The sequence below is a fragment of the Callospermophilus lateralis genome, unplaced genomic scaffold (genome assembly GCF_048772815.1).
Source record: "Callospermophilus lateralis isolate mCalLat2 unplaced genomic scaffold, mCalLat2.hap1 Scaffold_82, whole genome shotgun sequence".
Taxonomy (NCBI): Eukaryota; Metazoa; Chordata; class Mammalia; order Rodentia; family Sciuridae; genus Callospermophilus; species Callospermophilus lateralis.
The window spans coordinates 7,560,361-7,632,449 of NW_027516260.1; the positions used below are offsets into that span (position 1 = coordinate 7,560,361).

The 72,089-nt window shown below is 36.0% G+C and overlaps 1 protein-coding gene and 2 pseudogenes across 1 annotated transcript; all 3 read left to right on the top strand.

The window, feature by feature from the left end:
• Positions 1-3,830: 3,830 nt before the first annotated feature.
• On the top strand, positions 3,831-22,583 carry LOC143641008 (cadherin-11-like). Its single transcript, XM_077108468.1, has 6 exons — positions 3,831-4,058; positions 8,075-8,369; positions 11,316-11,435; positions 13,198-13,365; positions 16,415-16,602; positions 22,326-22,583. The coding sequence occupies exons 1-6, from the start codon at positions 3,831-3,833 to the stop codon at positions 22,581-22,583; spliced, it is 1,257 nt and encodes a 418-aa protein (XP_076964583.1).
• Positions 22,584-36,490: 13,907 nt separating this feature from the next.
• LOC143641009 (leucine-rich repeat-containing G-protein coupled receptor 4-like) lies at positions 36,491-43,056 on the top strand (annotated as a pseudogene).
• A 5,149-nt stretch (positions 43,057-48,205) lies between these two features.
• Positions 48,206-67,673, top strand: LOC143641010 (coiled-coil domain-containing protein 34-like; annotated as a pseudogene).
• The last annotated feature ends 4,416 nt before the right edge of the window (positions 67,674-72,089 follow it).

Here is a 72,089-nt window from a genome sequence, read left to right on the forward strand (position 1 = left end):
TAACTTATATATTCATATTTAACCTGTAAATGTAGAAATTCAGAAACATGAAAAAATATTTTTAAAAAAGCTTAACTTTTGTGCACTATGAATTCATTAAGGCGTGGGTGTACATTTGTGTGGGTGGGCTGATATAATTACTTCCTGTTCCTCTTTGGTCTTGCTATGAAATGCTTTCTTTTTTTTTTCTTTTGGGTTTAATTTATAATTTTTATCATAGCCTACCCCAAGCCTTCCTGCTCCTGTAACTGAAATTATTGTCATGGTCAGTCTATTATGTGTTCCTGGGGTTGTGTTTCTACAATCTGATCCTCAGTCTTTTCTCAAATAGGCATGACAGGTAGAATCATAGGGATAGTAATGTAAGTACTTGGGCAAAATGCAGGGGGTTCAATCTCAGCTCCCCTCCTTCCTAGCTGTGTAACCTGGGGTGAGTTAGTTTTTCTTGGTGCACCTCAGACTACTTACTTGTAAAACAGGAATAATATTTGTACTGCTTTGTAGAGTTGTTGGAATGATTGGGTGACTCAATTCATGGAAATCCCTTGCAAGAACATTGAGCAGATAGCACCTGAGAAATGTTATCTATTTTTCAATATTTTCATTATAATCTTATTATTGGTGTACACCCAATTACTGGCTTACTTCCCACATTCAGGTGGCTGCTAGGTTATCATTTTTATTACAGTGTCCATATAATTTCCTTATGAAATATAAAAGAAATGGAAAGAGATATTAATTCGCTGATTAGCAAAAGACTAACTAGACCCAGATGGCATGGGTTCAAATCCCAGCTCACCTCTTACCAGAAGCCTAACCTAGCATAAATTTCTTTTTCTTTTCTTTTCTTTTTTTTAAATCTGGACCTCAGTTTCCTTCTCCTTTCAAACAAGAAGCATGTCCATTTACAATATTGCTATAGAAATCAACAGACACATTAATATTTGTAAAGCTTTTAGAATAATGGTTATAAAATTACTTTTGTAAATAGATTTTCCTTCTCAAAGTGAATAAACAAAAAGGGATAAAAACCCATCTTATACAAAGCTAGAGGAATCATTAAAATTTTTATATATTGCATAGTCATCTGAGCACTTAACATAATGAATTTGGACAATGACATTCACAAGCAAGTTGATTTCACTGTCTTTTCCAACAGAAATAAGCAGACAGTTTTACTGTCTAACAAAGGGTAAGGTTGATTGTTTATTGGTCATATGGAAACTCTTAAACGCATTAACATTAAGCTAGATTGTTTTGCTTAAAAAGGGGGAAAAAGTTGTCATCTAGTTTCAACACTTTGGTGTCAGAAATAATTGTACTTTACAGCAAAATGGCAGACAGAATAGAGAGGTGCAGAAATATCGACTTTAATTAAACCCTTTCTTTCAAATACACTTCACAGTTTATATGCAAGAATAATTTATCACCATGTGAATGAACGTTTAATACTTGGCATGGTACAAAATGGGCAGGGATCTCACAGCACCATATGTTCTGCCTTTTCTCTTGCTTCTTGAATTTCTATAGAGGCAATATTAATTTTGAACTTGAAGTATGTGGTTTAAATCATATGTTCGAATTTTGTGGATGGACTGTTTTGAGCTCAGATCCCAGGTATGTATCAAATAAGATATAAACTCAACTATTAAGAGGCTGATTTCCTGTCTAGTAAAGACATAATATGAGTTGGGGGGAAAAATTGGCCCCTGCCATCTCTCACCAGAGCTTCAACCACGAATATGAAGATGGAGGCCTGTATAGAGAATTTCAATCAAGGGCTTCATTTTGCTGAGAATGAAGCAGATTGTCACAAAAGGGAAAATAATGAGGTTCCTTGATAAGCTGGGGCAGATTCCCACCCAATCTCTCTCTTCACCATGTAGTCCCAGAGACTTTCCTGTTGCTTCCTATTTCCCTCATTTTGGGATCTCACCACTCCTGGGGCCTCTCTGTGCTCTTTCCACATTGTCTGTTTGGCTTGCTATATAAAAAACATTTAGTGTCTTATTAAAATGCTGTGTTTAAGGTTGGAACTGTTAAATGGCAAACACTTCATTTTTTACCTGCTTTTTTTCTCTCTTACACTTTTACCCACCCAAGTGCCCGCATATAACAAATCTTGAATATTACACTTTCTATTATTTGAGAAGTAACTATCATGCTACCATCACAAGTGATGTCGAGAACAATGATTGGACTCCTGAAATTATCTTGTATCTATAAGTTCCCCAAATATCATTTTGCCATATTACAAAAAAAGGAAAAAAAAAGAGGGGGCCTGGCTTGGCAGAGTCAAAGACCATCAGAAAGGAAGGAATTAGAACAAATTAGAATTCCTCTAATTTCTTTAGTTCTTAGACTACCAAGGCCAAATCGCTATGGTATCCTGAGTTATTCCTGTTCTTCAATTTCTCCCTTAGAGAAAGCACCTCTTCTGGGCACCTCCATCTGCACTCACCCCTAAAGCAAGGAGACCTGCAGGCGTAGATTGTGGCCCTCTAGGAAAAGTGGAAGCAAGCCAACATGTGTCAGTTTTCCACTCGGTCTTCAGTCTTATGTGGGTGCAAAAGTTCTCGTCCTCCTTGTCATTCACAGGAGACCCCAGGGGCTCATAGTAACTGATTGACATGTCCAAGGTCACTCATCTTATAAGATCTAGAAGTGGTATTTCAATTCAGGCCTATCTGATCTTCAAGTCTAATTACCTTCCACAGTTATTGCCCATCATCCTTGGGATTGGACATGACCTCTTGTCTCTATCATGCTCCATTGCCTGCTTTCCTTACATTTTCCAGTCATACTAAAGTCTTGGAATATGTTGTGCCTTTCACTACCTGTAGGGTTAGGGTCATGCTAGTCCTTCTGTAAGGTATCCTGTTTCAGTCAGCTTTTTTCAACACTCTGAGCAAAAGACCCAACCAGATCAATTGTAGAGAAGGAAAAGTTTATTTGGAGACTTACTGTTTCAGAGGTCTCAATCTATATATAGCAGACTCCATTCCTCAGGGCTCAAGGTGAAGCTGAACATCATGGCAGAAGAGTGTGGCAGAGGGAAGCAAAGAGATCTACCCTCGCCAGATACAAAATATATAGCATGATGTCCTGCCCCAATGACCCAACTCTTAACCTCATAAACCAATCATTTCTCCTCTGAACCTTCTTGCGTTGTCTCACACGTGAGCTGTTGTGGGGATACCTTACATCCAAACCATAATATATCCCATTCTTTCCCTTCTTGTGCTCATCCATTCTACCCTCTAGATAATCTGCCTTAATTGCCCCAGTCTCTGCCATCTCTAGTTTGGATTATCTGTTCCTCTCCTGGGCTTTCATAATACTCCAAGTTGACCTATTACAAGAACTTAACCAAACACATGCATAATCAATTACACTAACAGATAAATACCGTGAACCAGGTATTGTGCTAAGAGACTTTATGTGTATTACTCATTTAATCCCTGCAACAACCTTGCAATGAGTAGGATTCTTATCCCCGTTTCATAAATGAGTGAGTTGAACTCAGAAGAGATCAATTAACTTTCCCTAGGCTGACAAGTGGTAAGACTGACACTCAAACATATTTACTAAATGGAAATGAAATGAGGTGAGGGTGAAGCCTGCAGCTAATCAAACCTCTCTTTGCTTGCAGAAGCCACCTGGCGAAGTGGGCAGCCCTGACGTGATGTGCTCAGAGAGTGAAGACCTTCCGTTCCAGGAGAGGTCTGCTTGACGTACCCCGGAGACTTACCATAGGAAAGGCATACCACTCGGCTGGGCTGGCGGAAGGGTGACAACTGCATTCTCCTGTGCCTACTACGTAACCAAAAATGAAGGAGAACTACTGTTTACAAGCCGCGCTGGTGTGCCTGAGCATGCTGTGCCACAGCCAGGCATTTGCTCTGGAGCGACGAAGCCACCTGCGGCCCTCGTTCTATGGACATCATGAGAAGGGCAAGGAGGGGCAGGTGCTGCAGCGCTCCAAAAGAGGCTGGGTCTGGAACCAGTTCTTTGTGATAGAGGAGTACACGGGGCCTGACCCTGTGCTCGTGGGCAGGGTAAGCTGACTTTCATGTGACGTTTACCTGTTTCCCTCCCCCATGGGAACAATACCATATGGACAATAAAAATAAAAAACAGATAGGGAAAACACACAGGATCTGACATCAGTGAAAACCCAACATCATGCACACACATCCTCTCAGTCTTTCCCCAAGATATAAACTTACTCATGTTTCCCACTTAATGTAATATCATAATTTTTTTTCTAAAGGCTGCTTCATAGTCTACTGTAATGGAACTGATCATAATTTATTTAATCATTCTCCAACTGAGGGGCATTTCCTTGATCACGTTCTTCCCCCAACTCGGCTACTTTTCCTTTGTATTTTCATAACTCTCTTTGTGCTTTTTATCATACCTTGCTTTGCTGTATTATACATATCTATACTTTTCTCTCTTTCTCACTAAACCCCAAGATGCTTTGCATCAGAGAAAGGGTTGTGCTTGTGTTTCTGGGTTCTGGTTCTGAGCCTGACTTTGAAGAGATCAGTGAGGGGGTGTCACAGGATGGGCATCATTTTATCCCTGTTGCTCTAGGGATGGGAAATCCCATGGGAGGTGGTTTCAGATTCCTAGCCGTACTCAGGTTCTGCCTCTTTTGTGTAGCATTACCAAAAAAGCTTTAAGGGTAGAGGGTCCAAAACGTATTTGGGAAACTGACTCGCCACTCTCATTTGTGGTAAAATATGCAGGTATTTTTCAGATGATAGTGATAAGAATGACAAGGAGATTGTTATTTATAAGCATCAGAAGTGAAATCCTACTATGTGTAGGTGCAGTGCTAGGCATGTGTTAAACCAGGTTAAAAATAATTCCTGGCTTGAAAGAGTTTGGAGTGTAGGGGGAAAGACACAGTCTCCTCAGCAGCCGAAAGAGAAAAACTAAAATGAGAAGGAGGATGGATGAAATTCAATGAAAGGACGATTTAGGATCTAAAAGAGCAGCAGAAGTTACTCAACAAAGGGGGAAAGAGGCAAGGGCAGAGGTCCGAGGCATTTTTGAACCCATTGGATTCCAACAAGGTTATCTTCTTTTGTTCCTTAACATAAGGAAAACATTTCATATCTATATCATTGGCATACTTGGAGGGGATTTGGGAGCCTCAGTAATATTGCTTAGGGCTGGGAACATGTTTTTGAAAAAAAAAATGTACCAAAGGAATTTTATTCATTTGTACCTTAAATGAAAAGCTATGGATATAGCCCCAGGAGGTGGAAATTCTATTAAGTAGAAGAGACAGTCTCTGAGACTTCAGTTGAGGCAGAGGTTATGTAGCTTGAGCCGTGTGCAGAGTTCCATGTAAATAGCTCCGAGAAGACAGAACCTGCTGCCGTGGGACTGTCTCACTGGGGAGCCATGATGTGTTACAGTGGGAGGGCTACACAGAGGGCAGGATCTGGGGAGCCCTGTCATCATCTCTGTGGACGCAGCCATGATCATGGCTACTAGAAGGGAACATAGGAAAAAGGGGGAGTCAAAGTGTGTCCGCAGCTCACACCTGAGCATGAGTCTCATGTCAGAATGGATGTGGGTGGGAAAAACTGGCTGCATCATAGAAATTTTCCTTTTGAAATGGTGCTGGGCTAGTTCCCCATAAATCAGAGCAATCGAGAAGCTGTCTTGTTCTGTAACAACCTTTCATTTGACGACATTCAAGGTTGAGTGCTTCAAGATTCCCTGAAAAAGTCAAATTTGGCAAACCATAGAGGTTCAGATGTCTTGTAGGAAATGCAGTCTGCATTGTGCTGTGCCTTGCTGAGGAGGGAGACCACCCATCTGTGAGTCAGGGCTTGGCTGGGCGTGGCACAGCGACTGATCCCTTGAAAGAATCCACTCATTGCCCAAACTGGTTTCTGTGTGAAGCCTGATAAATATCATTGTCAGTCCTGGAACTCCTCTTTGTAAGAGAGAAAGGGAATTCATATCTGACTTGCAAATCTGAAAACAAAGTAGGAAAAAAAACGCGAGGAGGAGTGTATTCTGTAAAATTTTCAGTTCTTTGGCTGCTCATGAAATTTCTCGGTTTAATTCCTAAGGAAGGTGTCAGATTCATGTGTCCTGTAGGAAGACCTCCACAAACTTTCAGTCTCTGGCCACTTTGACTTGTTTCTTCATTCCTCAGCCACAGGACAGATCCCCTAACTTTTGACAATTCTGGAAGCAGAGAATACAGAGGAACACACCCCCACCACCCTGGGAAGGGCTGGGGGCCAGGAGGGAGGAACCTCGCCTCTGTACGAGAAAATGTTATGAAGATTGGAGCAATTCTGTCCATCCGCTATACACCATAAAATAACTTCCTATGTCATTCACAAATGGTCTTGTTCTTTGAAAGTGTGTCAGCCACGATTTCACAACAACACACAGCTCGTGGTGAATAAGAAATTCCGAAGTAAAGTTTTATTTTTTTTTTTCCTGAGACATCATGACCTTTGTAATACCTCCCCACATGTATTCCTCTGAACTGAAATATTTGGTGTATTTGAAACACCACGAATCCATTAGGTATCTTTTCAGAAACTGAAATAATTTGGAAATTTTAAAAAGCTTCATGTTCAATCTTGCTTTGTGACGGGGCCGGCTCTCTATGCTTTGTGTTTCATAGTCATAATTAAAATTAGAGTAGTAATAATAATAATCCATTAGAATTAATAATACTATTAACATTGTAATATTAAATATAATTAGTAATAACAATTATTTTTTATTATTGTAAATGTCATTTGGATAAAACATTTCAGCTTGTCATGGGTTTTCTTATATAGCAGGGAGAATCAAGGGTTTCTTGTTCACTTGCCTGCTGTGGAAGCCGATGAGAACAGGAAAAATAATGCTTCTCCCACAAAGAGCATCATGAGGGTCAAACTACTCAAATTAGGATGAAGCCTTCCGAAATTGAAATGGAACAACAAAGTGTAGAGAGTTCGTTGCACAGGAAAATCAAATGAGGTCTTTGGAGGTAGTTCATGTTCCAAAAGCAGGGCTGACTCAAGGTCAAAAGATACAGGGCTGGTAGTCAAGGAACCTGGGTAATTTCTTAGCCTGGCAAGTATGGATTTAGGAAGGTTTTACCTTGTCTCTAGGCTTTGCCCAGAGGGAGAAACCTCAAGGATTTTAAGGTTGTTTCTAGGGTCTATGGAATTGCACATGTATTACCCCATCCCACTTGACCATCCCCTGTGGTCAGAATGGAGTTTTCTTCTATGAAGACATATCCCCAGATGTGTCTGCAGATCAGAGTGCTGCACAACAGCAATTCTGCGGAGATCTTATCAGTTGACTTGTTAGAGATAACAGAGTCCTAGACACACCCCAAGGGTCCCTTGAAGAGGAGCCCCAAAAGAGGTGATAATAATATGCACACTGTAGGTGAGGTAGTCCTAGATGTATCCATGCAGAAGGGCACCTGAATTTACTGTTAGAGGAAAATGGCAAGATGAGGAATGAAGTGTGTGCTCTGACTTTTATTGGGTAAAAATATGCTAGGAGGACACATGTGAGTGTAGAGATCTACTTGCAACTGTGTAGATGAGAATATCTTCCAAAGAATTCACATGAATCTGGTAAAAAAATGGTGACTTCTGAGCAGAGAAGATGAAGGATAAGGAGCACAAAACCAGAAAGACTTATGATTACATAAATGCATATATGTATTTTTAAAAATATGATGCATTTCTTTCAAAATGAATATTATGATATATGTGTATATGTGTATATTTTGAATGTGCACATGTGTATGGAATGAAGAAAAGGAAGAGAATGAATCTTAGAATGAAAAAGAAAAATGTTTGAACCTTGGCCTGGTTGTTCCTCAGCTGTGTGACCCTGGCCAAGGCAAAGATCTTCCCTAAGATTCTGTCTCTTCATTTGTAAAATAAGGGTGAACTCTTATGATGTGTGTATGTGTGCACATGCACATATGTGTGTGCAGATATTGTAGCAATCAGAGTGGGTCACTTTCTCCCTGCTCCACCACTTGTGAAATTACAAATCTCCGTTTCTCTTTTCCTAGCTTCATTCCTATATTGACTCTGGTGATGGGAACATTAAATACATTCTCTCAGGTGAAGGAGCCAGAACCATTTTTGTGATTGATGACAAATCAGGGAACATTCATGCAACCAAGACTTTGGACCGAGAGGAGAGAGCCCAGTACACACTGATGGCTCAGACAGTGGACAGGGACACCAACCGGCCACTGGAACCACCATCGGAATTCATCGTCAAGGTCCAGGACATTAATGACAACCCTCCGGAGTTTCTGCATGAGACCTATCATGCCAATGTGCCTGAGAGGTCCAATGTGGGTGCATAAGTGGGGAAGACCTGCTCCACTTTCTTACCTGGTGTCCCTGCAAGTGGCTAAATTGGTGCCTGTCCTCCCCAGTCAGGAAGTAGAACTTGTGCTGTATCTTTTGTGAAAAAATAACAAACCCCAATTTTTCACTGGTGTAGTGGGAAGTTCAAATGGATTTGAGGTATTAGAGCTGAAGGTTTTTTAAAGGACAGAGAAGAGGGAAGAATGTGATTGAGTCTGGGTAATTCTGACCTTTGTATTCTCAGGTGTTTGAATCAGAATCAATTATATCTAGTCTCTTATCCTTCATTTTCTCCTCTGTGAAATGGGAATGGGCCATATTGGTTGGTGTTCAGTAAATAATAGCAATGGTAGTCTTTGTTGGATGGAGACCATCTAATAATATTTTATCTAATTTTTTTTCAGGGTGGGTATAGTGGAGATTGAATCCAGGGGCATTTAAACACTAAGACACATCTCAACCCTTTTAATTTTGTTTTGTTTTGTTTTGAGACAGGGTCTCACTAAGTTGCTTAGGGCCTTGTCATGTTTCTGTGGCTGTCCTCAAACTTGTGATCCCCTTGCCTCAGCCTTCCGATTTGTTGGGATTATAGGTGTGCACCACCGAGCCCAGCTTTATTTAATTTTTTATGTGATTACATAATTATTTATTTGCAATGTACCAGGTCCAACTGCATCTATTTTATAGATTAGAAACACAAGGCAGAAGTAGGTTAACTAATTTACCCAGGGTCATCTGCATGATTAAGTGGATCCAGAATGCACAGTTCACTTCACCACATTATGATACCTGTGGATTTAGAAGTAGGTGTGTCATTCCAGTGTGTTTGAAGGCAGACTGCATTGCTAAGTGGTAAGACTCTGAAGGCATTCTGCGAGTGGCCACTTTCTGGTAATAACTTCCATTTGGCTTTCTAGCACACATGCAGTTGTAGTTTTTTGACAAGCACACCTCAGATGACAAAAGGTCCGTCTTTCACACAGTGGGCAGGCCTGTTCTGATCAGGGGTGCATGTGATCACATGAGCTCAAACGAATGTAGGCACCATCAGCATCACACAGTCCATTTTGATGAATGAGCAAACCAAGTCCTAAGTATGAGGGTCAGCTAATTCAAGAATGTTAGATGTGTTCTGACAGCCTCAAGGCCCTCCCACTCTGCATATGGGAGCCTCTTGGATCCTCCTTCCTCTTCCAAGTAAATTCAAGCTCTTCTCATACTTTGTGAAATCAGGTCAAGCCATTTTCCAACCTCTTCCCTTCCCACTTCCCACAGAGGATTTTTTTTAACTTTCTCAGTAAACAGGTCTGGATTCTACTGAGAAATAATAGACATCAACTAAATCTGTATAAATAGGGGATGGCAGAGTCAGGAACTGAGCTGCGAGAACAGCAGAGAGGTGGTATGGGAAAGCTAGCTATCTAAAAGAATAACCCACAGGAATTTTTATTGTTCTGAGCACTATGGTCCTGGGTGCTTCAGTATAGCACCCAGATTGTCCACAATGGCATTTAAAAGTGGAGTCCTGAGTGTCAGACAGTACTGGGACACAATCCTTGCTGTACCTCTGACCAGCCACATGAACCCAGGCAACTTCTCATACCTTTCTAAGTTTGCATTTCATCATCCATAAAATAAGGTTAAGTAAAATGGATTTAAAATACAAAGAGTTGGAAAGCACTTAGCAAAAGTTTTAGAAGTAAATTAGTCATGAAAATTAGTAATTTGCTTAGCTGTGATATGATCCTTTTCTCCTTTGTAAAGTCTCCATTGGAGATTTGAACTTGGGAAGAGTTCAAAAAAGACCGTTCGCATAAACAATGAATTATGGGAGGTAACCAGAAAAGAGTGAGATTTACTTGGACAGGAGATGAAAGTCTCTGACAACACTGTAAAGTAAGAACAGTTAGAAACAACATCTCTGGGCCTCCTTGCCTCCCACACAGATCCTTCTTCTCTGATGAAAATGTCCGGAAGGAACCAGCTGTTTTCTTTGCTTGCTGAATTGGGGCTAGACTCCTGACTCTGGCCATAAACAATTTGTGAAAGAGATTGCAAAACATCATACCTCTCACTCAAATGTCCCACAAGTAAAATGGATATAAAAAACACCCAACAGAGGAATTCTGGCAGAATGCATGGAATGAGTCCCAAATGGTGCCTGGTGCAGAGAGGTTGGGAAATTGACAATTTTCTACTTCCAGCTCCTCTTTCCTCTCTCCAGTGTTCCATACCCCAGATATTTGGTCCTTGTGAGCAGCAAAGAACAGTTCACTGGTTTATCCTTTTTGGGACCCATGAATGCATGCCTCAGATCATACTAGGTGCCTGCTGGTGAGCTCCTTTCATGTGGCTGCTAGACTGATTAGAGGTGGAAAGATGCTGTTTTCATGTTAATAGGCAACAACGTTCTGCACAATATTTATAGCCATAAATTAATTAAAATGTAGTATTAGCCACAATTTTATTACATGCAAGGCTACAATAAATGATATATTTATTGCCAGGCTACAGATGGAAGGTTGCACTCTGTCCTTTCGTGAAATGCAATTCATCATTAATTTTCATTTATTATACTCTTTGGGAAGATTTTTATTTAATTATTTGATATACTGAGCATTTCAAATGCATGAGCCTTAGAATGTTTGGGCAAAGATGTTCATATTATTATTTTAACTAGTAAGCATAGCGGAATGTAATAGGAATATAGAAAGTTTTGTTTTAAACCATGCAATTAAAAGGAACAGGAAACAAAGAGAGAAGGAAGAAAGGGAAAAATAAAGATCACTTTGCATCTCAACTCCAGGAAATGGAGAATCTGTTGACTGATTGTGAGGCCCTGCTCTGAGTTTCATTTTAAAATAAAACTTTGTAAACAAGAATGTAATTTGAAAAGCCAAGGGATGTTTCTAATTAATTTATTCCCCTTTTCAGGAACATCAGTAATCCAGGTGACAGCTTCTGATGCAGATGATCCCACCTATGGAAACAGTGCTAAATTAGTGTATAGTATCCTTGAAGGACAGCCCTACTTTTCAGTGGAGGCACAGACAGGTACTGTAGAATGTCACTGTCATTGTGATTTGTGATGCATTGGGAATAAGGAGTTCACACCTGTTCACAAAACCTATTGGTCTCCCAAATTTTCCCAAATCTGAAATAAAAATAAAGAGGGCCACCTTAGAGGAATCCTGTGAGGATTAGACACTCCATGCATGTGCCTGGCAAACAGTTGGCTTACAGTGTGACATATTTATTATTGTTGTGTCTGTGTTTCACCTGGTTACCACAAATGATTTCAAACTTCAACTTGAATGTCGGAAAGGTCTTGAACTGTGGTTTCAGATTAAGAGACCCCCACACTTGGAGTATGGTGTAAATACCAGTAGCTCTCAAAGCATGCTTTGAAGACCACTATGCAAGCTAGGGAGTGTCAGAGGACGGTGTTAATATTCATGTTGCCTCAGGAGAGAGACAGCACTTTCTCGATATCCCCTGCTGTGAGCATAGATTACCAGTGGACATCAGCATCTAGATAAATAATTTATACATTTCTTACAGAAAACAAGAGCAAACCCCCAAAAGTGAATCAATACAATGACTGAAACAGAAAACAAAATCTGTCACTTTATTTATACCAAATTTAACTCTTGACTACAATAAACATTACAATCCTACAAAGCTGATCATCCACAATATTATTTCAGGGGCCTGTATGTCCCATTATTTTAAAAGATATTTACCAATAATCTGTGCCTCTTCTTATCACTAATTTGATAACATATGTATATGTATGTGTATACATAGCCTACCAGATATTGTTCATTTACTTGGTATAATTTCCTTTTACCTAAGTATTCATTTATTTGCTCAGAATATGATTTATGCAGTTAGTTGCTATGATTTCTCAAAGGATTTCTCATAACCCTTTCCAGGATAACCAAAAATACATATGGGACTTCATCTAGATTGTCGACATGTTAAAAATTGGAGCCTTCTTTGTCTCAGGGATGCACGAAAAACTACTGGTTGGAACCTACCAAATTTTTTAACATATAAGGAAAAAAATGAGTTCTAGGTATTGCTCAGAAACAGACAAGTGTTGGGGAGGAAGAGACAGATCAGGACTGAGTTTCTTCAGTGTTCCTTTTATACTTTTAGGACAAGTACTACCTTATCTTCAGAGAGAAAAACATTGCACATCCTCCTTGAGATTGAAGTGCAGAGTGGTCATGCCAATCATGTTCCAGTATCCAGGGATTATGATGAATTCAATCATGAATTTATTATTGTTGTCAGTGATAGTAGACAGTACATATTTGTATAGGCATTGCATATATTCCTAAATCATTTGTTTTGCTCTTTCAAAAAATTAATATTAGCATTTTACAGTATTCTGTGAAATATATGCCTCCCACTTTAAATTGAATATGAGCAATAAAAATGTTTCTAATGATCACATGTAGAGGTAGATTTCCAAAAATCCTGCTAGAAGTTCAAAGATATTTGTTTAGCCATGGACAGCCATGCGGGAGGGAACTCAAACTTCAGAATTTTTACATATGAGAAAAATGAGGTTATTATTTGCATGCACAGTGAAGCAAACAAAATAAAAATTAATGCAGTTTACATAATCTTCATGATTTTCTTGAAAAGACACTGATGCTTCAGGTGTGGTTGCTTTCAGTTACAATTATCATGTTAAAATGACTTTTCTTTCAGAAAACAGGTTGTTTTACTCATCCGGTGCTTAAAACATTTCATTGCTCTAATGTTATAAATGAGTATCTGTGATGTTTCCTGCTTACCTGCCCAGGTATCATCAGAACAGCCCTTCCCAACATGGACAGGGAGGCCAAGGAGGAGTATCACGTGGTGATCCAGGCCAAGGACATGGGTGGACACATGGGCGGACTCTCAGGGACAACCAAAGTGACGATCACACTGACTGATGTCAATGACAACCCACCAAAGTTTCCGCAGAGTAAGTAGGTGGGCTTGGCTTCACTGCCACCAGCAGTCCCCCATCTATATTGACCCCTTCCTGCTTTGCTCAGCTTGTGAAAAGGAAAATGCAGAAAACTAGGAGCTCTTTAAGTCATTCTTGCAGAAGGCAAAGGCAAGATGACAACAACCACAAAACTTCAGTGGAATAAAGGTAGTGGGACAAAGAGAAGGTGTGACAATTTCTATGACTTGTTTTGCTAGGGATTTTATCTACTAACACTGTGATCTAGTACTTAACCTTCCTCTGTCTTAGTATTCTTATTACTAACCTGGGTATGATAATATCTAAATCAATCATTCGTTACTATGTAACAAACTGCCTATGAGTTTTTTGTTTGTTTGTTTTATCATGAGTCTGTAATTTGGACAAGGCTTATAGGACACGGCTCTTCCCTGTTTTCCACAGTATCAGCTGGGCTCAGCCCCACTGAGGCTGGAAGATCCACTTCCAACATAGCTTTCTCACATGTCTAGTGGGCCCATATTGATTTTTGGCTCCTCTCCCTGTAAACTTTCGGTGGCTGGGTCCCAAAGACAAGAGCCCCAAGGACATCAGACAGAAACTGCATTGCCTCGTGTGACCTAGCCTCTTGAAGTCACATCGCAACCTTTCCAGTGTGGTCAGAAGTAGCCCAGAAGTAGAGTGGGGTTGCTATAGACCACACCTTTCCATAGGAGAACCATCAAAGTCGTGTTGAAAAGTATGTGGGATAGGAATTATTTCTTGAGCTCTTTGAGAAAATGCCATCTTCCACAGTATCTAATTAGTAGGATTACAATTAGGACTACAAAAGCTAGTGTAAAGTCTTAAAATGACAAACAAACGTCAGCCACTGTTATCTGGGTTGTTCTAAAAAGTTTATCGAATTGCTGAGGGAATTAAAAAAATGATTTTGGAAGGTTGTGATTAATAATTGTGATTACAACCACCATCTTTTCCATTATTTCATGATAAGTCCCTAATATTATAAATCCCTGCAAAACCCCACATTTCACAGATCAAACTGGCTTCCATCAAAAGTGGCATAAGTTGCCAAAGGACTGTATCAAAGTCAAACTTTGAACACAAATCCACTCATATGGAGGTGAATACAAGGGTAGAGTGGGATCACAATGCTAGTCGCAGGGAGTGGGGTTCACCACAAAGGTATCTCTTTTTTGAGAAATCCATAAATTTATTACCAGAGAGATGGCACTGAAAATGGAAGAATAAAAAAGAAAACCAAATGTGGCCCCAGAGAGGCACCATGGTTACTTAAAGCAGTCCAAAGAACAGTATAGAAAATGGAAACATTGAGGTGGAAGATTAGAGGCAACCATCAGTTCTCATAGGGTCTCCCAAATGGGGAAAAACTGCTTTGCCTGGTTAGGTACAAGATTCAGCATCGTCAACAAGATTAAGGCCCATATAACATTTTAAAAGCCACATGCTTCATTATCCACATTATAATATTGTTTGATGTGCTGGAAGGAGTAGGGCACATGGGATTATTAATGCATAGCTGTTATTGTTCTTGCTCATAGAGAATCCTATAGTAAAGTTACAGTGTAGCTGTACCAGCTGCACCAGTTTCATGGTCATGAACTTGAATGAGATTTGTAGGAACTCAACTTATACCAGGTTTTCTAAGCATTTCCCTATGTTGATGATTATCTATAGATATTCCCACCGTGCCTTTAACATGAAAGGCACATGAGATGAAATTGAATTTGGTTCTGAACTGAAAATATCTGAAGCCAAATAATATAAATACACAGTATTGTAGGAAACTATGAAAGAGGAAAATAAAACATAAAGAATTTAACTCATTTGCCTTCCACTGCCTTTTTTACACAACTAAGCCACAAACTACCTGCATACTATCATCTCCTAACAGAAGGCCCACTTGACTCACCAGATTTCTACCTAATGTGTATATACCAGGGTGCTGCCATTGGCTTTAAGTGACTCCACTGTTACTGCTGCTCAGTCCCTTTGGTTGAGATTAGATATCTTCCTCTAAACATATTTGGCCTCATTCTTCAAAATTAATCTCTTTCTCCTTCTCACCCATACAGATTTATCTTACACTTGTGTGTTCACTCACATTCATACGCGTACACAAACACACTTCCATGAATATCTGTCATACATTCATCACACACTCACGACATATTCAAACACACAACCACACACTTTCACACCCACTTGCACAACCCCTTTACCCATTCACACATACACACTTGCCCTCGCATAAATCATACACACATAACCACAACCCACTCATCACCCTAAACCCCTGGCAGTTCAGTGACATTAGTGTGTACATATTTGTGGATTTTTGTTCTCTTTTGCCTATCTCCTAAAGGGAGAAATCTTGACTCTTGCCACTGAGTTTGTGCAGAATGGAACAGTGCCTGGCACATATTAGCTTTCCAATAAATGTTGAATAAATATCGATGGAAGGGCCACACTGTGGGAAAACTTTTCAGAGAAGGTAATGCTTCAGTTGGTGGCAGAACTGCAAAAGTAAGAGGCGAGCCACATTCTGAGTTCAAAGTGTCCTGACCTTGAAAGTTAAAATTTGCATTTGATTTTAAAATAAATAGGGAGCTTGTCAATGTCTTTTAAATAGTGAAGGGTATTTTAGTTTATTTTTTTTTTCTGGGCAATTGGCAATGCCATAACTGGTCCTTAAAGGCACTTAAAAGAAGACTGAGCTATTTGAAATCATGTATGGTTCTCCACCATTGTCTGTTGAGAAATGTAACTGAGTGTGGCTCTCCTGCCTCACACGTGACAGGTAACCTCAGCATTACACCCAGGACCCCAATATTGTTTTATCATCCTTTGTAGAGAGCATTCTTCTGGCAAGCAGGCCATCTGGGACCTTCTTCCAAGCCATTCACTTCTTTCATGTTTTCAATCAATAGAAAGTTCAATTTCAAACCCCTTTGAGAAATTTATTGGGATTCAATGAAATCTGAAGTCTTACAGCTGCCAAATAAAAAGGGAAATAAGAGTAGATGTCGTCTTCTACCTCTAGGTGTATACCAGATGTCTGTATCCGAAGCAGCTGTCCCTGGAAAGGAAGTAGGCAGAGTGAAGGCTAAAGACCCAGACATTGGGGAAAACAGTTTAGTCACATACAACATCGTTGATGGAGACGGTATGGAGCTCTTTGAAATCACCACGGACTATGAAACACAGGAAGGTGTGGTAAAGCTGAAAAAGGTGAGTTAGGTTGAGGGATGGCTCCGGTTGGTGATGTGGTTTGTTCTGCCCAGGTGACAACGAAGGTGACAGGGAAAGGAAGGTGAAGAAAGAGGATGTGAGAGACACTTGCTGTGCAGTCAAGTGCTGAGCTCTGGGGAAATAACAGAACCGTGTTCCTTCCTGTTACTGCCCAGGGAGCTGACAAATAGTGCCCATGATTCCATGAGGTTTCTGGTTAGATGGCCTATGTTTGGGCACCATTCTCTAGTCAATGGAAGACAGTTAGACGAAGCCTGCATTTTGTAAAAGCAGCCCTGAGCTCCGTTGGCCCTCCCCACTGAGCCTGTTAACATAGGTTGTTCAGAACCCCTCTTATTTCAAACATCCAAGTTCACTGCTTCTGCTGGGCTCTTTTTGAAACTTGATCCAATCAGCTTCGTTCTTGACTTTCTTTTAGCATTGAACGTGGAGAAACAATAATAGACCCTCTACCACAGTCAGCTAGACCATCATTAGAAACATGTCTCTTGGATTAATTCGTTAGGAAGAGAAATTCATGATTTCCTCTAATTTTCTTTTATAAATCTAACATTTGTCCAGTATGAGCTCTTGGTCAGACATAGCCTGAACCTCTTCAAACATCTTCTCATTTATTTTTACATGGGGAAAAAAAAACATGAGTAATGATGCCTCAACTTGATTTTAGAGACTGGGACTCTGATGCATTAAATAATTTGACCTGGTGACAGTCACACAGCCACAGATGTGGAATTCACGCCTAGCCTATGTTAGTACAACTTCCTTCTTCAGACACTTGTTGGAAATAACTCGGCCAGAAAGGGCTTATCAAGGAAGTTCAGATAAGATTCACTCTCAAGTGAAGAAGCAGTCTGTCACCGCATACTCTAAAATGGTCCCCTCTCCTGCCCCCTGATTTACCACTTGAGTAATCAACACCTCTCCATCATCAAAGTGTATGGAGCATTAAATCTGAATTGGAGGATGGGATTACCTTGGTTTTAATCAAGCGTTCATTTTCTACTTGGTTTTGTAGCATGAATATTAAACTTCTTGGTGTAAAGAGAAAGATTGGACTGTAACACTGATAAAAAAATTAATTTGAAGAATCAGAAAAAAAATTTTAAAAAGGGCCAGTAGCTGGAGAGAAGAGAAGACAAGTGTGGGGTGGCAGAAGACTGGTGCTGGGAGAAAATCTTTCAGCTGGGGGAACAAGAAGTAGTGTGTTCCGGAAAGCTGTTTTTTCATGACATTGGAAAGTATGTTGGGTTTGGGGAAAATAGGGGATGCAGAAGAAAGAAAAAGGAAATGGTGATTGTCCTGAAAGAGTGAAAGAAATTGGGGTATAAGGAAGTGGAGTGAGCCCTGGATAGTTGAAAAAGTCTACATGAATGATGATGAATGGTATGATTGAGGAAGACAAATTAGCAGCTCCAAGGGAATAGGTTATTCTTTTTTGTTTTTTTCCACTTTGCAATAGTAGCTGTATCAATTGTGTGTGTCGCCTCAAGCTGTCAACTTACTTTGTTAATTAATATTACTGTCCCTCCTGCTTGACACTAGCATGAACATTCCATCCTTTGCTTGAGTAATTGGATAGTTGGTTATGCTAAGGTTGTCACCTGTTTTTTAGTGTATTCCGGGCATAAACACACACTGTGTCTCTAAAATTTTAAAACATTTAAATCACCCCTGTGGATCTCACACATGGCAAATGAGCTCTCTACAGATGATTTATTTGTGCACTCCCCTTATTCCTATATTTATTTCAGTAAATGAAATACTCTTCTCTGAAACAATGATGTTTAAGTTTAAAACAATGTAAAGAAACATTTGGTTTAACTTGTAGCACAACGTTTCAAATGTTCACCAGAAAGAAAAAAAAAATCAAAGGTCAATTTAACACAGTAAAACTGTAGGTCCTTGTGGAAGTTATCATATACAATTTAATAAAAGAGTATGAAGAGCTCATGGGGACATTTTTGCATTTTAAGGATATTCTTTATTACAGCATTTTAATTCATTTCTTAATATATTCTTCCACCAAGAGTTACAGAGTTCATATTATTTACCAGTCAGGGATTTGGGGAAAGCTAGAAACCTAAACAGAAGAGATAGAGTCCTGACCACGGGGGTTGGGGGGGGTGTCACAGTTGAACAGGACCATTCAGTGAAAAGATAATCAAAATAGAAGGGGTTTTCTCAGCCTTGGCAGTATTGACATTTCAGGCTGGGTAATCCTTTGTTGTAAGGGGCTCTTCTGTGCACTATAGGATGTCGGGAGAACCTGGGCTTCTCCTCACTAGAGGTCAGTAAGTACACACTCCACCTCACCCCAACAGGGATGATAACAACAACAACAAAAAAAATAGCTCTACACGTTGCCAAATATCCCTGGAGTGACTGAGAGCAAAATCTTTCCCCAGTTGAAAATCAACTGCAATTTCAAATGATTTCAAAGAAAAGCAGTTCATGAGTTGAGTCTTGATAACTGAATAGGATTTTTCCAGACAGATAAAGAGAGAAAAGGCAAAACAGAGAGCTCATGAAGGATTGGTTTCAATGAAAACAGGACATGGTTAAGAGGCTGCGATGCATTTGGTGTTAGAGTCTTGAGACAGGTGCAGAGGGACCAAATGAGAAATGTTTGTTGGAATTCAAGGGCAATATAAAAAGAAAAAAAAAAGAAACAGAAAAGGTAGTGGGCTGGTAGTGAAGGAGAAGAATTCAAGAAATGATTAATAGATACATTAATTCATTTTTTAATAGATTAAAAATTAAAAAAAATGTTTCTTGAGTTCTGTGTCAAGATTTAACGGTTAACTACAGAAAACCTGCTCTCAGGGTATTTAGCTGATCCCTATGTTTAGTTTAAAGACCTGTGTAAAATAAAAATGAGTATTTTAGGTGCTGTTGCAGTCATTGGGCTGGGTCAGGAGTCAAAATCCAATCTGTTCACTACAATACCTTGACCAAATGGGAATCCCATCGAATGCAAAGAAATCCCAGCAGTTTCTAAGCTGTTTATTTTCAATCAAATAAACTTGTGAAGCAGTGTGAAAGCATCCCTATAAGACATCTTAACTACTCTTTATTTAAATGAAACTATATTTTACATCTGATTTTTTTTCTTTATGTGCTTTGGCCACATGTATTTAGATGTGGATCCATGGATCCATAACATTTAGCATGGTTGAAATTGTAGGGTGATATGATTTGTTAACTTAATGCCACATCATAAACATTTTACATGCTGTTATGTAATATACATAATCATTTTTAATGACTACATAACATCCCATCCTATTGATGGACCATTATTTCCTTAATAAAATCTCACAGTTGGATTTGGTGCTTTGTATGTACATTTTTCCCAGATTAGATATAACCCTCTGTTATATCTCACAAATATTATGCATTTTTGAATATTATTTGTTTGGTTTTTCTGTTGAATTAATCCCTCGGGGAGAATGTTCAGAGGTGGGGATTAGTAAACTAGGGGGTATTAAGATTTTTATGGCTTATACAGTGTGTCGCCTCATTTAGCTTTATTTCAACTACTCATAACATGGATATAAATGTTCACATGGGAAACTACCTCAAATCCTTTTTGGGAGGAGGAAGGGAATAAACTGTAAATATATTCTTAAATTTTATGCATTTATCAGCTCTACTCTTCATTCAGTCAAAACAGTTGATGCACATCATCCCCTGGTACAGCCATTCTTGGGCTTTGGAGCAGCAAAGATCACCAAGTCTCCATAGATTCCTTTGGAATGCCCCTGTGCTAACTAAGACGGCTGTGAGAGCTACTGAATGGCAGCTGAGACCATACAAAATGCCTGTGCTTGTTGAAAAGGACTTCATAAAGCAATGGGGCTTGTTCTGACTTCCAGAAGTCTCATCAGAATCTTACCAACCTGGGAAAAGTCCTGAACGTCCAAGCTTGGGTTGATATGAATAAAATGTATCAGTGAGACCCTAGCATCTCCATGGTCTTGCAAATACATAATTCATTTTTTTAATAGATTAAAAATTTTAAAAAAAATGTTTCTTGAGTTCTGACTCTGTGTCAGGATTTAATGGTTAACTACAGAAAACCTGTTTCCATTGGGAACATATGTTTGGGTCCTTAGCTATAGGCCTACACACAAGTTCAAAAGGTTCTGCTTTAGGGGCATTAGTCAGCTATCTGAACAAAATGTTACCTTTTCTGATTGCATATTACCTGGTTTCAGAACTATCATATTCAAGTTCTTGATTCTGTCTAGTAAGTACAGAGATTTGTGAGAAACCACAGCAATCCTTTATCGTTAGCCTATAAATATCATTTATTTCTGCTTCTCAGGAGCATAGCCAAGGATAAAATAGCTGCTGGGTCCCACCCAGGATTATGGAGAGGCTGGGGACAGATTTATCTGCAGGAAAAGGAAGTGTTCCCTGAGTGCTGAGATGTAGGTGGGAAGATGATAGAAGAAGCGCCAGGGATGTTGAATGTGTATGACCTTCCTGAATCGTCCTTGGTTTCCAGTTGTGCAGAAGTGGGCGGGACTAAGCTCCAAGCCTGTATGCCCATTCAAAAATAAGTGTTTGCCAAGCAAATGACAACCATGTGATTGATATGCTAGCCTTAAAAGTTCAACTTTCTCTAAACATTTGGTAGTTCATCATCATCTAGAGTGCTGAGGAGTTGTTTTCTAGGCATGGAACCTTCTTCTTTTTTTGCCATGATTTTTCTTCTTACCCTTTGTTGACTGATTCATTTTACTTCCTCATTCAAAATTAAGAAGTGTTTTCTGTTAATTCAAATGCTACTTTTCAGTTTTTTTGTATCTGTATAAAACGTCTGTAGTGCTTATACTTATTTTTCTTTAAATAGGCATTTATCATATACATACATTTCTTCAAAGGGAAGCACTATCTTCATTATCTTGTCACTTACCATTAATAGAAGGCCACCTAAAAATGAATGCAATCAAAACAAAATTATATCCTTATAGTTTAGTTAGAGAGTTGCATCATGGACTCCCCCAAGGGACATTGGGAAACGCAATAGATACATAAGCATTATTTTGAGATGTCCAGGATTCAATGAATTGGAAAAGGATTAATTGTATCAATACTGTAGTTATTGATACCACCTTCCCAGGTTACCCACCAACTACCTTAAGTAACATTTTGGGGACTACCTTAAGGGTTTCAAGCTTTGGGAAAAACAGTCTGGTCAGAAATCTAAAACATGAGGTTGTCAATTATGTTTAAGCTGGATGTCTAGTGTTTGTGGTGTGGCACTTGAAAGGAACATCACATTATTTCATCACACTGGCTCAATTTCAGGGGGTATTTTTATTACCAAGGTTTTTATTACTTTATAGAATGGACTTCAAAATTTATTTTTTCCTGTCTTAATTCCCTTCTTCTGGTGGCTTTGAATGACAGACTTGGACAACCATAGTGTTGTTATACAGGATGAGATTCCTGTTAGAAGGCATGGTATTTCCATGTCTGTCCTTCTCTTCGAATTATCCACTAAGCACACTCAACATTTCAACAATTGATTTGTCTGATTTTCTGATCAAATGGCACAGGTAATTGGATATTGAATAGACACTGATTTTCTCTCCTTGAGGAACTATTTACTTTGCCCTATGAAACAATCAGCTCTTTCTCTTCCATTATCCTTTAAAGGAATTGGTTGTCAATCTTCTCTTCACTCTTGCCAGCCTGTAGATTTTGAAACCAAGAGAGCATATAGCTTGAAGGTAGAGGCAGCCAATGTGCACATCGACCCAAAGTTCATCAGCAACGGACCTTTCAAGGACACTGTGACAGTCAAGATTGCGGTAGAAGATGCTGATGAACCCCCCATGCTCTTGGCCCCAAGTTATATCCACGAAGTCCAAGAAAATGCAGCCACTGGCACGGTGGTTGGGAGAGTGCATGCCAAAGATCCCGATGCTGCCAACAGCCCAATAAGGTAAAGATGCATTTATTTTAAAAGATTATATGGGGAATTTGCTGGAAAGAAGTTTGGGGGAACCACACTGTTTTGGCCAACTTTCTCGCTGAGTGATTTTAAGACCCAACCAGCACAATTGTAGAGGAGGAAAATTTAGAGCTCACCATTTTAGAGGTCCACAGAGGGCTCCATTCCTCAGGGCTCCAGGTGAGGCAGGACATCACAACTGGAGAATTTGAAAGATGAAAGCAGCTCACATCACAGTGATCAGAAAGCAGAGGCAGAGACTTCATTCGCCAGATACAAATATATACCCCAAAGCCACACCCCAAATCCCACCTCCTCCAGTCACCCCCTACCACTTCAGTTACCACTCAGTTAATCCCTGTCAAGGGATTAAATCACTAATTTGGTCAAGGTTTTCACAACCCAATCATTTCTCCTCTGAACCTTCTTGCATTGTGTCACATGGGAGCTTTTGAGTGATACCACAACACACACCATTCCATTCCAGCAGTGTCCAGATTTTAACCTTCAATAAAATTTAAACAAGATTCAGACTTAGAAGACATGAGCTTCCCTTCACCTCAGCTACTAGCTTTTTGGATAGGTCTATTCAAGTGATATAATTTCTCTCTGGAGCAGATTTCCAGATGTATACTAAATGATATAACCTGATATAACCACCAGCTCGGCCTGTCTACGTTAATGAAGTCTGATAAAGTATAAATAGTGATTGTGAAATAATTATAGTAATTATAATTTATTGAATATCTTTCTCTGATCCAGTTACTCTAGTAGGTGTGTTTGAAATGTGATCTAATTCGTCCCTTAACTTTATTGTTACATGAATTGTTCCCTCTTAAATGGAGAGGAAATTGAAACTCTGTGAGATGTAGTGACTGGCCCAGAATGATACCATTTGTGAGCAAGAGGGTAGGGAAGGAAATTCTGTGGGATGGTGGCTGAGCTCCTTGAACAACTAACAATGGGCCAAATACCATTAGCATGTTTTTATCATAATGAAAAGCATGTGGGTTACTTAGAAAACTATCCTGCTTCCCCAATCCCATCTGGTGAGGCTGATGATAAGGATGAGAGAGGAATAGGAATGGGGCTGAGAAGGGACTTGAGCCATGGATTAAGACATTTACTTTGTGGAAACTTACTTACAGTTTCCTGAAACCTTTCTGGGACCAGATTCTAGCATGTTTCTCCACCCCAAGGCTGATCCTCCAATTTCTTTCTTGCCTAGATTCCTTCATCAGACTCTTCACGGTCTCCTTGCCTCCCATTTCCCAGCCATTATTCTATCATCAGTCCTGTAGCCAGGGTGATCATTATAAGTGCACATCCAAATATCACACCATACCTCCAACAAAATGTCAGTGATGGAATTGTTCCACAATGCAGCCCCTCTCTGAAATAATCTAGACTCTTTTACTTGGTTTATGGATCTTCTTCAAATGCCTTCACCTCAGTGCCATTTTCTGAAGCACTTCTGCTCTCTCCCAATGCCCATTATTTACCTGTTCTTCCTGCTAGTTGAACTGTCTTTCTAAGTCATTACATTGTGCTCATTTTGTGCATATCCATTTAGGTGTCACATCTTCTAACAATACTTCCAGGGATCCCTAGAGATAGACTAGCAGCCCTGCCTGGTAGCTTTGATTTCATATCATGGTCACATCTGCTACATAATGGTGACATCTATGGTTGTGTGTTGACCAGTGACAACAAAGAGTGCTGGTTACATGTCTATCTGGTTCAGGAGGCAATGGACTAGAGCTTACAGGATGAATCTGACCACCGTTATTGTTCTTTTCTTCCTTGCTTCCTGGAAATTTGTATATTATGAAACATACAATTCACCCTTTCAGAGTGTACAGTTCTTGGTCTTATGTATATTTTACAAGATGGTTCAACCATCACCACTAAATCCAGAACATTTCTATCACCCTGTAAATGAGCCTCCAGCCCTCAGTAATCACAAATCTATTTGGTAGGTTTTACTATTCTGGTCATTTCCTATAAATGGAGTAATACAATATGTGGTCTTACATAAATACATTTTTCCTGTTTACTTGATTTGAGGTTCAGTCTTGTTGGAGAATGCATATTTATTTAACTTTCTTATATTACTAAAAAAATATTTTCTTGTAGGACTAAACTGTATTTTAACTATGTCATCTGGATGAACATATGGGTATTTTTCACCTTTGGCTCTTTTAATGTTGCTATGTACATTTTATGTTATAGAGAGAAAAAAAGGAAAAGATAAAAGGAAAATTGGAGGATCTCATGGGACTAGATAGGAGACCAGTAGATTAAAGGAATGTAACCAGGTGGAGGGAGGAGAGAGAACGAGTGGATATTGGGGAATGAAATTGACCAAATTATGTTATGTGCATGTATGAATGGGAATGAAGCCCACTGCTATGTATAATTAAAATAATTAAAATGCACAAATAAAAAAAGATAAAACATTTGCAATTTATATATATGATAAGAATATATGTGTGTGTGTGTATTTGCATATTTGTATATACCTCTTTTTTCTTGGTATATACCTAGAAGTAGAATAGCTGGGTCATAGAGTAACTCTAATAAATTTCTGGGAAACTGCCCATTTTCTACAATGGCTGTATCATTTTACATCATGACCGCAGTGTATGAGGGTTCTGATTTCCCTGAATTCTCATCAGAAATTATTGCTTGTCTCTTATGATGACAGCTATTTTAGTGGGTATGAAAAAGATACATCATTAGAATTTTCTTTTGTTTTTCTCTAACAACTATGGATGTTGAGCATCTCTCTCTAGGTGCTGATTGGTCATTTTTATATCTCCTTGGGAAAACAAAAATCTGTATTCAAATCCTTTGTCGTTTCTGTAATTGGTGATCTGTCTTTTTCTTGTTGAATTCTATAAGTTCTTTATATATTCTGGGCATAAGATACTTATTGGAAATATGGCTTGTAAATATTTTCTCTCATTCTGTGTTTTCTCTTTTCACTTTCTTTTTTTTTACTGGTGCATGATAATTATACACAGCAGTGCATAATATATGTGCACACAGCATAATTTGGGATATTTTATTCTACACTATTTCTCCTCTCCCTCTCCTCCCCTCATCCCCTGATTCTCTTCCTCTACTGGTTTCCGTCTATTTTCATGAGATCCTCTCTGCTTTTTCTCTTTTCTTTTTTTCTCCATTTCCCACACATAAAAGTAAACATTCAACCCTTGACTTTCTGGGTCTCGCTTATTTTGCTTAACATGATGCTCTCAAGTTCCATTCACTTTCCTGAAAATGCTAGGGTTTTGTTCTATCTTTTCACTTTCTTGATAGTCTCCTCTGAGGCACAAAACCTTTTATTTTGATGAAGTCCATTTTTTTTCTTTGTTTCTGCTATTAGGTGTTATATTTAAGAAATTATTGCCTAATTTAAGATCATGCGTATTTACACTGATAATTTCCTTTAACAAATTTTTGGTTTTACCTCTTTCATCTTAGTCATTGATCTACTTTGAATGAGTTTTTTTATGTTGTGAGGGAGAAAATCAACTTAATTATTTTGTATATGAATATTAATTGTCTCAGCACCATTTGTGCAAAGATTGTTCTCTATTGAGTGGCCTTAGACCCTGGCTGAAAATTGACCATAGATGTATTGGTTTATTTCTGGCCTCAAATTTATTCCATTCAGCTATATGTCTGTTGCTATGTGAGTCCCTCATAGTTTTGACTATGATAGCATTTTTAGTGCATTTTGAAATTAAGAAATATGAATCCTTCGATTTTGTTCTCACCACTTGTTTTTGTAAATAAAGTTTTCTGGAAATACAGTCAAACCATTCATTTATATATTATTGTAGCTGCTTTTATGCTACAAGTGCATAGTTGGGTAGTTTTGACAGAGACCCTACATCTGGCACAGCCTAAATTATTTACTAGCTAGCTCTTAATGTGAGCTATTTGCTGAGCCCATTCTAGTTCATCACTGCCTCCTTCCACTAAGGACATTACACATCAAAGGCAGATGTCTAAAATAAATATTTATTAAATTAATAAACTAAACAACACCCAATTTGGCTTATAAATTCAAGTTCATTTTTTTTTTTAGTGTGAAAGGTATGGAAATGATGACATCTCCTTCAGACATTTATTCAACACACCTACATTAATAGCACACATCAGGGGTGGGAGAGGACATATCTTTTTTAAAAAAATGCAACTGGCATTTCCTTGTGAAGGTGTGTAACTGCTATATGGAAAAATGTTCAGCATCATTAATCATCAAGGAAATGCAAATAAAAAAATGCAATGAGATTTTATCTCACCCTAAAAACTATTATCAAACAAAAAACAAAACAAAACAAAACAAAAAAACTAATGCTAACAAGGATGTAGAGAAAGGGGTATTCCTATGCACCATTGGGAGGAATTTTATTTAGTATACCCATGATGGAAAACCATAATCTTGGCTCTTAAAAACATTAAAAGTAAAACTACCATGATTCAGTGATTCCACCATTAAATATATCCAAAGGAAAAGAAAGCAGTAGATCGAAGAGACATCTGCACTAGTGCATTTATTGCAGCAATATTTACAGTAGCCAGGATGTGGAAGCAGTCTAAATGCCCATCAACAGATGAATGGATAAAGAAAACAGAAAATGTGATATATATATATATATATATATATATGAAATGCAAACATGATATTTGGATGTGCACTTATACTGATCACTTTGGTTAAGGACTATATATATGCATATATCCATACACACATATACACAATGGAATATCGTTCAGTCATACAAAAGCATGAAGTTTTGTCATATGCATTTGTGACTTCAATGAACCTGCAGGATATTTTGTTAAGGAAAATCAGCAAAGTGAAAGAAGAAAAAATGTAGAATCTAAAAAAGTTCATCTCATAAAAGTTGAGAATAGCATGGTGTTTATCAGAACCTGGGGAGAATACAAGTGCAGGAAATTTGGGGAGAGGTTGGCCAATAGATACAATGGTCTAATTGGAAGACGGCCTAGTGATCTACCACATGGTATGTGACTATAGCTAGCAATAATGTATTGTCTATTTGTGGCAAGGGGAGAGCATTTTGAATCTTCTCGCCACAAAGAAATGATAAGTGTTTAATGTGTTCAATATGCTAATAACACTGATTTGACCATGGCATCATTTATACATTTATTAAAACATCATTGCGCTTATATATACATATATACATATACATATACATATATATATATATATATATATATATATATATATATATACATACATATATATACATATATATATATTTGTTATATATACAATACATAATTTATTATAGGTGAATATTTTTAAATATATATGACACAGTTATAGCAATAAAAAGCAAAAATAGAGAAATCCAAATATAAAAATTACTATACACAATGGGGATTTTCCATTTATATCAAGGAAATTGGTGAATTGGTGGCAAGGTAGAAGAAATTCCTATGTGTTGGATATTTGAATAAGAAAAAGAGAATTACCATTTGTAGAGGATTTTCTTAGCACCCTGACAACATGTTTCATTAAGTTATTTATGAAATCCTTGCAAACACTCTTTGAGTGTAACTGTTCTAGGAGTCAATAGATGGTGATTTGGGGGCAAAGAAATGATGTGACTTCTTGAAGTTCCACACCCGTGTCAGAAAACAGATTTTCATCCAGATCAACCTTATATTCTCTCTGAGCTTTTGATTTTAGCCTATAGGCCATGGAAGGAGGTATGTCCCCAGAATGTGTGACTTTTTTTTTGTTGGTGCAGAAAGATACATTATATAATATCTAGAGACACTTGTAACACCTTTGAACTACTTTAAAAATGTTCATGGCATGAATTTTGAATTAGTTGTCTTTGACCTATAATATTGAGGTGCATTAGCAACTTTTTAGAAGATTAATGATGTAAAAGCATGTGGAACAGCTACTCATTTCCTCTGCACGTCACTGACTCCAAGGATCCACATCTGCCATTGGCTATTTGGGTCATGTTTTCCATGGTAGCTGTTTTGTGCCCGTCGGCAATTTCCATGTCTATAATTATCCATCGATGCTCAGTATTGAACTTGAGCCAATCCCCCTCCCCGCTACTTGAGTTCCTGTTCTTAGAATTGCCAAATTAGGAAATAAGCTTTTCAATCTATAGGCCTCTTATCCTCACTACCTAATTTCCTGAATCATTCTGTTCATCATTAAGAGAATTTGTGACCTTGGACATGTAGTTATGGCCCTGATCTGCTTGTACATTTTGCCAATCTTTTTATTAACACCCTAAAGCATTAGACACATTTTTTTGTTTCTGAAATATTCTTTCCCCTTAGCTTCCTTGGCACTCACTAGCACATGCCTCAGATAACACCATACCCTGTATTATTTTTAGTCTCCGATCACTTTTCAGGACTTTCAGGCTTCCTCAGGCTCAGTATTCATTCATTCATTCATTTATTCATTCATTCATTCATCCATTCATACCAGGGATTGAACTCAGAGGCACTTAATCACTGAGCCATATTCCCAGCGCTTTTTATTTTGTTATTTTTAAAATATTTATTTATTTTTTTTAGTTTTTGGTGGACACAACATCTTTATTTTATTTTTATGTGGTGCTGAGGGTCGAACCCAGTGCCCTGTGCATGCCAGGCGAGCGCGCTACCACTTGAGCCACGTCCCCAGCCCCTATTTTGTTATTTTGGGACAAGTTCTCACTAAGTTGCTCAGGGCCTCACTAAGTTACTGACACTGGCCTCGAAATTGCAATCCTCCTGCCTCTGCCTTTCTATTGCTGGGATCACAGGCTTGCCCCACTGTGCCCAGCAGGGCTCAGTTTTTTGACTTTGACCTTTTTCCTATGTCCTCTCACCTATAGGGTTTTCACTCACATTATGACAGAATTGAATTGATGCTCCAGATTCTTTGCCTCTAGGCAGATCTTTCTCTCTGGCTCCAAATCTGCATTTATTACACTGTCTGCTGTGCTTTTTCACCCACTTGCTCTTTCCTTTGCTGATTCACTTATTCATTCAAAATAACTTTTGAGCTCCTACTTGCTGTGACATAGTTGAAAATCAAAAAGAGGTGATTGCACTTCATCCTTCCATAGAGTTCAATCTTTGCTTTCTTAGCATTGCAGAGAAATGCATATCCTGAGTTGAATGCCAACCTCTCCTTGATAATTAACTATTTTTTTTTTCTGTGTGGCTCATTATGTTTCTCTCTCAGATACTCAGTCTAGAAACTCTCTAGCACTCTCCCAACCTCCCACAAGTGTCTCAGTATCCTCTGAGTCCTACTGGTACTTTCTCAATCACATAGTTTTCCATTTTTTCTGACATCTCAATACCTAACTCTCTTTGCCTGTATGCTTTAAAAACTATATCAGATCCTTAAGTTTTTTCCTGCTCTTCTCTCCACTCTCCCCTTCTCAGATCGTCTTCCTAACTTGCCTTATTAATGACCTAAATAACCTGATTTTATTTATTTGTTTCCACGCTCAAACGTCTTTCAAGATTTCTCATTGCCTATAGCATGAAGATCACCTTCCTAAGTCTGAGAGCTTTCATGATATATACTCAGTGGAACAGTTACAGCAATAACATAAACAATAGCAGCTATTGTTAGTTACATTGCTTATTGTATATGAATATATGTATATGAATAAATGCTTTAAGGATTATACTAAGCTTATTAAAGTTTTCACGGTGTTGAGACAGAAGTCATATTTCTGCAAAATAGTTGAAATGCTAATGTTATATTTATTGTAGGCAAATTATATATTAATTACATTTCTAAATATGGCCAATGAAAAATTGCATAAAAATTACTGTCAGCCTTCTTTAATTGTGCATTGATTCTAAACTTTATTGAGATGCTTATGCAGTTATACAAAAGATAAATGTGATAATGTCACTGAGAAGAATTTACCTATAGCTTGTTCTTCTGCTGCAATGTGCTTAGTGTCATGCCTGTAAAAACTTGAATATACAATGTGTTCTACTGTTTAAGTTGTCACAACTTTTTTTCTGTAACTTCTGGCAAGATTTCTAGAAATGAAGTTAATTGTATAAAAATTTCAAGTTCTATAATTAATTTATCAGATTCATTTTTTAAGAATTTGAAATTTTCTAGGTCTCCATTGTTACTCTCATATAATAGATCTGCTATCTTGTCTTGCGTCCACATTAAAATGCTTTACTATAGTATCATGATACAGTTAAATATTTGGTAGCAACTACTCATTTTTATTTTCTAGCTATCTCTATTATGATTAGTTATACTTGATAATACTTATGCATCCTATACAAATGTTTTTGTTAAATTTAAACTATTTAAGTATTATCCTTTCCAGCTTAACTTTATAACTTCCTTATTAATTCAAAATATTCTGAGTGTTTATTTTTTCCACAAAAATAATAACAGTGCTATTTATTTCCGTGAATTTCTGTAGCTTTTTTTCAAATTCTTAGATCACTTTTTCAAATTATTCCCAGAATTACTGATGCAGATATTAAAAAGATTTTTTTACCTTATATCTGACTGCTGATACTTAGGATTTTTATTATAATATTCCCTTAATAAAGATGTGTAACATGACATTGCTTTTATTTTTAGTATTTACTTTCAGTACATAAAAGCATGTTAAGTTCTAAGTTGCAAGGAGCAGAAAATCACTGAGAGATTCTTCATTAAGTCTGAATAAGAAAAAGAAGATGATGCCACTAGAACATGATTCATCTTACTTCTGCCCATCTCTTCAGCTGTTAAAATCGGGAAACAATCACCTATACTAAAGAATCACTGGAAGAACTAACTTAGAGAAGTTCTATAGTATGTTTAGCTTATTGACTAACAAAAGGAATTCATTATATTTGTTAGTTTCTTTTTTGTTTGTATTTTTATCCTAAAGTTACATCTGAAGTAATGTGACAAGAGTAAATATTTGTTAGAAAGAAATTTCTGATGTAAGTGAAAATAATAAGAAAAGTTAGATAAGATAGGTGTCATGAAGACAATGTGGGAGGCTGTTAGTAATAACATTTCAAATAGCTGAAGTAGAATGTGTTCCAAAAATATCACCCAACAGTGTATGAACTATGCATAAAATTTTTCAAACATCTGTGCAGGAAAGGAACCATTCATCACCAACTTATTTATGACAAATCAAACCCAAAAAGATTAGCTGTCACAATTTAGATCACAGAGAATCAATGATACTGTCAGGGATTAAATTTCTCTGATCCTACAGCACTGTTGTGATATGATGACAAAGGACCACAAGATGGATGACAGTGGTAAGAGTTGCTATTTTTGTTGGGCACTGACTACATGTTAGCTGTCTCCACATCATTTATTTAAAACTAATGGAAAATACTATAAACAAGCTGTTATATTTATTGCTACCTTTCAGATAGAGAAATAGGAACAGAAAAAAATAAGTAAATTGCCTCAGTTCCCAAATAGCAAATGGTTCAGATCTTGATGACTTGAGATGACAGAACACACATCTTCAAGACCTCCGTAGATTACAAGGTGACTGTTTCCTCCCTTGTCATACAAAAAGCTATAATATCAAATTGCCTTTTCAATCTCCAATTAAACATGTAATAAATAAATGGATAGACATATAGATAGATTCTTGTATCAATCAGCGAAAGAGAGAGAAAAGTAAACATTTTCCAAAATCCTTGTTATTGTTTTCATACTTCAATATTTGCCACTAATACCCCAGCCTCAGTAAGCGTCCAGTTTAGGATTCTTAAGCCATATTTATGATTAAATGATTGATTTTATCAAAGAATGGTGGCCAAACCATGCCCACTATATACTAAATATAACTAGCAACTAGTTATTAACAAAAAAAATATAAATAATTAAGGTAATATACCAATTTTTCAGCAATATAAAATTATCAAAATAAATCCCATGAGTTGTACAATATTATGATTATGACAAAATAACCTTAACCTTTTGTTTGTTCAACCTAAATAAAAAATAACCTTTAATGGGTTTTCTTAGAAAATACATATTCATTTATTAGTTTTGTCTTGGTGCTGTTGGAAGTTTCCTTCTCCCCTCTACAAATCCACAGAATTTTCCCACAGTCCCTTCACCCAGTTTCCTCTAATATTGACTCTTAAAAAGATTAAATAGGTTGGGCACAATGGTGCATGTCTGTAATCCCAGCAACTCAGGAAGCTGAGGCAGGAGAATTGAAAGCTTGAGGCCAGCCTCGCAAGTAAGCGAGGCCCTAAGCAACTTAGCAAGACCCTGTCTCAAAATAAAAAAATAAATAACTAAATAAGGCTTGGGATTTCTCTCAGTGTAAAAGCACCCCTTGTTTCTATCCCCAATACAAATACATAAATAAAGAACTATAGTATAATGATCAAAACAAAGACATCAAACTGGGTACAAAACTATCAACTAACCTATAGACTTTATTTGAATTTCACCAATTTTCCTTTAAGATCCTGTTTCTGTCTGGGATCTTGTGTTGCACTTAGTCATAATGATGCCTTACTCTCTTCAAATTTCTGGCAATGCCTCGGTCTCTCCTAGTCTTTTATGACTGTGACCCTTTAGAAAGATGCTGGTCATATGTTTTGTACAAGATCTCTCCTCTTGGGTTTGGTGTTTACTTATGACTGGGCAGAGTTATGGGTTTTATAGGGAAATGTCACAGAGGTGAAAGGTCCTTATGGAATTATTTGGTGGGAAGAAGAACACATCAGCATGACTGGTTAGGAGAAATATTAATTTCAATTATTTGATTAATGTGATGCTTTTTGGATTTCTTACTATGAACTTACTATTTCTCTCTTTGTCATTAATAAATATATTTTGGGAGATACCTTGAGAATATCTTATTTCTACCTCAATTTTTACTCACTTAGGGGATGTGGCTCAGTGGTAGGAAACTGGCCTGTCATTGGTGAGGCCCTGGGTTAAATTCCCAGTAGTAGAGGAAAAAAAAAACAACTTTGCTTTTGCTCACTTAAATTTTGGCATCCATTCACAGATCTTATCCATAACAGTTATTATTATGGTCTCCTAAATGTTATTTTGTTTTTATTTCCCTCATCCTTTTTTATTTATGAACTGTAATTCTCTTTAAGGAAACAACTTGCTCTTTCTCTATTCTTTTATTTCCTATTTTTTTTTCTATTCATATAGGCTATGGTTATATATTTAATTCTATGATTTATAATCAAATATTATCATTATTTATTTGCTCAAATTCTTCTAACTTGGCTGTTGGGAACTCTTTCAGATTGTTTCCTGTATCCTTTCAATAAGTCCCTATCATAGTGACCAAGTTATGCTGCATGCATTACAAATATGTCACAATAAATCCTCCTGATAAATGTAATTGTAATGTACCAATTTAAAAAAAAATCAATCCCCTATTCCTTATTAAGCATGTCTCTATTTTCTGCCACCACAACGAGTTCCAGGATTATTTTCCCTGCTCCAGTTCTGGGATCAACCATTTCTTAAAGAGACCTGGTCTCTATTATTGGAGAATGGTATTTAGAAGCCATATCTGGGTGGAGATCTGTCCTGCTCATTGCTATGGAAAAAAGTTTTAAGTCTTCTTAGTGTTCAGAATTTGGAACTATGTTAAATCTGTAAATGCATGCATACACATACATACACACACATACACATACATACATACACACACATACATACATACACACACATACATCTCTTTTTTTTGTTTTCTTTTTCCTTTCTTCAAAAATCTTTAGCTCATATTTTTACTACTAATTTCAATTCATCACCACAGTGTTCATCCTAACACCATATTTTTTCTTTTTCTTTTTTTTTGTACTGGGGATTGAACTCAGGGGTACTCTACCACTGGGCTACAACCCCAGCCCTTTTTATTTTATTTTGCATCAGGGTCTCAGTAAGTTGCTGAAACTGGCCTCAGACTTTTCATCCTGCTGCCTCAGATTCCTAAGTAGTTGGGATCACAGGTCTGCACTACTGCACCCACCAAATGTCCTCTTTCCTTACTTGTGACTGTGGAATTCATTTTTCCTTTTCTTTTTTTTTAATTAAAAGGCTGTTGCTTACATATTGCTAAATTGTGAAAAATGTTCCTCAATTGTGCCTGACACAAGAACACAAGATAGGTTGCTAGATAATGTTGTAAGAAGCTACATAAAATAGAAGCCAACTGATTTAATGGTCCTTCTTCATGCAAAAAGAACTAATCACACTCTTTATGCTTTATTGGCAGTGGGGTGCAGAAGGGTCAGCCCAGGCTGTGGAATGTAAACTTATTGTTCCAGCCAAATGAGACAGATGATATGGGATTGAAAATTTATTTAAGCAGTTATTTGTCAACATGGTTCTGAAAAAAAAAGTTATTTCTTGCTCCAGTCCTCTGGGGAAAATTTCCACTCTGAGGTCCTCTCACTTTGGCCACTGGCCTCCCTGAAGGCAACCTGCCTCTTGGGCTACTCTTTATCTCTTTATTGATTTCTGGTCTCTTCTCATTCCAACAATCCCAACATAAGTGCTGCTTCCTTTTCTTCCTACAAATGAGGGTCTATTTCCTTTTCCACAGAATCCCTGAGTGTTCATCTCAGTGTGGGGTCTCAGCAAACAAACCGCTTAATCAACTTGGGTCTTCAGAATCCTTTTAATCAGAAAAGCCAAATTTACATTTTTCTTTATTTTGTGGCTTGAGCTTTGGTTTCCCTCATAGGTTGCCTGTTCTGATGTGTGGGAAAATTAACTGTTTTCCCATCCTTCTAAAACAGCCCGGACTTGTTCAACAGGGAACCTCAACTGGAATGCCTCACCAAAACCCAAATTTTGCCTACTGTGCTTCAGATATGTGAAAAATGAGGAAGGAAGGGAAACAAGATTAGATCTCTCTGAGGGCCTATGGAGTATTATTATTCCCAACTGAAATCCCCATTCTTTGAGTTCCTTCTAGTAAGAAAGAAAATAAGCTTGGTGCAGGTATTATTCCTTTTAGAGTTATCAATAATTCCAGAAGTCTACAGAACTGTTTGACTGCCACCCTGACCCTCTTGCAGGGAGAGGTGGGGGGACATCTACACAGTGGCCTGGGCTGACCATAAATGAACTGGAAACACCCATAGTGGGGAGAATGTCAGTGAAAGTGGGAGCCTAAGGAGAACCTATGTTTTCTTAGCCATATCCAAAGAGCTTGAATGCAACTGTTTAGTAGCCACAGACTTCCTGAGAATGCACTGGGCAGCTTCCTGGAGGTAACAGGGAGATAATTCATGATTGGGACACTGAACCATCACAAGAATGTGAAGAACTCATTTTGAGGATTCTGAGAATACTATACATTCTAGGAAGGAATGTTTAGCACAGTCACTAAGACTTGGTGGGATATATGAGTGATAATATTAATGATGATGTCTTTGGGTCATGCTGAGTAGGGATAATAGCAGTGGTTTAATAAGAAGATACTCATAACAACCAAGGTGGTTGGGGTTTAGTTCACATCTTCCTTATGAACAGGCAAGACACTTAAGTTTTCATCTTAATAAATTCTCACAACTGTGAGGCAGGTACTCCCATTAGTCCATTTTACATCTGACAACTGAGATTCACAAAGGTGGAGAATTGTACAGTGATCACAAAACTACAAGAAAACAAAGGCCTTTCATAAATATGATACTGTGTGGTCTTGTTGGAAGGATCTTTCTTCTGGGTTGCAGGGATTTGATTTAGCTGAAGTAATAAGCATGCATGGGGCTATGGATGGTGCTTTAGCACAGTGTCCCCAATGCTAGTTACATGACTCAGAGAAAAGAAACTGAGACCCAACTGGAATCTAATGATAGAGGTGCTCAGTGAGCCAGTAAAGGAATGTGCTCATGGGGGCAGTCATAGCACCAGGGATTGGGTAACCCAATCACGTATTCAATGACCTGGCTGGGGTTCAGAAACAAGGTGGTGAGAATTGAAGTAAGGCATGCCAGACAGACACAACAGCAGGAGTCAAAGCACTGTAGTGTGTAGTAAGTAGCATGGTGTGGGCCTGCAGTGACAGGCAGTTTAATGCAGCCAGAATACATGGTTCAAGATAAAGGGAGAAAAGAGAGAAAACTGAAAGAGAAGCAGGGGCCTTAAATGAATCAGTCAAGGCCTTGGGCCCTAGATAGATAAAAGCCTGGATCTGGAGTCCAATTCAGCCATGGACGAACTATTTTGACCCTGGGCCACATCTTTAGAGGTTTTTTAAGCTTTGTTTTACATAACTGGAAGCATAGTGACAGATAATAGTCTGTATTATGTATGTATGTATGTATGTATGTATGTGTATATATATATATATATATATATATATATATATACTCATATATATAATATATGAGTATGGGGATTGAACAAGGATCTTGCATGTGCAATCTACCACTAAGCTACATCTCCAGCCCTTTTAAAAAGGATTTATATTGAGATATGGTCTCACTAAGTTGTATAGGCTAACTTTAAGCTTGCCATCTTCCTAGCCTAGCCTTCCAAGTAGCTGGGAATACAGGCATGTGCCACCTCATCTGCCCGGGGCTCTCTCTTAAACCAGATAAATTTCTTGTACCACTGTCTCTAGCATGTTTCCCCAAAATATCCTGGGCTCTAATGGGCTTTGGCTTATGAGAAGCCAAAGCCAGTGTTTGGGGGTAGAAATACTACCTGCTTTAAGTAGAAATGGTATTTCATGAGAGGATGTCAGGCACCCCATAGAATCATTGTTAGGGCTGGAGAAATCATTGACCAAAAAAACTGTTTTAGATATGACAGTTTGGATTATAGGCCTGTGTCATTGCACCTGGCAACAGTTTTACTTTAAATTGCAGTATTATTATGAAACTTTATATATACTTGATTTGCATTCACCTTTCATAAGAGACACCTCATTGAAAGGGAGAAAGTTTGTGGTGTATATTTATGATCATTTTTATGAGCTTTACCAGAGTGTATAACATAGATAAGGTTCCTAGAGGATAAATTGTCAAGACTAAATTATATGATACTTAGACTTTTCTGACACGTAGGTTGGGGTTTTTCAAAGATTAAAATGCTTTTTACAAAACAAAATTATGTCTATGAAGTTGCTACTCAGAGTTTATTTTACATTTTTCCCCCAGGTCTTTATCAGTACCATATGCTTATCAGTGCTGTGCATTTTGGGGCTGTGACTCTTATGCAAATTTAAACATAGAAGATAACAGCCTTCAAGATACCATAGTGTGACAAAGAAAAAAGGCAAGTACATGAACCTTTAGAAACAGAACACTCCCTAAGGCATTAATCAAAATGCATGTGTTGTAATCAGTTTGGGAAGGATAAATATGAGGTCTGTGAGAAAAATGGCCTTTCCTGTGTTACTGGCATATTTAATGTGTTATCAAGCCACATTTGTATACAATGAACTTTAACATCATGCAGGGGAGAGAAAATTGTGGGAACATTTGGTTCTTTTGAGCTGCCCACTTTTAATTCAACATACTTTGTTGTATATTCATGTACCACTGATGCAGCAAATGTCACCAGCACTGCTGAAAATGAAGAGCATAGTCAAATAATTATCCATTGTACACCCCCAACAGGTAATGATCAACCCATTTGGCTGTAATATTTTACTTTAAGTAAACATTGGGCAAATATATCTAATCTTCCTGGCGATGGATGTTATTTCTATTTTATAAGAGTGGGGCTAGATGATCCTGTAAGGCCTTCTGATTCATAGTGTGGTCAGTGTACCAGCATCTCTTGCAGAATCTCAAGCTCATACCACTGAATCAGAATCTGCATATTAACAAGCTCTTGCAGGGGAGGGTCATGTACATCAAGTTGGAGAGGGAATTTCTTGATGGTCCTTTAGGTCTAGAACTAGTTCTGAAGTAAGTCACAGGTCCATAATTTTTTTGTTTTTATATTATTCTTTATTTATTGTAGTGCCAGGGATTGAATCCAGGGCCTCCAAAATGCAAAGCTTGTGCTTTATTACTGAGCTTTGTCCCCAGTCTTCTTCTTCTTCTTCTTCTTCTTCTTCTTCTTATTATTATTATTATTATTATTTCATTTTATTTTTGGGTATTGATTGAATCCAAGGTTTCTTAACCACTGAGCCACATCACCAACCTGTCTTACTTTTTCATTTTGAGGAAGGGTCTCATTAAGTTGTTTTGGGCCTCACTAAGTTGCTGAAGCTAGTTTTGAACTTGTGATCCTCCTGCCTTAGCATCCTGTGCCACTGGGATTATAAGCATGGACCTATAATTTTTTTAAATGCAATCTTGTCTATTATTTCTTATTTAATTCATTGAAGTTGTAGTTTTAGGAAAGTTATTAAATGATTCCAATGTTTACTTGATTGTAATGTCATATTCTGCTTTGCCTACCAGAGAACTTTGATTTATACTTTTACCATAAAGGCAAGATTTTAAATATTTTTTGTTAAATCAGGTGCTACCAAACAGATTCCTATTAGTATGATGTCACAGGATGACCTGGCCATTAATTTTGGGGGTAGGGAGGGTGACGGGGTAACAGGGATTCAACTCAGGGGCACTCAGGCACTGAGCCACATCCCCAGCCCTATTTAATATTTTATTTAGAGACAGGGTCTCACTGAGTTGCTTAGCAACTCAGTGTTGCTGAGGCTGGCTTTGAACTCACAATCCTCTGGTCTCAGCTTCCTGAGCCACTCGGATTGCAGGTGTGTGCCACCATGCCTGGGTTGGCCATTAATTTTATAACTTAGAATCATCAGCGCTGTGAATTCACTAATAACTGATGCTGAATTGTGAGCTTCTTAAGGGTCTATGTATGTATGCTTTGAATATTTAACCCATTTCCTTGTGTGGAGAAGGAGAACAAACTTAATTTTAACAGATGAGTAAGTGCAACTAGCATGAATCATTTATGTAATTTATTTTATTGTGCAGATATTAATTTTTGACAGTTAGGAGTGCACTTTACTCTTTTTCCCATGAATGATTCAAGTGTTGGAGATTTTACACAGAACTGATGATCAGTGAGAAGGAAACAACATACTTTTTGGAGGGGATGGTGGTACTGGGGATTGAACCCAGGGGTGCTTAACCATTGAGCCACAGTCTCAGCCCTTTTTTATATATATTATTTATAGAGGCAGGGTTCCACTGAGTTGCTTAAGGCCTTGCTAAGTTGCTGAGGCTGGCTTTAAATCCATGATCCTCCTGCCTCAGCCTCCAGAGCCTCTGGGATTATAGATGTGTGCCATTTTGCCTGGCAGGAAACAGCATTTTTGTAGTACTGGACACATCTATAATCGGGTTCATTCTGGAGACTGAGGCAGGAGGACTGCAAGTGCAGGGCCAGTGTCAGCCACTTAATGAGACCCTTGCCAATTTAGAGAGATCCTGTCTCCAAATAAAAAGTGAAAAAGGCTGGGTATATACTTTAGTGGTAGAACACCCCTGGGGTTAGTCCCTATACTACCCTCCCCGCAAATAAAATGTGAGAAAGAACTTTCATTCTAGCACTTCCTGACGGTTCAGAGTGAAAAGAAATTTGACTAAAAATTTTGTGTTCATTGAAAATCAGATAAATGATGCAGAACTGTAGTTCTATTGTATATGTCAAATTTCATGACAGTTCGGAAAGTTAAAACATCTTTTAGGCAATCATAATACATAGTTATCTTGCTCTTTATAGTCAAACATTTTCACTTCCTAATTATAAATGAAATATTTTTTATTTGCGACATTACCAGCATGTCAAAGTCAGTTATTAGAACCAGCAATTCAGCTACTAAGTGCATTCTTGCGATCCTATATATGTATGTATATAAGTATGTGTGTGTGTGTGTGTGTGTGTGTGTATATATATATATATATATATATATATATATATATATATATATATATATATATATGTTTTACTATTATATAGGGGTTTTGTTTTGTGCCAAGCTTTGTATGAATATTTAACATTGATTATCTACCATAACCAACTTCAGCAGTTTGCTGTTAAATGCCATAAGAAACTGGGTTTAAAATGTTACAAATCTGTGTATATACATACATATACAGTTATAAAATATATAGAGAGCTGGGGTTATGGCTCAGTGGTAAATGGTAAAGCTTTTGCCATGTTGGAGGCACTGGGTTCAATTCTCAGCACCACATATAAACAAACAAACAAACAAATAAATGTTCATCAACAACTAATATGAATATTTTTTTTAAAAATGAAGTACATAGGGATAAGGAAGGAAGAAAAAAAAGCTAATATTTACTAAAGTTCCCGTATGTGCCCAGAAGCCTGCTTAAGTATTTATGTATGCAAATTTACTTAAGCAGTCAACTGTATTAAGTAGGCATTATTATCTACATATCAGAAAATGCAACTTATTAGGCTTAAGTGGCTTTTTTAAGGTAAGAGTAGCAAGTTATGAACCATCTGATTCCAGACCCTCAATATTTTAAGTAACTTTATTTGGTAGATACTGTGCTTTGTATATTTAGTATAAGGAAAAGTAGAGGGCTGGGGTTATAGCTCAGTGGTGGAGTGCTTGCTTGGCATGTGTGAGGCACTGGGTTCAATCCTCAGCACCACATAAAAAAAAAGATATTGTGTCCATTCACAACTAAAAAAAATATTTAAAAAAAGAATAAAGTAAAAGAAAATGTAGAAAATTTCTTGGAAATATCTCTATATGGCCTTACCAAATAATAAAAGAAAGTTATCCTGGTTATGTTTTGTTTCAGTACTGGTGATTGAACCCTGGGGAGCTTTACTACTAAGTACCCTCCCTGGAGCCCTTTTTATGTTTTTAGTTTGAGACAGGATCTTGCTTATTTGATGAAGCTGGCCTTGAACTTGCCATCCCCTCCTGCTTAAACCTCTTCAGTCCCTGGGATTATAGGTGTGTGCCAGCTACCCCAAGATATTAAGCTGCTTAATTTTTAAAGTAGCCTAGTCTGTGACTGAAATATCTTAAAAGCAATATTTTTTTTTCAGTTTGGTTCAATTCAATTAGGTAGGTGATTTATTCTAGATTCAACCATCATTAGTCATTCTATCAAGAATATTAAATAAAATATGGTATTTTCTAAATTGTCTTTCATGTTTCTGTTTCTTTTTAATGTTAGGTGCTTTTAAGCCCCGTGAATATTTACTGGGAAGCTGGATGATACGTCCCACCATGTGGTTCATTTTCTTAGTTGCATTGTTTTTCAACCTGCTAGTCATTTTAAAAACCTTCACATCTTGTACATCACTCCCTTCCTCCAAGTTGTTCATAGGCTTGATTTCTGTGTCTAACTTATTCATGGGAATCTATACTGGCATCTTAACTTTTCTTGATGTCGTATCCTGGGGCAGATTTGCTAAATTTGGCATTTGGTGGGAGACTGGCAGTGGCTGCAAAGCAGCTGTGTTCCTTACATTTTTTTCCTCAGAAAGTGCCATATATTTATTAATGTTAGCAGCTGTTAAAAGAAGGTTATCTGCAAAAAATATCATGAAAAATGGGAAAAGCAATCATCTCAAGCAGTTCCGGATTGCGGCCCATTTTGCTTTTCTGGGTGCTGAAGTATCAGGCGGTTTCCCCCTTTTCCATAGAGGGGAATATTCTGCATCACCCTTGTGCTTGCCATTTCCCACAGGAGAGACGCCATCATTAGGATTTACTGTGATTTTAGTGCTGTTAAACTCACTAGCATTTTTATTAATGGCCATCATCTACACTAAACTTTACTGCAACTTGGAAAAAGAAGACCTCTCAGAAAACTCACAATCTAGCATGATTAAGCATGTTGCTTGGCTAATTTTCATCAATTCCATCTTTTTTTGCCCTGTTGCATTTTTCTCATTTGCACCATTTACCACTACAATCTCTATCAGTCCTGAAATAATGTAGTCTGTTACTCTGATATTTTTCCCATTGCCTGCTTGCCTTAATCTGGTCCTGTATGTTTTCTTCAATCCAAAATTTAAAGAAGACTGGAAGTTACTGAAGTGACACATTACCAAGAAAAGTGGATCAGTTTCAGTTTCCATCAGTAGCCAAGGTGGTTGTGTGGAACAGGATTTCTACTATGACTGTGGCATGTACTCACACTTGCAGGGTAACCTGACTGTATGTGACTGCTGTGAATCTTTTCTTTTGACAAAACCAGTATCATGCAAACACTTAATAAAATCACATAGCTGTCCTGCATTGGCAGTGGCTTCTTGCCAAAGACCAGTGAAATATTGGTCTGATTGTGGCACACAGTCAGCCCACTCTGACTATGCAGATGAAGAAGACTCCTTTATCTCAGACAGTTCTGACCAAGTGCAGGTGTGTGGACAAGCCTGCTTCTATCAGAGTCCAGGATTCCCTTTGGTGTGCTATGCTTACAATCTACCAAGAGGCATAATCCACTTGAATCTAATGTATGAAATATGATATGTCAAGAGCTTTGTAATTTTTGAACAACCAATAAAAAATAAAAATAAAACAATACCAATCAAAAAGAAAAACTAATTTAAGTGAACTTAATAAAATCTTGGTGAAATGGCAAAAAAAATTAAAAAAATAAAACAAACAAACAAAAAAAAGCGATCTACCAAGAGGTAAAGACTGAACTACTGTGTTTGTAACTGTTTCCCCCATCAACCAAATTCACAGTGTTTATAGAGTGAACCCTATTCTGTTCTTTCATCTGGGAAGCACTTCTGTAATCACTGCCTGGTGTCACATAGAAGGGAAGGTGGCAGTTTATTTCTCAAATCTGATATTTTTCAAAGAACAGGTGCCTAAATTATTAATTGGTGAAAAATGCAATGTCCAAGGAATGGTGGCCTATTTAAAACAGAACTTGAAAAGGATTTTGGGTGTGGTATAGCAATATAACTTTTAGGTTTTTTAGATCCATAAGGAGCAAATTTATACCTATTTCTGAATTAAGCACAAGATAAAGGACAGCTGTTAATATTTTTAAAAAAGGTAGTTCAAAATGTGACTTTATATAACTGACAAAAACGTCTTGCTAATTTTACTTAATATTTGATCATTAATCTCAGGACAACTTACTACAGGGCCAAAAAAGGGATTGTCTCCCAAGTAGAACTGTGAGAGTACCCATAGGTATCATTGTTTTCTATTTCCACTTTTACATGAGAATCACAAATTTTGTTCAATTGCTTTATAAATCTATATAAACCTGAAGATGTTTTAAAAACCATATTAACAGCTGTTAGAATAAAAAAATCAGTACATTTGTTTGGGGTCATTTTACATTGCTTTATTATGCTTACCATGATTTTCAGTGTTTTGCAATTATATTACTAGTACAAAATAAATGGCTAATTGATGTGTTAGTTTAAGTAGTTTTGGCTACACTACTTACTAATGAGATTTTAATAGTACCTAAGGGATTTGATGGCTCCATGTAATGTTCCCATTAATGAATGCTTCTTAATATCATTGGTTCTACTGATATTTTCCAGTTTTGTTCTTATGTCATCTATTTACAGTATGGATTATACAAAAAGTAAACTGGGGTCATTTTTTTTAATTGGAGGAAGCTGAAAATAAATATAACACAAAGCACTTAAATTTATTTCTTAGTGAACTGGATTCTCTTAAACTTATGTTATTACTTGGAAGCTTCTATAACATTTTCCCATACCATGACTTACAAAAAAATCTATTCAATAGTTCATATGCTGAGTTCTTGTTACACTAGACAGACATATCATTAAGTGGGGGGGGGGAGGGGGAAGGATAAGGTTTAGTCCTATGTCTTTGAAAATTAAAAATTTTACCTGATTCTCATATAGGGTCTTCTGCCATGCTTTTTTGTGGAGTCTTAAAGTTATAATTGCTCAATATGTTTTTTGAACAATGTACTAAATAGCAAACCTACTGCCATATTATTATCCTGGATATACTAAAAAAATTAAGCTAGATTACAGTTTAATAATTAAACTGTACATACTGTGCATATAAAGAATTTTTATCTTATGTAAATTATTTTTACAACACAAGTTGGGTAACATGGTTTCTGTTCATTTCATTTAATTAAAGCTACCTCTTATAGTGGCTGCCAGTAGCAGAATGTTAAATTGTGGTTTATATACTTTTTTCATTGTAAATAATCTCGGTTGTACATTGTCAGTGTAAAAACAGAATCTTTGTATATCAAAATCATGTAGTTTGTATAAAATGTGGGAGGAACGTATTTACAGTGTGTTGTAATTTTGTAAGGCCAACTATTTACAAGTTTTAAAATTTTCTATCACGGTTTGTATATTTAAACATCTGATAAATATTAAATCATAACTTGGTAGTAATCTTAATTAAACTTGTTTTCTCAAAATTCAAGTTATTGAAAACTTTTCATTCATTTAAAAAATAGAAAGCAGATATATAAAATCTGTGGTAAACTGTGCTATATATTGTATGAAATACAATACTCTACTCTATGTTTTGAATTATTAAAGTTTCTAGAGAGCAATATATTTTGCCTTAATTTGTAACTAAGTATGTTAATGCATTTATTAACTATTATGGAGACAAATTTAAAAAGTTTTAAATAGAAAAGACAGTATTAGGAAAAATGTTGGAAGTAACCATTAGAAAATATTGTTTGATAGTTATCTGTCAATATTTAAGAACACTTAAACTTAAAACTTTTATCCTGTCTTAAATCTGAAATATATTGTGGAAAACATATTTTGAAATATAAGTGAATACCACCAATTTAATCTTTATTTAAAAGCAAATGCTTAAAAATATCTACATGATATTAATTGTAGTCAGTTGCCTAGAAATGTAGTATTACAATCTCCAAGCTCTCTTTGGACAAATGAGAAAACAAAGGGTTTAATGAAATTTAAGTGAATCCCTGAACCACAGCAAATTAGATCCCTATCAAAACTTAGTTCCTCTTAATTTTGGACACATTTTGTAGGTGTTAGTAAATGTGTATGCCTCTTCCTGTTTTAAAATTTATATGTGTTTGAAATTTTCACAATAAAAAGAATGGTTTAGGTACCCCTCTCCCTCTCCCCTTACCATACCCACCACCAAAACCACAACACACAATAAACCCTGTTTCATCTTCACCTTATTCACTAGCCCCTCAATCCTTCTGCCTCTTAGATTATTTGAAGCAATCCAAGACATATTGTTTCATCTGTAAATGTCTAGGAATAATTATTTTTAAAACTAATTGAAAATGGCATGATTTTTGTACAATGTCATACAGGAATTTGTAAGGAAAAGTCATTCTTCACTTACAGGTTACAGAACCAGTAAAAAAAAAATCTCAAATATATCATGAAAGTGAAAATAAATGAGTAGTAAGAAAAGACATTAGTAAGTAAAACTTATTGGGAAAATCTTTAAATGCTTTTAATACCCTTCTTTATGACTTCTTGGCCCCAATAATGTAAAGGCAGTATAAGAGACCACAAGACTTGACTACATTCAAATATGTGTACCCACAGTATGGAATTGCCCCATAGTCTTTGGGTCTCAAGTATTGTTAACATATAATGTAATTGTCATAATGATGACCCTGAAGCATGAAGAAAAGGGATTTTTTTATAAAGCATTTTTTAAAAAATAAAACATCTAAAGGAGGAAGGGAAGTATATAATATCTTAAATTCCCATACCAAAAAGTTACAGTGCAAAAGCTTTGGCATTCAGGTAATACAATTTACTTTTAAATCTGTCAGATCCTGAACTAGAAATTTTGAGGATTAATTAGATAGTATGACTGTGATGTAGATTATTTTCTTAATATTATAGAGGAGTAAATTAGGATCAGAAAGTTCAACAGCTTATTTATGGAAATTTATTAAGAGAAAAACCATTGGTTAATTTTTTTTTCTTTCATAGATAAAACCTGTGAGTTTTCCACTATGCTTGCATTAGGTTTGTTGGGAAATTTCTCCTAAAGCTTTCTTCCTTGTGAAGTCCTAAAACAGTTTAGGGTCTTTTGATATTACTGATTCTCAAAATGTTCTAATGAAAGGTTTCAGCCAGACATGCCAATATTGAATTATTAGGGTAGAGAATGAAAAAAACTCAACTAAATAAGTTTTATTCTTTGATCAATTTATTACTCATTTGGATTGCTCTGATTTTCTTCATTTCACTGTTGTTACTAAAATTTAAAAATATTTCATTTAAGAAGTTTTAAGCATGCATATTTATTTATTTTTTTTGTGGTAGGGGAATCAAACTCAGGGTCTCCCATGCTCCATGCCTCTAGCTGGCATATCATGTTTTATTATAGCTTCTACTTCCAGAATTGTCTTTGATTGTGAATATTTTTATCATATCTCATTGTCCTGTGTCAAATTTTGTAGATCTAAACTTCATCAAGGATGGTGTATTACTCTTTGATCAGTAACAACTTTATGTGCTATTTTTAGCCACTGTCCATTTTCACATTACCAGTTATACAAATTATGAACTAGACAGAGCTAAATTTACAACAGTATAAATAAAGCATCCAGCTTTATAATGTCTGTCATCTTTCTTGCTACCTTTATCCCCATCTCCAATCCCTGAGTTCCCACAAAATATTCTTTCCTCATAAAATACACATCACAGCATATTTTAATTAAATTTTTCGCCACCAAAAGATGAGGAATTTAGAGTAACAGCAGCTTTTACCCCAGTGCTTAGCAAAGGTTAGAGGCTTAGCACATAATAGAGGCTTAAAAAAGTAAAAACAATTCGCAGGTGTAGACAGACTAGTTGCCTTAAGACGCCAGGCAAACAAGATGTATCAAAACACTAAAAGATTGTCCTAAACCTGCATTATTTTTGGTAGCAAGGATGGAACCCAGGGCCCCATGCATGCTAGGCAAGCACTTTACCACTGAGCTACATCCCCATGCCACCTAAACCTGCTTTCTTGGATACACTTGTAAAGTTAAATTACCTCACCCTCAAAAAAGCATGACCTGTTCAAGGAAATCAAGACTGGTGCACATAATCCTGATTTTATGTGTGTGTTGGGGTGGGGGGTGGGGTGGGGGGGTGGATGTTAGTCCTTAATTCTGCCTCTTTCCCTTTAAGAGGAGTTGCTTTATTCAGTAATAACGTTATTTCAAATACCAAATGGTCTGCAACAACACCTCAAAAAAAGCCCAGGTCCCCGCGAAGGTGTCAGCTGGAAGAAAGGCAGAATTGAGTAAGTTCAAAAGCAACAGGCACCTTCCAGACACAGGAAGAAGGGCAGACAGAGAGGAAGCCACGCGCTATAGGCCCAGACACAGCCGTAGCATCCTCCTTGCGTCGCCATGGCAACGCGGCACCTGGCCTGCCCGGATTGGCCAGGCCCAGCGCGCGGGGCCTGCTGGGAGAGCATGTCCCCACCTCAGCTCAGCAGGTTTGAACTTGACGGGCCAGACGCGGGCTGTGTGGCCGTGGAGTGTTGCTTCTTCCCCTCCTGGCATCCTGTTCTCTGCGGACTGCAGTTCCGAGTCTGAGGCCTCCGTGGCCTCCTTCTCCGCCTTCATGACGGGTCCCTGGGGGCGGTGGCGACGTCTATCTGTTGGTCGCCACTGCCTCAGAGCTGCAGCAATTCCACCATGTCACTGTTGTCTCCCCTCAGCCACCACAGCTTCTCGTTTGACGATGAACATGGTGAAGGAGAGAATGAGGAAGATGTGGACGAAGATGCCCATGACGTAGAGACCGAGGTGTTGAGCCTAAGAGGAACGGAGTTACCGGGGCGCGCCAGGTAAACCTGAGGCTGCCCGACCTATACAACCGGTCCCAAGGTTTCTTGGACCCTTCCAAGAACCTTCAGCAAACCAAAACCATCTCCTGTCTTCCACCTTAGAGGCTGAGCAGGCGCCTGCATCCTTAAATGCAGCCCTTTCTGCAGAGAGTCCTGGGCCATTTCTTACAGATGACATGTTTTCTGATTCTTAGCTCTTTAATTGCTGCTATCTCAGTTTCCTTAAAAATGACCCGTATATAGTCTCAAACACACGAAACTGCTTCTATTTCAGGAGTTTTACGAATCCTCAGAAATCCAGATGGTGAACTGAAGAACTCTTGTCCATAATCTTAGTTCCAAAATGTGTTTTATGTAGTAGGTTGTAATAGTGTAAACAGCTGAAGCACAGATTTTAGTCCACGACAGCATGCAGAGGCAGGGTTGTGTCTGATCTGAGGACGAACTTTCAGTGGAATAGTTATTGTTGTATCAAAGAATATTTGAAGCAAAGGGATTATTAAAAACCATCATAATGTTTATTTCTACAGTGATTCAGTCAGCAAACATCTATGTTTTGCCACATATTAGTTTAGGTACTGGGGACCATAAATAAAATATACAAGATTTTATTAAATTAAAGCCCAGCTCGATCCACTCATTTTACATGTGATAAAACTGCATCACAGAACACAAATAAAAAGTCTAACTCAAAGGCATACACCAATTTATTAGCAGACCTGGGCCTAGTAGTGAGGTAAACTGATCAGGTTCCCTCTTCTACAGCATGACTATTTTAGGGAATATAGAAATAGAAGCAAAAGGCCTATCACTGTAATAATGTAGGTCTATTTTGGGGTAAACGTCATCTTCAGAAGCCAATTTACAAGTTTCTGATCATCAAACTATATAAGGAACAATACAGGAGATCTAAAAAATGCAGACCAGAGAATCCATACTTTATGTGTGAGTGACAAGATGGCCCCTCTCTGTATAAGGAATGACTGAATGGAATGTGGAACCATCTGAAATGACCCATACATGGTTACAAAAGTTACTCTTTTAAAGATGAGTGGTATGTTGGTGGAAATGTAAACCAGGAAGAGTAACCATGCAGGCTGTCTAGGCTGCTTGAAAAAACAAGAAAGAGGCCATCTCATATTAACCTCATAGACTCAGTGGTAAGAGTTAGGGTTTTAAGAGACCATTTTCATCTATGTTTTGTAGGGATTATTTAGGACTTAGTGGGTATTAGATATTTTTAAAATGAATTTTAAAGATGTGTGAAATACCTTCTGAACATAATTAACAGGACTAAACAAGGTGGACATAGTTTATCAGCCTGAGGAATAAATGACCATGAAAAACTGCAGCTCAACTACTGAGACCCTGCATTAGCTCCCACAAGCCAAAATGCTAATCAAATGGAACCTGTCAAGGGAGGAGCCAGACCTATCTATGTCTCACCCAAAGCCTGAATGAGCTAATAGGGCTAAGGCTGCCTAAGCACATTTCATTCCCCATGAGTCAAAAGAATACTGAGGATGTGGGTCTAGAAAGATTGCAGAATTTGTTAGGTCTTGTGTGTGGCAAGTGTTAGATTTTTATTAGGTACTCAATAAATGTGTGTTGAATGAATTCCTGTTTCTCCTTCCTGGAGAATAGTTAGATACCATGATTATTTTCAAATGGTTCAGAAAAACTAGCACTTCTTTTCTTTTAGAAGATGACTGTGTTCCTTTAGTTGTTGTTCTGGATAGCTTGTATGGGATGAGATGAAGGAAGGCAGCCTGAGTCATAGCCCAGCCACTGTTTTGGGCTATCAGCATCCTCTGTAGAGTACAGAGAAACCAAGTGCTCTTGGATTTTATGCCTCTCTCTGCCCCTTACTAGCTACATCTGATTGTGGCATACTAGTAGAGTAAGGCTTCTTTGAGATAGACTCAGGCATTGGCTGCACATATCTATGGGCTCAGATTTGTGTGTGTGCTGGGCCTCATACATGCCAGGCAAGCATTATGCCACTCAGTAACACCCCAATCCCTCAAGATAATTATCAGTACAAGTAGACTTATGCTTAAAAGAGGATTAACCTTCAAGTGTATTGGCTGGGATTGAGAAGATGATCAAAGATGACCTCAAGACAAGATGATGAAAAGTATTTTTCTGGAGTCTTTTATAATATGCTTTGGGCCTACTGCTTTTCTATTTAGTTCTTTTCTGTCTTTCATATAACTATATTTAGGAAAGTTATGTCTTAATAAGTTTCTTTTCATAAATAGCTAATTATGAAGCTTTTCTTTATTAGGAGTATATCTGTAGTTTATATGCTATACATTTTGAACACGTTTGCTAAAAATGTTAAGGCAGGAAGTATTTAAAGTGTTATCTAAAAAAACTGATTTGACTAATTTCTTCTTTCAACAGTGTTTCATAATCTAGACCCTCAGTCAAAACATATTTGGTTTTCTTCTTTCCTTTTTTTTCCAGTCCTGGGGATTGAATCCAAGGTGCTTTAATCTACAGCCTACTAATCTACAGCCCTAAAACTTTTTATTTTTCCATGCTGGCCTCAAACATACAATCCTCCTATCTCAGCCTCCTACATTGCTGGGATTACAGGTCTATGCTATCACAACCAGCTATGTTCTTGTTTATTTATTTATTCATTCATTCATTCATGTACTTTTCTTTAAGGAACTCATGGCAGGTGGCAGAGGGAGACCAGTGACAGGAAGCCGAAGGCAGTTAATCCAGAAGTTTTTAGAAAGTTTCCCAGACAATATAGTATCAGAATAAATCTTGAAGGAAGAATAGGAGTTAGTTATAGTAATAATTATAATAAATGGCACAGAATGTACTTAATGAGGGCCCAGAACTATACTAAGTGCTTCGCTTCTTCATGCAACTACTACTGTCATCTCCATTTTACAGATGAGATCTCTTTTTCAGAGAAATTTAAATATGTGCAGAAACTAGGAAGAAGCTGGTAGAGATTTTATCCCCAGGCTGTTTTACTCATGAAAGTAAGCTCTTAATCTGGCCATATGTGAAGGTAGAGGAAAGGCATTTCAGTTTTAGGCAAAAGCTGAAGAGTACAACACCATAGTGCATTTACCAACCCACAGAAGTTCAACATGACTGAAATGTAGAGTCTGGATCACCCTTTTATGAAAAGAAAGGCAGTAGTCAATTTATGGATGTCAGGCTAAGGAGTTTGGATTTCATCCTGTGTGCAAATGGGCCCTGAAGAACTTTGAGATGAGAAGTTACATGATAAAAGGATGCATTGGTAGGGGCAAATCTGGCAGCAGGTTTAGAGAATGATTTAAAAGGGAAGGCTAGACACTGTTTATGTTTGGAGTGTTTGAAAGGTTTGAGAAGAGAATCACTTGAGAAAATTGAAGGATGTAGAACTGATATGACTAGTGATTGTATGGGCATGAGGGTAGGGGGAATCAGACATGGAGGGGGTAACTGGTGGAGTCAGATCTGGATTTCTGGATTAGGTAACTGGCTGGATGGTGGTAACATCCATTTAGGATTATAAAAGGAGTAAAATTTTTCTTAGTGGGGAAGAAAGAGGGTGGTGGATGCTGGAAAATGCTTAGATTTTTTTTTCAATTGACTGAGCTCAATATCATGGAGCTGTCTATAAAATTGTTGGAAATAAGTCTGGAACTTAAGATAGAGATCTGGCCCAGAATAGCTGATCCAGATATCACCAGCATATAGTGATAGTTGAAGCTGAGAACAGATGAGGTCATAATGCAAGACTGAAAAGGAAATATGTGCCTAAGAAATAATATATTAACAATGTCTCTTTTCCACTTAGAATACAAGTTCTGAAAAGACATGAATGGATGATTAAATAACATAACCCCCCCCCAAAAAAAAATTAGGGAAACTGAATCTATGAGGTAGAAAAAGTGGTACAAAGCAGTTGTGAGGCAATTGTTTGTTAGAAGGAACAATGTTGAAGATACACATACCTGAGTCTATATAATAAACTTGCCCCTGGAGCTATGTTGGGTACTAAACAACCTTCCTATCTGTGAGTACTGATTGTTAAGTTTTCCATAAGTTTTGTGAGGCTTATGTATCCAGCCAAATCCTCTGTTCTTTATTTACTCATATAGTTAATTTTCTGTATACCCAGAAAAGTCAGACTGATAGAAGGTACAAAGTGGAGATGAAGACAATGATTAGAGATAACCAGATTGGAGAGTCTTGTATACTCTAAGAACTGGCAAAAGCTCATCAAACAAAATATTAAATGTTGAAGGAGAGAAGGGCCACAGCAGTTGTGGGTGTAGCTCAGTTGATACAGAGTATACTTAACATGAATGAGGCTCTGGCTTCAATTCCCAGCACTGAAAAAAACAAGGGTATATTTTTTTCTATAGCTTTCTATTTCAAAATAATTTCAAATTTAAAGAAAAAGAATATAAAAAACTTTTGTTCATCCTTTACCCAGAATTCCTAATTATTAAATTATTTGCTTTTCATCATTCTCCCAGTATATATGTACACATTACTTTTTTTCTATGCTATATAGTGGAGGGAAAGGGAAAGGTCTGCCCCAGGATCTGATTAACGTTATGTGTATATGTGTGTATGTGGTAGTGGAGCTGTAGATATAGTTCAGGGGCATGTCCAAGGCCCTGGGTTCAATGCCTGGTACCACACACACACCTACAAAAGATTATGTGTACTAGTAGTGATTAGTGACTACTTGTATAGATAGAATTTTTAAGAATAAAAAAATAAAATTTTAGAAATAAATAATTTCCTCAAGTGACCTTGAGGCACATAGGTTGGGCTCAAGCTATTCCATTGGGTTTTTAAATAAATTGGTTTTTGAAGAGAGTGGCATAACTAAATGAGTAAAGTAATTCAAAATTAGATTTCCTTTTCCTGATTTTTCATATTTTTGCTTTATATAATTGATTCATATGTTTTTAAAATAACAGTATTGAAAATATGTTGTTAGATTTTGTTTTCATTGTATAGTTAAATGATTTTTGACTAGTAAGAGAAGTATTTCGTGTACAAGTTCTACAGTATCCTTTTTTTCATAACAGTAAAGTTGAATCAGAAGATAACCAAGAAGAACAGAAACAGGTCCACTTAGGAGAAAGCAGCCTGACACCATGGGAGGTGTGGTTTGTTGGCAAAGAAAAAGAAGAACATGACCGGCCGCAACAGAAAGCTCTAGAGGTACAAGTAGACAGTATTCTTTCTATACGACAGTGAGCTCACAGAGTAGAGTTGCTGTTGTAAATTAAAATGTTAATCTTATTGTTCCTGAAAACAATGTGTGTGCATTTATTTGTATTTGTTTACTATATTAATCTTAATAAATCTAATTGTAGAAGCAGTATATTTATTAGAAGAACATTTAGAAAATATAGCTAAATATAATTAAGAAAATGAAAATCTCTTTTAATTTCACCACCTAATAATAATCTTTGTTAAAATTATGGAATATAGCCTTCTAAACTTTCTTCTATGTAAGTTTTTTAAAAAATAAAAACAGTCATCTTAAGAGTCCAAGAGGTTTGATTCCAGGACTTTCTTGGATTCCAAAATACTCAATGCTCAAGTCTTTCTATATAAAGGCATTTAATGTATATATCTCCCCATCTACTTTTAATCTTTTCTAATTACTTATATCACCTAATACAATGTGAACACTACCTAAGTAGTTATTATACTGAATTGCTCACAGCATAATGACAAGAAAACAATGTGTCCCTGCTCAGTATAGGCACAATTTTTTTGGCATATTTTCAATTTATGCTTGATTAAATCCATGGTTGCAGAACCCATGGATACAGAGGGCTATGTACAAATGTATATCTAGAGAGACATACAATAGAATTTTGCTCTTAGGTAAATTCAACTATATACTCAGGAAAAGTTCTAGGAAAGAAGAGAAAAATTGAAATAGAGACAGGAATCTATTCTACCTACTAAAGAGCATGTGCCCTGGTGAGTAAATAGATTTGTGTAACTTGCCATCACCTAAGCTCCCTATCCAGACTCACTCTCTGATTTCTTTTTATCACAGAAATGGTGAAAGATACTTCTTTTTTTTAGTGAAATAGTTTCAATCTTTTTCAATCTGTTTTTTTGCCTGTTATATTATTAATATATTTCCATGTTATTTTAAATTTTTTGTATTTTTTGGAGCTGCATTGGGGATCTAACCCAAGGCTTTGTGCTTGCTAGGAAAACATGTTACCACTGAGCTATACCCCAGCCCTCATTAAATATTTTTCAACATCACTATAAAATGATTGTTTATTATTGGCTGGGGATATAGCTCATTTGGTACAGTGCTTGCCTCTCATGCACAATGCTCTGGGTTCAATCCCTAGCACCACAAAAAAAGAAAAGCAAAGAAAAGAAATAGATTGCTTATTATTAAAGTATATTTAAAATGTATTAATGTGTTTTAAAATATAGTAAACTGGTACACTATGGTTGGTTATTTTAGTTTATTCTAGTTTGTTAGTAACCATGTTATTATAAAAAATCATGGGAACTAAAGCTTTGCACTTTCTTTGCCCTTTATGATCTTCCTTGAAATTTTTCATATTGGTTTTGAAATTAGTTGTTATTTTTGTGATGAGTTTATACCAGGTAGGCAATCATCTGTTCAGGAGACTTGGAATGATTCAAATGATTGTGTAAATTAGTATATTCTGGCATTTCCCTTTTACATGATACTTTGTATTCTAGAATACAAATTTATTCCTGGAAATGTACACTGTGAGAGTAGTATTTATTTCCTCTTAGCAAGCACAGGGCTTGAAAAAGACTTTGTGGTTTGGTTTCAGCCAGGCTTAATAAAAGCTCTAGTTCTAGTCTTTTTACTTGCTGGATGATCTTAGCCAATTTATTTAGATTCTATACTTCAGTTTCTCCATCTGGACAAGGTGGGAAAAATAGTACCTGTCATGGGATTTTTGTGAGGATTAAATGAAACAAAGTATAAAGATGGCTGATTTGGTTTTTTTATTGGTATTGGCATTTCTATCATTGCTAGTCATAGCCTTTAGAGAAGATTTTTTTAAAATTTGTTTTCAGAATTAATGTTTATTTTTGAGACCCCAGTCTCTTCCCTTTACCTCAACTTTAGATTTTAACATTACTAGTTCTTTTAACATTACTAGTTCCAATGTTTAGTGTGGCTTTTATTTTTCCTGCTTCTTTTTTGTTTCTTAGACTGCTAGAGATCAAACCCAGAGCCTTGCACATTCTAGGCAAGGGTTCTACCACTGTTCATCAGTCCTTGGGTAGTGTTTTTGAAAAAAATATTTGTTCACAGTGAGAAATCTAATTTTTTTCATGTTGAACATAACTATAAACCTATACATAGATGTATATACATATATATTTGAAAAAGTATCTTAATTTATTCAAAACATGGTATTCATTTTTATGAAAGTCAATTATAATCTGTTAAATTGATTTTAGACTTACAACTTGGAAAACACTGGTAGAGTAAGTTAGTGGTAAAGCATACTTCATTTGCGTTTTTTTCTAGCTACTATAGAAGTCACTTGTAAGGAGAATCACTATCAGTGAAAGGGGGAGAATAATATTTACCTCTTATTGTTATTATGAGGTCTAAATGAATATCAGAATATGGCCTACTATATATTAAGAATTCAATACGAGTTAGTTATTACATATGAAAGTATATAATAACTACCCTGAAAATTTGTTTCAAGAACAGATTAAAATAATAAATATAAAGCCCTTACCACAACCATTAAGCATATAGCAGGGTATAATTATTTGTATGTATTAAAGCCTTCTCATGTTTTTAGTAATTTGACATTTCTATGGCTACTTCATTACTTAACTTTGAAGCAATTTACGATATTTTTGAATGAACCTTGCCTGTTAGTTATGCCAAGGAATTGTACCTATCAACCATAACATACGGATCATCTACTCAATGATTTGTTAGCTTATTTTGAGCTATTGTGGTCTTTATATTTTATTTCTTTTGAGTGAAAACTTTATTTATTTTTTTTCTTTTAAAGAATACTGCCTAAAACTATTATAGCTTTCTGCAGAAATAATATTTAACTTCTGTCATCCAGAAAGTGTAAATTGGAGGTACTTTCATTGGAAGTAGGATCAGTTTGCTTTGCAGGATATATGAGGGACATTTGGTGTTGGGGGACTGATGATATTGGTAGAAAACAATGCAGCATTAAAAGATGGCTTATCATCACAAATTTCAGCCAAAATCTATTTGGATTTTCAAGCCTTTCTCTTTATTTCCTAAGTCATGCTTTCCCTTATTTTTCTATTCCCTAATTTGCTTACAAACCATGTCATTAAAAGCACAGATTTTTGACCATAAGGAATTGTTTATTTCAGATCCTTATAAAAGCTAAGAAGCATGAAGGTGAGAGAAGTAACTTTGGCAAGGTTTAGGTTAGTGGCAGAGCTGGAACTGGTATTAAGTTCTTTAGATTTCCAATTTATGTGCTTTTTATTAAGAAACATTTTAGAAATAAATATATCAGACTTAGTATTTGCTTTTTGAACTTATTCCTGCTTTCTTATTTTCTTCCTTTAACATTTAAAGAAAAATTTTTTTCAGTACCACGCAGAGGTACTTAACCACTGAGTCATATCTTCAGTCCTTTTTTGTAGTTTATTTAGAAACAGGGTTTCACTAAATTACTGGGGGCCTCACTAAGTTGCTTATTGCTTTGAACTAGTAATCCTCCTGCCTCAGCCTCTCAAACTGCTGGGATTACTGGCAAATGCCACCATGCCCTATTTAAAGGAAAACATAAAGGATAATTGAATCATTAAAAAGCTCATTTCATTCATGAATTTGTTTTCAGTAACAGACATTTAAATTTGTTTTAGACATCTCTGTGAGATTGAGTTAAAAATTGTTTTAACCCTTTACAGTTACCCTATTAAAAATGTTATACATTTATAGTAATGTTGAAATGATAAACATGGTAAACACTGAAAATTAACATTGACATTATGCAAGCTAGCATATTGGTTTTGTAGGTTATTAAATATATTTACATTTTTATTATTTAAAATAATTCTTTAATTCTTCTAAGTTCTCTGTGGTCTTTGGCTAATTCTAATTTTTAATATTTGACTTAACATTTTAATGTAATCTGTTCAAAATTATAAAAATTATTTATATTGTGACTAGTCCAGGTACTTTTTTTCCAGTTATTTTTTAACCTCACCATTTTATCTTCAGCTATTTAATTTATCAGCCATTAAGGAAGGAATAGGGTAGGATATAGAGTTGGTGAAACTCAAAATTGTCAGTTTGTTTTTTGTTTTTGTTTTTGTTACCTTCAATAGTAAAAAATCATTTGAAAATAGGCAAAGTGTATTGAAATAATGATGCATGTTTAGGACCCTCTTTGGAGTTTTTTTTCCATTACCAAATGTTTATTCTAAGGGAAAATAGCTATAATCCTGTTGAAATTCAGTGGTGTGCCAGAAGAACACACAGGGTCTTTTGGAAAGAAGACTCCTGCTGTATCCTGGAGGAGGCCTGTCTCAGTGGTGAATAGATGGAGCCATTCAGCATGGGAAATTCTAAGAGTAGCTAGCCTTGGAAGAGAGGGTAGTGTATGAGAATGTGATGTATATTCTGGGTAGGCAAATACTTAAATAGACATTATAAGAATACAGTACTATTCAGGTCAGTGGTAGCATTTTCTAGGTACTTTTGGATCTTTTCTTTATTATCACCTATATCAACATTAACTAAAATTTGGTATTCATAAAATAGTAATGCAACATCCTAATTGTCCCCCTTTTGAGTTACTTGAAGACTGTTAAAAAGTATATAAATATAATCAATTATGCTTAATCATACACTTAAACTTTTCTTTAAAAGAAAATTTAGAACTGGTTTGGAAAATTTTGAATGTATAGTTGTCAGATTTATATCTAGCCTTTTACTATATGTAAATTTATACACATGTATATACACATACATACACACATGCGTATCTGCACACCCACACACACTCTGTGTGTTTCTCCTTTTACTTGTTTTCTGGCACAAATCCAGACTTTCTTCCCCTTATAGGGTATATTGTCAGAACCTTCTAGTCAATCTCCCTCAGAATAGTACTGATCATTTTAATTCCAGCCTTCATTCTTAATAAGAGCTCTAAATCATCCCTTTTGACTTTTATTCTTCATCATAGTGTTCAATTTACTGTCTTCAAAAAACCTCTTTCTATCTAAAGAGGAAATTAGTACCATGCTTTAAATTAATCATCATCCCCACCCACATCTTTCACTTCTTTTAAAGTCATCTTCTCTCACTATTTTAAGAAACTGCTCATTTCTGACTATCCTGGTTCAAACCATTTCTCTTTGTCTTCCCTTTTTGTTCTTTTCTCCAAACTCCTTTTTTTATACCCAGTAACTCACAGTGTAGCACTTTATTCTTTGGTATATAGAGAAAATATTAGATGAGAGACTTCTAAGATTTCATCTTTCTGTGTGTGTGTGTGTGTGTGTGTGTGTGTGTGTGTGTACATGCACAGTTCTTGTTAGATCAATAGCAGGCATTCAATTAGAGTGTATTGAGTGAGTAATGAAGGAATAACAGCTATAAGGTAGTGAAGAATCCTATCAAGGTGGATATTTGTTTTGTGGGATATGGTATTTCTAAGTTTGAAGATTTTCTAGGTGAGATAGGGCAACTATTTTTTTGCAGTGGAATTTTAAGATCATAAGTCATGGTAAACAAGTATCTTTTGATTAGTCATTCTAAAATGCAAAAAAATATGTTCTTGGTGTAAAGTTTTATCTTCACTTAAGACCCTGGAATTAACCTGAGAGTTGGAAAATTGCCCTTGGAGGTAAGTATTTGGAGAGAAAGGAAAGATGGGAAGGAGAAAGGGAGAACAATGGAAGATTCATAAATGTATCTGATTATTAGTATCTAAGGAAGAAAGAAAACTAACAAGTAATTATGATTGTAGAGTCCTAGAGAAGTCTAGTTTGAATAGCTTTCTCAACTAAAGCCATAATTTAGTCGGTGAGTGACAGAGTGGTAGCATTCAACTTGTAGTTTTATTTGGCGGTACCTTCCACATTCTTTCTTCTGAGGAAATGCCCAGACATGTAGATTCTGGTGACAGCAAGACAGTTAAATAATCTGAGGTATGAATTTGGTTTTGTTTTATATCCCAGTAGCTATAAAATCTGTGAAGAAAACTCTGATTCTTTTTTTCTCTATGGAAAACTGAATACCTTTTTTAGATTTCTTCTTGGGTATAACTCTGATTTAAAATTTTAATTTAGGAATTCCTTAATTCCTATTCTGTAGCTTCAGCAAGAATCTTGAACCTTTTTATAACTGTAAAAAAAAGTTGCAATTCTCTTGAGCTACTGCGAATAGCTTACAGTGGTGCCAAAATTTATGTAAGGGAAATTTGATTTCAATGAGGGTAATTTAGCTGAAATTTAATCTAAGAAACTAGTGTTTTGCTGCCAAGCAATTATTTGCATTTCTAAAAAATGACTTATATTTTTACTAATGCTTTCTTTCATTACTTAAGCCACTTAATGGCTGACTGCTTTCTCAGTAGCAGTGACTATTCTGACTGCCTGCTGTGCAATAAAATACACCTTTTTTAAGTTTATGAGTTTGACAGATATATGTACCTGTATAATTAATATGCACCAGTGTCAAGATAATAGAATGTTTTCATTACTCTGGAAAGTTTCCTTCGCATCCAACCCCCATTCCCTTCCAATACCCATCCCCAGCTCCAAATATCCTGGTAATCTTTCTATTCTGTATATAAGATTGTGCTTTCTATACTTTCTTAAACGCAGAATGAAAGAATGTTTTGAACTTCTTTTTGTTGAACTTCTTTTGTTTTTAAATATATCCTGATATTTGATATACTGTTGATTCATTTTTATTGATTAGTAGTCTCCAATGAAATAGCACAAATTGTTTATCCATTGAATTGTTGATGGTCAGTGGATTGTTTTCCATTAGGAGATATTATGAATAAAATTCTATGACCATATATATACAAGTCTTTTGTAGACATTGTTTTCATTTGTTTTGAGTAAATGTTTAGGAGCTGAATTGTTGGGCTATGCGGTAAGAATGTGTTTACAAGAAATTGCCAAAGTATTTTCTAAGGTGCTTATACCAATTTATATTCCCATGACTATTTATGAAAGTTCCAAATATTTTACAACTTTGGCAAACCTTATATTTTCAGTCTTTCATTTTAGTTCTTCCAGTGTGTGTATAGTATATACCATTGTTTTAATTTTCATTTCCCTGAGATCTAATGCTGTTTCGCATCTTTTTAAAAGCTCATTATATTAGTCTTTCAGGGATGCCATAACCAAATACCACAGACTTGGGTGGTATAAACAACCGAAAATTTTCTCACATCCCAGAGACTGGAAATCAAGATGGAGGTGTCTGCAGGTTTGGATTCTCTTTAGGCCTCTTGCATGCAGATGGGTTGTCTTTTGGTTTTTCTCTGTGCACACATATCTTTAGTGTATTTTCCTCTTTAAAGGACATCAGTCTTATTGGATGAAGACCTCATTTAAGTTTGATTAACTCTTGGAAGGCTTTATCTCCTCACACTGGGAGATAGGCCTTCAACATAGGAGTTGAAGGGACACAATTCAGTTTATTATACTTATTGACCGACCATGGTAGGCAAGCACTCTACAACTGAACTACATATGTTGTTAGCTTCTTTTGGATTTGTTTTGTATCGGTTTAAGTCTTTTGCCCATTTTCTGAAGGGGTTATATGACTTCTTATTAAGATTTAAGAATCTGTAAGAATTCACGGTTGAATAAAACTTAGTGGCAGAGAGCATGCTTAGCAGGCTCTGGGTTCAGTCCTCAACAAGCCTCCTCTCCTCCATCAAAAGACATGTAGGAATTATTCTTTCTTTCTTTTTTTTTTTTTTTTTGAGATGGGGATCTTGGTGGTATCACTTTGTTTCCATGGTTGGCCTCAAATTCCTGGGCTTGTCAGGTGATCCTCTTGACTGAGCCTTCCAAGTAGCTGGGAATATAGGTACATGTGACACTGGGTGAATTTTGTACATTTCTCTTCACTTTTTCTTTTCTTTTTTTAATGTGGTGCTGGGGATTGAACTCAGGGCCTCACTCAGGCTAGTCTAGCACCTACCAATTAGCTAATCCCCAGTCCTAGAATTCTTTATGTATTCAGACCACAAGTCCAATGTCAGATCAATGCATTGCAAATATTTCCTCCCATTTAATTTTTTTTTTTGCCAAGGACTAAATTCAGGGATGTTTACCTACTGAGTCACATCTCCAGCCAGCTTTTTCTTTTTTGTTTTGAGACAGGGTCTTACTAAGTGGCTTAGGAGGGTCTTGCTAAGTTTCTGAGGCTGACTTTGAAATTGAGATCATCCTTCCTCAGTCTGCTGAGTCATTGGGATTACAGGTGTGTGCCATCACTCATGGCCCATTTAATTTTTTTCAATAATATATCTTAAAGAGCAGAATGATCTTCCTTCCATCCTTCCTTCTATGGGGATTTAACCCATGTAGACTTTACCACTTAGATATATCCCCATCCTTTTTTTGAGAAACAATCTTGCTAAATTTTGTAGGGCCTCCCTAAATTGCTGAGGCTGGCCTTGAACTTTTGATCCTCCTGCTTCAGCCTCCCTATTCACTGGGATTATAGACACGCACCTCTGTGCCCAACTTAAAGAGCACAAGTTTTAAATTTTGACAATATTCCATATTTCATTTTTTTCTTTTATGGTTATGGTCTGTATGTCTTTATTTAAGAAACATTGTGTAGTTCAAGAGTATAAATTATTTATTGTTTTCTTCTAGAAGTTATAACTTCAGCTTTACCTGTATGTTTATTTTGAGTTCATTTTAATATTTGGTTGAGTTAAATGTTGGGATTCATTCATTTTTATACATATATTCAATTGTTCCACTGTTAATTGAATAGATAATCCTTTCCCTATCAAATTACCTTGGCACATTGTTTAAAATCAATTGACCATACACACACACACACACAAACACACACATACACACACACATACATAGATCTATTTCTGAATTCTATTCTCTTCTATTGATTTATATCCTGTGTCAGCAGTAATAACTTGTTACTACAGCTCTATAATTCTTGAACTTATAGTTTTTAAAAAAATAGATAATTTAAATCAACTTTTGTCTTCTTTTCCAAACTTATTTTATTTTCTTTGCACCTTTCTATATGTAATTCAGCATCTGATTCTTAGATTTGCTGATTATGCCTGCTTGAATAGTGCCTGGCACTATTGGAATTTTGTTAAATGTGTAGATCATTTTGGAGAAAATGACTCTTTGTAATATCAAATTTAAATTCTATGAATATGTTTTTTCTTTCAATTTATTTGTCTTATTTCTCATCAGTTTTATTTAGTTTTAATGATGGTATTATGCATCATTTGTTACATGTATTTCTAATTATTTTACATTTTGGGCTATAGAGCAGTTATTTTGCCTTGTTTCTGATATTATGTTGTAACATAAAATTAATTTGTGTAGTCATTTGTTATTATTTCTTCCTTAAATGTACATTGCAAACTGCCAATGAAGCTATCAGAAGCTAGAGTACTTTGTGGTAAATTTTGAATTGTTTTATAATAAATGGTTATCCAGATACTATTTCTTCTTGAATTAATTTTGAGAAGTAGTATGTTTTAAGGAGTTTTGACATTTCACTTTGATTTAAATTTTTTGGCATAACATTCTTTTTGGCATTCTTCCATGTCGAAGTCTTTGTGGTCTATAGTGATCTACTACTTACTGTGTGATCTTAGACAAATTACTTACCCTCTTGTGCCTTCCTTTTCTCCTTTGAAAATAGGATAATAATAGTAGCTACCTTATACTGGGATTGTAAGAATTAACTGATGGTCCATATGTATAATAAAGTACAGAGAATAGTGTGAGGTATAGATACCAATGAAGTGTTAGTTTCTGTCATTGAAAACATTGTAGGGACTGGATGATTTCTTGTTGGTGAGGTTAGGCAGGAGAGTCATACATCACATAGATTAAGAGAGATATATTCCAAGACCATTTTCAGTTTGTAGGTTTTCTGCCAGTGAGGAGTAATTAAAACCCATTATTGTTCCATTGTCTATTGAGGTTTTGTTATGAAAAGATTCCTTTTCACAGCTAATGGCTGCACAGCAAGAAAGAAATGTATCAACTTGAGGAATGGTGCAAGCCCTGATTTTCAAGACTTGCTTTTGCTGCTCAGCACTGAACAGGACATATATTGTATGTAACTGATGTTTGTTAATTGGGTGTTAATTCATATTACAGTATTTTACAAAATACTTTCAGGGAAGGAAATTCTCTTTTTGGATCATCTTTCTTTGCTCCATGAAAACTGACATATATATATATATATATATATTCCATATTCCTTTTATACCTTTCAGATTAATTTCTAAAACTTAGATAAAGAGAACTATCCATGCCATTATTTATTTATAATTTAACTACAGTCCGATGGTTATCACTGAGTTATAGTCTATGTCAAAAATTATTTTTTTTTCTGAAAAGGGCCAGATCTTAAACATCTCAGGTTTTCTGCCATGCAGTCTCTGTGTGAACTATTCAACTTTGCTATTGCAGAATAAAAGAAACCGTATGCAAATATATAAGAGAAATGAGTTGGCCATACTTATATAAAATGTTGTTTACAAATACAGATGGCCTGTGGGCCGAATCAAGCCTCTGATCTATATAAAACAGTATACCTAAAGATTTGCCCCATTATGTCCTTATATGCAATCTTCAGCAGGCATTATTCATTTGAACTCTATAACTCACTTTTGGTGAATACTTATCCAAGTATTTGTATTGACAAGTTGTCTATCTAGGAAATGTTTATATACATGAGGGTAAACATCCATTAAAATAATAGGATTCAGCAGTCTAACAGATAGTAATATTTATTCACTAATTTATTTAAAGAATATTTATGGAGCACCTATTATTTACTCAGCACTATCCCAGTCGCAGGTATACATTGGTGAGCAAGATCTTTGTCAGTTCCTAATGAAACTTAAAGTCAAGCAGTAACTACCTGTTATTGACATTGAACAGGTAATTGCAGTATGTTATATATTCTCATAAACTATATTGTGGCAACCACTGTTACACCACTTATTTTAAGAATAATAGAAGTTTAGAAAATTATTGCACATAACGATCTTTCCTTATGTGAGAATAATTACAGGTATTTCAATTAAAATTTCTATTTTTATTTAAAAAAAGGAAATAAAGAGAACAAAAAATGAATAAAGAAATGGAGGAAAAAGCAATGAAAGAACTAGGAAAAGAATATTTGCAAGAAAAAGCCAAAGAAAAATATCAAGAATGGTTAAAGAAAAAAATTGCTGAAGGATGTGAGAAGAAAAAGAAAGAAAATATATTTTTATTAAAGCAGCCAGTTAGAATATGCGTTTTTAGTCTTCATAGGTGCCAAGTATATTTTAGAAACAAATATATGATTAGAAAATTGACTGTATCATAGCATAAATATATGAAAATATCTTTACTTAGATTATGCTGTCTTTAAGCTTCAAAATGAATATGTATTTTTGGTTTTCTTACATTGAGTAATTTCAATAAGCCTATATATTTTTCAGTCATATTCAAAATTGTTGTAAGTTGTTTTAACTATTTTTCAATATACTTTTATCTAGTCATATTACTGTATCATAAATTACTTTAAAAGGAAGGTGGATTGCTTTCTTTTTCTTGGGTTTGATATCTTAAATTGTTTAGAGGAAGACACATTAATATCACATCCCTGATGATGTTTAATTTTATTCTCAAATTATAGAAATATAATTCAATATTGTGGCCAGTAAGCCATTGAGAGAGGAAGCAACTGGGAGAAAAGACTCAGTAGAATTTGAATGGAATGTTTAGTTATAGAATATCCTTGGAAATGCTTTGGTCTTGTCATTTTAAGGAAAAAAAAAAAAAAAAACAACGGCAAGCCGAATTACAAGAGAAAAAGGAAATAGCAGATAAAAAGTTTAAGGAATGGTTGGAAAATGCAAAAGTAAACCTAGTCCAGCTGTAAAGAGCGATGGTTATGCCAATGGAAAACTTACAGGTTAGTTTATATGTTATGTGGCTTACATAAGTATGGTTTGCAGAAGCAAATTTTATACATTTTGTTTCTTTTTCACAGAAATAGAAACTTATAAAATTTATTTTTCTTTCAAATTACTATCTTTTAGAAAATTATACTATGTTGGTAGGAATTTATTCATTCTCCATAAATGATATATAAATGTAATGGTTGTAAAACTTCAAACTTACACTTTTAAGCAATGATTTCTAACATTAGGAAATAAATGAAATTCTCAGGGATGAAGTTGTCCTTCAGTCACAGAGCATGTCCTTAATATGCATACGGCCCTGGGTTCAATTAAAAGCCTTACTCAGGGTGTTTTTAATGGTTCATCTTGCCTACCCTTTTTCTAACCTTCTCTAACGCAGAGCTTCCAGTGTCTTTGGCACATTCTTTGTACAGGGTGGGATATAGATAGCACATGATCAAACAGAACCAATTGGCCTTTAGGCTTGATCTGATGATAAATGTCATTGCATGTTTTTCTTTGTGCTTTATGTTGAAAGCTCATACCTTGATGACAGCTGCCTTCACTTGTTTAAATGATTTATTATTAAAAATACTCCCATTCTGTTTTGTTCACACAATGGAACATATTCCAGACTTTGTTTTGACTATCTTGGTGAAGTGTGCGTTGACATATTATGCAGTCAAAATGGGCTGCCATGGTCTGAGAGACACATTTCTGCTGTCAGGATTAGGCCTCTCTTATATGTCATAGAGGTCATTCATTATATCCATTAATCCATTTTAGCAACTGAGGATGGCTTCTTCCTCCTCCTTCTCCTCCTCTTTCTACCCCCACCTTCCTCCCTGCCACCCTGCCTCCATCTCTTTCTTTCTTGCTTAAAAAAGGTCAATAAGCAGTGATTTTAACCTAATGATTAGATAGTAAAGCTAAGATTTTAGATGGGAATATACATATTGACTAGAAATTAATTGCTAAAACAATGGACTATTTTATTAAATTACTTTGCTTTTTAAATGAGTTTAATTATTTTTTATTTTATTGGTTCTCTTATTTATACATGAAGGTAGAATTCATTTTGATATAACTATACAAATATGGGACATACCATTCTTATGGATGTACATGATGGTGTATTTACATACATTATATAAAAATTATTTTGAATTCATTTCACTCTTTTATTTTCCTATCCCCATCCCTTCTCTTCATTCTAATAAGCAACATATTTGTCTGCATGCTGTACTTCTCTTAAGTCTTTATTTTTTATCCTATCATTTTTATGAATTATGAAATAAAGGAATTTGTGTGCCTATAATGACCAAAGGATTTGAAGATAATTTACAGAATGTTCTTCCTCACATAGTTATTATTGTCAGGCATCACAAGTTTTAAACAGTATGTTCATCAAAAGATGCTCTCTAATTAGTAAAAAGATTGCACTGATTCTGTGAAATCATATTAACTTGAATAACAGAAAATCAAAATTCCCTGGTTCTAAACAAAAATCTTGATTCACTTTAGTTGTATAAGCAAAAAATTTTTTTCTGTAAATCTTAGTCTCTGCTAAGGGGAATGTAGTTCACAAATAACTCATTTCCTTGATAGGGTTAAGAAAATGAAGATTTTATTAATTTTTTTTTCTGAAATTAATTCCATAGTAAAAACTTTACAGGTATTATTATTTGCATAGATTTTAACAATATTATTTGCATTCTCAGCATTAAATTTTGTATATGTTTCAACAACATTGTTTGGCTTCTCAGAATTATCTTTTACTACATTGCTATATTTGAAAGTGTTAGTTTTTTAAATGTATTCAGATTAGCTTGGTGTGTCAGTGATAGTTTGCTTTTTTGACAGTTTAACATTTTCTAGGAATTTTAAAATAAGTAATTTTTCTCAAGAAGTTTAGTTTTGTTTTGTTCTGATTTTTCAATGATTGTAGGTTTTTACAGTGGAACTTCTTATCCAGAACCAGCCTTTTATAATCCAATTCCATGGAAATAAATTCATATGCCACCTCCCAAAGAAGCTAATGATCTATCAGGAAAGAAGAATTAAACACCTGTGATAAGAGAGCCACACAGGTCATCTCTGGTAATTCATAAATCCAGAAGCAATCTTTGCCTTGGAACTCTGTGAAAATGGAAAGATAGTATATGTGGAAAATACTATGCTTTTACCTAAAGCTACTTAATTTTGAAATCAAAAAGATTTTTTATTTCTCAATCAGCAAGTTAGTACTTGAGGTGATTATTGACATACTAATTTTTGTATTTTATATGGAGTCTGAAGGATTAATTGAGAAAGGTATTTTTTATGTTTTGGTTTTTCTTTTAAGATTGATCTTGGCATATTGTTTTGCATGATAAATCTAACAATTTTGTTTAACTTGTATTAAAACCACAGTGTAATAACCATAAAACCAAATTTTTTCCTGTATTATTTCATACTCTAATTGTTTTCTGATGTTTATGTTAAGAACATAATGTTAAGATTAATTCGTCCAAATATGCATTTCTAAACTGCATGCTTTTCTAAATGGGTTAGAAACCAAGAATAATCAAAAACAGTCTTTGTTTATGGCTTTTAGTATACTTTTCCCATTTAGATATTTTAAAAATAACTGAGTAAAAGTTTATTTTATTACAGAAATAAGAGTTGGGACTTTCAAATGAAAATCTAAATACATTGTTTTATGCTCTGCATCTTAGATTGATGTGTCATAATCTTGAGACCTTAGTAATATTGTGATTTATTTTGTAAAAATACTTACGATTTAATTGTACTTCTTTTTTATCTTTGAAATTAGGATTGTCATTGCATTATTTTTTAATATCGAAATGTTAATTGTTAAGTTTTATGTTCCTGAGGTTGAAATCACAGATCTTATTAATAAACACATTTTAAGAATAAAAGTTGAAATGATTACCTAAATAGCACACATTTTTTATTAAATTTTAATAAATGTGCTTTTTAGGAAAACCTGTTATCTTTTTTAGGGCCTGAGAAAGAAATGAAAATTTATTCATTTGAAAGTGATTTATATTTAGAATATATTCCATATTTTTGCCAGATTAGTCACCGGCCAAGTTTCTGGTGATCAGGTAGTATGTTGAACAATGCAAGGACAGCAGAATTTTTTAAGCATAATCATGTAATCACAACTTTAGAAAAATGCACTTCTAAGCATTGAACAATTTGTTAGCAATCAGTATGGTTTGTTTAGTCAAAATGTTGGGGAGATTTAGGTTTAGTCTGTCTGTTTGTTTTCATGCAGTACTAAGGATTGAACCTAGAGCCTCACACTCACTGAGCTATGCTGAGCTATGTTTCTGGCCCTTGTGAACCTTGACCATATTTCTTACAATTCCTGAAATAGTTACACTTCCAGATAATCATTCCATTTGAGTAAATTTGCCTTTATAGAGAAAATGTAGAATTTTTCTGGAAGCAATATTTTTCTGTTAAAAAATATATATGTGCATTTTCTATATAAAATCAATTTTAGCTTTATCTCTCTCTCTCTCTCTCTCTCTCTCTCTCTCTGTGTGTGTGTGTGTGTGTGTGTGTGTGTGTGTGTATGTGTGTGTGTGAGTGTGTGTGTGTGTGTGAGAGAGAGAGAGAGAGATAGAGAGAGAGATGTGTATCTGAAGTATCTGAATTTCTGAGGGTTTCACATGTAGTTGTTATAATAAACATTCTATTTCACAGCTGAGATTAACTGTTAAATATAACTATTCTAGCAAGACTTTTCATTCAGTCATTAATCATTTTAGTGTATATCCTGAGTTCAATAGATATCAGTAGTTTGAATTTTATTCTTTCTCTTTTTTTAGTACTAGGGATTGAACCTACAGGTGCTTTACTACTAAGAAACATCCACAGCCCTTTTTATTTTATTTTTTTATTTTGAGACATTGTTTCACTAAGTTGCTTAGGGCCTCATTAAATTGCAATGGCTAGCCTCAAACTTGTGATCTCCTGCCTCAGCCTCCCTTGTTGCTGGAATTATAGCTGTCTACCACTCTGCCTGGATTTAATTGTAATTCCCTCTGAAGATTTTAAACAGGGAATTTGATAAGGTGTGGTTTATTCTTTGAGATTACATTGGCTGCTCTGAAGAAAATTACTTAATTGGGAGGAGGGTAGAATGGAGGAGGGAAATGTTTAGAAGATTTTTTTTTTTATCTAGCAAAGAGATCATGATAACTTGGATTAAGATGGCAACAGTAATAAGAAGTAGAGATCTATTTGAGTTATATTTTTGAGATAAAGCAAACAGGCCTGCTATTATTTGGATATCAGATTGAGAAGGAAGAAGAATCAGATATGACTTCTAGTTATTTGGCCTAATAACTATGTAAATAATGATAATTATGACAGAAATATAAAGATTAATAGAGCAGATTTATGGGCTAAGATTAAGAAAGAGGGAGGTCCTTACGAATTCAGTTCTGTATTTGTTAGGTTTTCAGTACCAACTTATTATCCTAGTGGAGATGGTAGTTAAATATATGTATCTGATGCTCAGAAGACAGCCAGGATTGGAGATATGAATTTGAGCAACATCAGCACATAGATGGTATTTAAAAACATGAGACTTGATCAGAACACCTAGGAAGAGTTTAGATAATAAGAAGGGTGGGCTGAATATTCTAATTTTTAGACATTAAACAGTCACCAAATCCTGAATCAGCAGCCAGTAGAGTAGAAGAAACCCAATAGAGTGTGATGTCACAGGAGCCATGAATAGAAGTGAGTTGTGAACTCTGTCTACTGCCTCTTGAGAACTAAGACAAGGAAGAACCTTCATTATTGAATTTGGTAAGATGAAAGAAGTTTTTTGTTAACACAATAGTGAACATGTATTGAATCATTTCTACAGTCCTGGTATTCTTATGCTTTCATATGTGCTATTTAATCCTCAAAACAATCTTGTGAGTTAGTTACTTTCGTTGTTTTCATTTTATACTTGAGGAAACTGAGATACAGAGAAGTTATATTGAATTTATTGATAGTAAATCACGGAACATGGATCAGAGCCCAAGAAGTTAACTTTCAAGCTTAACAATCAGAATTATTTCCTTTCCTATATAATATATATGAAGAAAAACTGGAATAAAACTATAATGAAGTAGACTTCATAGAGAATCGGAAGTAAGAAAGCAGAGACCACAAGTTAAAGCCACTTTTTTGCAAAAGTTTTATAGTGAAAGGAGAAGCTAAATGGGATATGAGCTGGAAGGAAATGTAAGGTCAAGGTCACTTTGTTTTGTATTAGATGAGTGATATTAAATGTGTTTCTGCTGTTGGTAATGCTATAGTTGAAAGGCGACTTGAAGATTTAGGAGAGATTAGAGAAATGATTTGAGAATTAGAGGATGATTTGATAAATGCAGTTCTTAAATAGCAAAAAATGGTGGCCTATATAGAAGTAAGGAAATTTCTTCTTTTTTATTAGAGAGCACATTTTTCATAGATTGAAAAGTAGCTGGATTAAGAGTATTATAGGATGGGAGGGGAGGGGAGGGGAGGGGGATAGTAGAGGATAGGAAAGGTAGCAGAATACAACAGTTACTAATAGGGCATTATGTAAAAATGTGGATGTGTAACCGATGTGATTCTGCAATCTGTATTTGGGGTAAAAATGGGAGTTCATTATCCACTTGAATCTAATGTATGAAATATGATATGTCAAGAGATTTGTAATATTTTGAACAACCAATAAAAAAATAAATTAATTTAAAAAAGAGTATTATAGGAAGTTGATGTAAGTATGAAGTAAAGGCAAGATCATCTGCAGAAAAATTGAATAGGTTATTATAAGTTGGAGGAAAAGGTAATAGAGAAATAAGCATTTTGGAGAGAGAAAAACAGAATTTTAGAGAAATCAGAAGAGCCAATTGGCAATGGTGCTTTCCATTTGATATTTTTGGTAATAGGGTAAAACCAATTAGCATTGTTCTTTCATGTTTTTCTCCATTTATGGAGAAGAGTTTAGCTATGTGTATTTAGGCCCAGAGTAAGGTTTATTGAGGATTAGACAAGTAGACAGTTGGATGGAGAGAAAGAGGAACAAAGCAGTTAAAGAGTTTTCAGGGAGTAATTATAGTTCTGGAACATGATGTTTCACAAAGGATGGGTAAAGAGGGGTGAAACAGAGGAGGAGATCTTTAATAGAAAAGTGTTTGTTAAGATGTCACAAAGGTTGAGTTAACTGGAAGGAGACTGGAGAGGCAGGAGCTTGCGGTAGAGAGTAGCAGTGACTGTATCCAGAGTATAACCATGGCAGTGGGTGCTCCAGATAGAATATATATATATATATATATATATATATATATATATATATATATATATATATAGAGAGAGAGAGAGAGAGAGAGAGAGAGAGTGTTAAGGAAATTAAGAATTTGGGAGGCCACAGTATGAGGAAGAGGATTATTATTTTTAAAGATGGGTACTAAAATTGCTGAGAATATGGCACAAGTAGTGGAAAAGGGGAAGACAGTAAGCCAGGTACCAGAATTTCAGTGAAGTGAGGTCATGTCTTAGCCA

Bases quoted from the DNA above. Each gene is read 5' to 3' on its own strand.
- LOC143641008 (XM_077108468.1), top strand. From the start codon at position 3,831: ATGAAGGAGAACTACTGTTTACAAGCCGCGCTGGTGTGCCTGAGCATG. The intron at 4,059-8,074 runs GTAAGCTGACTT...CTCTTTTCCTAG, and splicing joins ACCCTGTGCTCGTGGGCAGG to CTTCATTCCTATATTGACTC. The intron at 8,370-11,315 runs GTGCATAAGTGG...TCCCCTTTTCAG, and splicing joins GCCTGAGAGGTCCAATGTGG to GAACATCAGTAATCCAGGTG.